General features: G+C 35.1%; 1 protein-coding gene and 2 pseudogenes across 5 annotated transcripts; 2 read left to right on the top strand and 1 right to left on the bottom strand.

Moving 5' to 3' along the window:
- The first annotated feature begins 4,296 nt into the window (after positions 1-4,296).
- LOC116106619 lies at positions 4,297-30,091 on the top strand (annotated as a pseudogene).
- Positions 30,092-34,185: 4,094 nt separating this feature from the next.
- Positions 34,186-35,552, top strand: LOC116106618 (annotated as a pseudogene).
- Positions 35,553-36,293: 741 nt separating this feature from the next.
- On the bottom strand, positions 36,294-42,185 carry LOC116106511 (protein WVD2-like 7). Of its 5 annotated transcripts, XR_004124326.1 has the most exons (10): positions 42,073-42,185; positions 41,688-41,848; positions 40,448-41,053; positions 39,739-40,209; positions 39,587-39,645; positions 38,943-39,036; positions 38,556-38,690; positions 38,306-38,355; positions 37,987-38,095; positions 36,294-36,428 (listed from the first exon to the last, which is right to left on the bottom strand). XR_004124326.1 is itself a non-coding variant. In XM_031392880.1 (9 exons), exons 2-9 carry the CDS (start codon positions 41,787-41,789, stop codon positions 38,047-38,049), a joined length of 1,566 nt encoding a protein of 521 aa, XP_031248740.1. In that variant the 5' UTR covers positions 41,790-41,848; positions 42,073-42,185; the 3' UTR covers positions 37,432-38,046. The 5 variants fall into 5 exon arrangements, 4 of the variants coding, with proteins under 4 accessions (XP_031248740.1, XP_031248741.1, XP_031248738.1 ...); XM_031392880.1 differs by lacking the exon at positions 36,294-36,428 and having other exon boundaries at positions 37,432-38,095; XM_031392881.1 differs by lacking the exon at positions 36,294-36,428 and having other exon boundaries at positions 37,432-38,084.
- Positions 42,186-60,948: the final 18,763 nt, after the last annotated feature.

Raw genomic sequence — 60,948 nt, 5'->3', positions numbered from 1 at the left:
CCAGGTAGGGACGAGGTGTGGTGCCGTTGTTGTGTTTAATAGGGTTAGTCAAGTGTGTGTTGATTTGAATTGAATTGGTTTCTTGAACTTTGTGTTTAAAGTTCGAAGGAGGTAATGGTGCGGTGTAGAGAGAGCATGAGAAAAGCAAGTTGGATTTGGATATGGTTAAAACGACAGAAGTAGAAGCTGAGAAGCACTTTTGATTTTAACTCAAAAAATTTAGAAGCTGAATTAGCATGTATGAATGTGACTGATTTTTTGGGTTTGAGTGAGTCCATCATAAGAGTTAGCGCTAGACTCACTTCTTCCGAAGCTCAACAACTCAAAACTCTCCCCCGTATCATTGCTCTCATTCCTTAACGAGCTCGCAAGCCTTAATGAGCTCGAGCTTGAGTTCAAGCCGGCTTGAGCTTGACTCAAACTCGATCGAGCTCGAGTTCGAGTCTCAATTCTGAGGCTCGCCAGGCTCGAGCTCGAACTTGAGCTCGACACTGTAGTAAAGAGCCAAGCTCAATAAGCCAAAAGCTCAGCTCGGCTCGTTTACAGTCCTACTCGTAAGTGATCAGATTGATATATCTAAAGTGAGGGATCATGCCAGTCCTTGGATATTGTCTGAAGATCCAAGGGTTGTTTATTCCTAGTAAGGTTACTAGGATAAGGAAGACATGGATATCGGATATTGAAAAATAGGAGTTGTACTAACTACAGTCATGTTTGTGACCATTGCTCTCTTTTTAATGCAAAATAAAATTTTACAAAAACAAATAATGTAAAAGGTTCATATGAAGAGTAAATGAAACCTTGTAATATGTTTGGGGAGAGAATACTAAGATTTATCCCCATTGAATTTAATAAATGTTTACATAATCAGTTAATTTAAAAGTTTTTTATTGTTCATAGAAAGAATACTCTTTATTTTGATATTGTCTCAGTTTTAATAGTCTGATCCGTTTGGCACACTTTTACTATCCTATATATCATATTCCACTATCGTATTATAAAAACCTAAAAATATATTTGTTTTAATATTCTCAAAATCTAATCATATTTTATTCAATTCAAAATATTTAAATTATTTTTAACTCATAGGTTTGTTAATTTAATTAAACATCCCCAACAATAAAAGTTTATAAATTGACAAAAACACCTTCACCCACCCACATATTGCTGGCAGTCGACCACTACTGTCGTAATCTACCGGAATGGGGCACGACCGGCTGAATCTGGCCGGTCATGCACTGATTTGGCCTTTTTTAACTAGATCCATCGTGGATTTGGCCAGATCTACGACCAAAGATCTAGTTGTTGATGGCCACATCTGACTGTTGACGATGGCCATATCTTGGCTATCGTTTGACCATCAACGACAGCTAGATCTGTTGTTTATTGATAAACACAATAACCTTCTTTTCTATAGTTTAAAATCCCTAATGCAACACAATATATTAAATCCCTAAAGCACCTACGATACCAATTATATGTGATTTTAGCCACCATTGCTAATGAATCATGCCACAAAATGATTTTAAGATGTGTTTTTATAATTTTTGTGTATTTTTGAAAATATTGAAAATGATCTAAAAATGTGAAAAAAGAAAACACATTGGATATATTGGTCAAAAACAATATTTGAAAATGTATACAAAGAAAAATATGAAATTTATCACATGGGCAACTGATGAAACCCCTTTAAAGTATCACTTATTTTGTTCGACTCGAAAAGCTTCTCTTAAATATATATTTTTTCCCTGTTTACAATGTTGTGTTAAAAGTCTTGATTTAAAATGAAAATTTTTGTTTTAAGAGAGACGAGAGAAAATATAAAATAGAGAGAATAAATGATTTTTTTATTTAAAATTTTAATTTCTTATATAAAAAGGTGGAGTCTACATTCTCTCTTGATCACCATTTTCCTCAGCCTCACCATTTCCTTCATTCCTCCTTTCCCCTAGTCACTTTTGTACTAGGGCCATCTCAGGAATATTTGTGACCCTAAGTAAGAGTTACTTTGAGGGTCTTCTAATAATATAAACATATATTAAAAAAAATATTTCAAATTTATTTTTCTTGTCTTTTGAGATGCAAAATCACTAGGAGAGGGGATAGCAACCGGCAGCGTAATGGGGTTAGGTTGGTGGGGGGTTTTCGAGAGCGATGAAGCGATGGGTGGTGAAGTTGGTGATTTCCAATGCCAGGATTTACCAGAAAAGGCTTGAGATGTCGTGGCCCAAAAGGTATCAGTGGCCAGCAATTGGTGGAGTAAACGGATGAGGTATGATAAGGGTTTTGGTGAGAGGGCTAAGGGGAGGAAGATGATGATGTCAGGGAAGGCCAACGACGCCGAGTACATGCCAAAAAGGCCAGGAATGGCTATCATGTGCGGTGTAGCTAGGTTGCGAGACTCATCAAAAATCAGCCAAATTGAGGGCTATCAAGGCTGGGAAAACACTTAGGAAATGATATAATGATGATTTTGATTGATTTTGGTGAGAAAATCAACCGGAATCAGCTCCAAACGGTTGGCGGCGAAAGTGGGGTGGTGACGATTTATGTGAATGTTGAGTTTTGTGATTGAATTGGGGGTGAGTAATTTGAGACATATAAATGACCATTTTAGCCTTTCATTATTAAAAGAAATTCTATGTGTTAATTTAAGGGTGTAAATTGGAATATATGAAACTAGAGGTACAAACTTGTTATTTCGTCATACTTTGGGTGGGAATAATGTAAAAATTTTACAATAAATTTGGGCCTTTTTGGCTTTTTTTTTTAGGCCGCTGGCTTGGATAAGAAATTATACACTATTTTTATTTTTGTAATATATTAAAAAACATTTATAAAAATTTTGGATCCTTTTTTACCCTATTTTTTGGTAGCCCTAAGCAGGTGCCTCACTTACCTACCCCTTAGGTCGGCCTTGTTTTGCGCAAAGCCACACCCTACGCTACTACAGCTTTCCTCCATCATCTCAAAAAAAATAAAAATTATAAATTCTCTTTCCACACCCACAACCCAACACTATTGCCCCTTCACAGTTCACACCACCATAGGGACAAAGCCAGAAAAAAAATTCTAAGGGGGCCAAAATGTTATCTTCAATAAATAACAAGGCCAGAAAGTGATTAAAAAATTACAGCTCCATTTGTTTCACTCTTCCGAATATTATTCTGGTTTTTCCCAATAAAGTTAAATAGTAAAATTGGCTTATTATCACAATATTATTCTATATTATTTAATTCTTTTAAACCCCCCTAAATTTGTTAATTTAACTAAACAACCCCAATTTTTTTTTTAGAAATTGCAAAAACACCCCGGTCACCCTCCTGCGGTGGTGGCCGGCTGTCCCTATTTAATGGGTGGCCTGGGGGTGTTTTTGTTAACTTTTAATATTTTATTATAGGGGTGTTTAGTAAATAAAAAACATATGAGGTATTTTTGTTAATTTCCAAATCTTACATCGTAATACCCACCCAATTTAACCTTTTTCAAAATATTATTCTAAAAACTATTAGAATAATGAACCAAACAGACCCTACGTTTACCAGGACTAAAGTGTTACTTTCAAAAACTAAGGGTGTCTCATTTTATAAGGTTAAATTGTTATTTTTCTATATAAATTTAAAGAATTTTGTGGACATAGTTCCGCCCCTGTACCACCACCACTATTTTCCCCAACAATCCACATCCACAACCATTAATAACAAACAAAAGCAATTTGGTTTAAGGAAAATTAAAAAAAAAAAAAAAAAGAACAGAAAAAATAAAACCTGAGGGGATTTTCGAGTTAGCCCAAAACTTGGGGTTTTCAATATTATCCCTTCAGTAAATTCTGTTTAGTGTTGCAGGTTTTGAACATAATCTCACAAAATTGAGAGACTATATCCCACAATAGACACATCATAAAAATGATCATGTGCATTTTCTGTGGAAACATATTGTATACTTAAATAAGATTAGCAAATAATGCTTTCCTCTAAATATTTTAAGATTAGCAAAGAATAAAGTGTGACCATGAACCACTGAGATTGAGTGCAGCATAATAACCCAAAAAATATAGTTTGATACTCCGCTAAGGAGATTCAAAGGGATAAGCACCAATAAATTCATAACATGAACTAACGTCGTCATTATATTCTGTGTTCAATCTATCCATCTATCAAATTAGTGTTTACTTTTGAGTCGAATGTCTTAGTGTTGTGAATATACTGAAACCTATTCAATCTTGTAGAATTTCTATCGCAAGAAAAGGCAGGTGAAAACTTTTCTTAGAGGAGAAAGATAGGAAATGAGTAGCAAATGGATGGTTTCCATGAAAGAGCTAAAGAAGGTGAGCAGTTTGGAATGGCTGGTGCATTGGAAACTCTCTGTGGACAAGCTTATGGAGCACAACAATATCGGAAGCTTGGAACTTATATTTATTGTTCCATCATTTCACTCATTCTAGTTTGCTTTCCGAATTCGGTCCTGTGGATCTTCACAAACAAGTTACTGATCCTTATAGGCCAAGAACCTGCAATCGCATGCGTCGCACAGAAGTACTCGACTTGCCTCATTCCGAATCTTTTTTGGTATGCTGTACTTCAAGCACTAATCTGGTATCTCCAGACTCAAAGCTTGATCCTTCCGATGCTCGTTAGCTCTAGTGTAACTTTTTGTTTCTACGTACCTCTTTGTTGGGCACTGGTGTTTAAGTTGAAACTGGGATGTGTTGGCGCTGCATTACCTATTGGTTTAGCATATTGGTTGAATGTGTTTCTACTTGGATTTTATATGAAGGACTCCTCATTATGTAAAAAAACTCGTGCTGCGTTTTCCAAGGATGTGTTCTTGAGCATCAAGGAGTTCTTCAAATTTGCTGTTCCTTCTGCGGTAATGACTTGGTAATTTCTGTCTCTCATTCTTTCTGTCAAGATTTTGGTTCTCTTCAGCCTTTTCTGGTTCTAGGTTCCTGATATTTTCCTTCATGCCAAACACTTTAACAGTCTGGAATGGCCGTCCTATGAGCTTATCATTTTGCTTTCTGGATTACTACCTAATCCAGAACTTGAGACTTTAGTGCTCTCCATATGGTATATATGCTTCTTTATATTATTTATCCAAGACGACAATATTTTACCTTAACATATGCCTTTAAAACATGTTACAAGAACCGATGATACAAATTTTGACTTGTAGTCCTTGTTAACAGCTTTCCCATTACTTATCTACACTACTTCATACCATATGGATTTCGGGCTACTGCAAGGTTTGAACTAAACTTGTCTCTTACGCACAATTTATGGACAAATGATATCAAACAAAGCTGCTTCGATACATTGACAACGGCTGAATCTACAATTTTGCAGCACAAGAGTTTCCAATCAACTTAGGAGCTGGTAATCCTTAGGCAGCAAAAATGGTTGTTTGTGCCATAATGGTTCTTGCAGTCATTGAGATGGTTCTTGTAAGGACAACTCTCTTCTTCAGTCGCCACATTTTGGGATATGCATTAAGCAAAACCAAAGCAATTGCAAATCAGGTGGCAAAAATGGGTCCTCTTTTATGTCTCTGTATCACCATGGACAGCTTACGAGCAGGGGTTAGTTATCTTTTTTCCAAGTTAAATTTCTTTTACTTGAATAAAAACCGAACCAAACCCCTCGGAGAGATTAGTTTGGTATAAGGATGATTTGATCTCCAGACCTCTTACTTCCATAACAAGAAAACTAACCAAACGAACTAAGTTATACCCTCAAGGTAAAATCATAACTTGACACCACCAGAAAATCCTTTTCTCCCGACGAGCACTCCTGATGCGAAGGAGTTGCGTTGGGACTCTTCACTAATCACAGCACAACATTGTGCCGGCATTTGCTGAAACATGTCCTGACAAGCACTCCTGATGCGGAGGATTTGCGTTGGGACTCTTCACTACCCACGGCACAACATTGTGCCGGCAGTTGCTGAAACATGTCCTTACACATCTGGAGTCGATACATTGTCATACACTGATGCAGTATGGCATCAGCCTATGGGAAACCATATTCTGATGCCGGATGTGATGGGTTATCGTTGAACCAATCCTCAGGATGTCTTGGGATGCAAACGATGTTGGTGTTGACATGTACTCCCGATGTGGGCTTCACGAATTCTAGAACCATTGGGAGTTGTAGTAGCATGGGAAGGAAGGGGGGAATATTATGAGGTGTATCGGATTTTGAGAATGAGAAAACAAGACTTTTGAACTACTACATTTACGTTAGTAAATTCAAAGGGACTAGGATAATTTCCTTCATCATCGAAACTGATGGGATGAAAATATTTATCCATTCTAATTAAAAAAAAATTGGATATAGAAGAAATAAAGAATTAAAGAAGGAGAATTGGTTTGGAATTTGGAAATAGAATTGAAAATTGCAAAAACTAATAAAAATTAAATGAGAACAAATTGACAACAAAGAGAATAATTGAGAGATTTCAATAGAGAAAATGAGAGACTTTGGGATGTGAGGAAATATGGAGTTAGGCCCTATTTATAGAAAAAAATGGAGAAAAGAAATGACCAAAAAAAAAACCCCTCCAATTGCTATAAAACGGTTATATTTCAAGGTAAAATGGTATTTGTAAAAAAAAAAATTAAATTATTTTTTTTGTCCAACCCGCTGGGATGACGGTTATATTTCAAGGATAATGGGTATTTGTAAAAAAAAAAAAATTAAATTATTTTTTTTGTCAACCCGCGGGTCATCCCAGGGGTTGGACAAGTTTTATATATAGTATATATATATATATATATAATATATAATAATATATATATATAACCCACCAGGTCACCTGGCTGATCTATGAAGGCCCAGCTCGTCTAGGAGGTATATGCGGGTCGGGTTAGGGTTGACCTACCTAACCCGGCCCATTTGTTCCACCTTTAACAATGAGGTTGAATTTAGCCTCAAGCGACTCCCTCAAGGCCGGATCTAGTTAAAACGTTGTCGAATTAACTAAAAAATAATGATATATAAAATCAAAAACGAGAACGATTTAATGCAACAAAAGTACAACTAGTTAAGTTAAACTTTACATAATTTAAAAATACATGTAAACATAATCAAACATTAGAGATAATTAGTAACGGACATTTAAAAAAAAAAAATTATTGGATCATGTTATGCCTAAAAATCAAGCTCACGTAAGCTTGCATCAGCGAGCACCAATCAAAGTTCAGGAAAGCTTTGCGTCTCCTAAATCTGCGATTAGTAAAAGAAATGGGCCAAAAATGATTGACATCAATAGCGACTTCCAATGGTAGTCAACCAGATATTAGGAGAATATCAAGCCAAGGAGAGAACATGATCAATTACTTGAAGAAAGCTAAGGCCGTACCGAGCCTTCAAGTACTATACGATTAAGCAGATCATGAGAGATTGCAACTCTATCGGATGCTTTGGCTAAGATTGCACCATCGTTGGACTCCGATGTGTCGGATAAGGTCTCGTCAGATATCGAAGTTCCTAGCATCAACTACCTGACTAGACAGTGGCTACAATTGAATCTATGTCTTGGATGACTCCAATCATTCAATATCTTAAAGAAAGGGTTCTTCCTAACAGCAAGATTGAGGCAAGACTCTTACAGATTAGAGTTGCTTGTTACACTCTAATTGGGATAGTTGTATAAACGAGGATTTAACACTCTTCTCTTCCAATGGTAATAGATGAAGATGTAGACTACTCATGAGAGAGATACATGAAGGATCTATGGTAATCACACGCCACATGATTCTCTGCCAATAAAATTATCCGACAAGGATATTATTGGCCTTTGCTTCATGAAGAACCTACAACTTTGTGAAGAACTGTGACAAATGCTAGAGATTTGCGAACAAATCCCACAAGCTCCTTCCCATTAGTTGACAGTGATAACCAGTTCTTGGCCATTCGCTATGTGGGAAATTGATCTCATCGGTCCCATGCCAAACATAAAGGTGGCACAAGTATGCTTGGTTGTAGTGGATTATTTCACTAAGTGGGTCGAGGTAGAGCTTTAGGCGCGATCACTATGAAAAGCTCAAAGACTTTGTCTTCAAGAATATAATGTGCTACTAGGAATTCCTCATACACTCATCTCAGATAATGGCAAAAACATTCGACGATGAGGAGTTCAAACAATTTTACGAAGAGTTAGGGATTCATAGAAATCACCTCAGTAGCAAGACCGCAAGCTAATGGTCAAGTTGAAGTTGTCACAAAAACCATTAAGCACACTTTGAAGACCAAACTTGGAGTAGCAAAGGGTAATTGGGCCGATGATCTCCCAGAGGTTCTATGGGCATATATAACAACTCCGAAAACTTCTACTTCAGAGACACCATTTGCTAGCATAAGGCTATGAGAAAATGTCCCAGTTGAATATGAACTAATTCACTCTGGAGAGAATTTTACAATAAGGCAGACAATGAAGCACTTATGCTGCTAGTCTGGACTGGTTGAAGAACACCGCAACAAAGCTTGGTTAAGGTAACTTCCTACAGATGAGTGGGCTAAAAGGTTCTTCAACTCTAAAGTCAGAGAAGAGAATTGGGTCAGCGACCTGGTCCTCAAAGAAGTATTCTCCATACAAAAGAGCCAAGCGCAAGGGTATTGGGCCTAACTAAGGTCCCTATCGAGTTGCTAAGGTGATACGACTTGAGAAGTACATCTTAAAAACTTTATGGTTCTGAAGTACCATGAGCTTAGAAGAACTTATTATCAGTAATTTCAAACTCTTGTATAGCTTATACATCTTTTACTTGTAAATTTTGTCAATAAGACTATTCTCATTCTTCTTCAATAATTACTTGTGGTTAATCTCAGTTTTTATAATCCTATTTATTACGATGTTTTACAAGTTATGCGATCACAAAGGTTGTATTCATTTCATGAAGTACTTAAATTAAAAAGTCTATTTATATATTGAAGAATAGTACATAGATGACCAGAGAGCTACATCAAAAGAAAAAAAGAAACAAAAGAGATTCTTCAAGGACAGGCAAAGGGAGGTTGATCACTCTCTTGAACTTCAGAGTCCTGACTTCAGTTGCTACGATCTCAGGATCAGTAGCTTGGTCTTCGAGATTCTCCTTTTCTTGCTAATCCTCATCAGGCAGTCTCTTAATCTTCTGTTCTTCAGTCGACTACATCAAGCAGAGCTACCTGATATTCTTCAGGGAGGCTGGAAAAATCTATGTTTGGGTTTTTCGCTTGCAAGCTATGAATAACTTGCAACAACCAATTACTAGCTTTCCTTTCCACCTCGTTGCTAAGTGTCACATCTGCTTGGGTAGTGAAGTGACCTACCCAAGAGTGACCTACCCATGAGTCACCTCGAGCTCTATGTCTTTGGCTTTCATTTTCTTTTCTGTGGTTCGCCCACAGAGTAGCTCGAGATTCCTTGTCTCCTTTCATGGTTTATGTCTCTTGGAACTCCTTCTTCTTTCTCAAAGTTCACCTCTCATGAGTTCCGATCTCTAGTGAGCTCACACTTGTTGTCTGTAGCTCTCAGTTTGATCGTCCTTACTTGAAGCTCTAGCTTTAGAACTCTTTACTACAGAGCAAAGTCCTTTTCTACCAGAAGTGTGCTCGCCTAAAGTTGGGATCACTTGCGGCTTTATTAGAATCCGCAAGGGCTTACCTTAATTTGATGATTCCTCTTTGATTTCATGGAGTTTACCTCCAAAGTTGATTTCTTTGTTACGCGCAATGTTCAAGGAGAGCACAAATTGCCAATGAAAAAGGATAAGAGTTAAGTTTTTGTAAGAAAACAAGGAACTGATCAGCGTTAAAGAGATCATAAGAGAAAGATTGCTTTACCTGACTTTGTAGTTGGAGCATGGTGACCAAAAGTAGAAAGGTTTGGAGGCTATATATCTTTCGAAGGTAACTCAGTTTGCACTCAAGCAGTGTAAAGATCACTGACCTCAAGTGATTGAGAAGCTGCCTAGAGGTCTAAGAAGATTGATCTCAACCTTCGTGTTGGGAACTTTCTCTGTTTGTTCTTGACCGGCTCTCCTTTTCCTTGAGTGGCTTCATCTTCCTCCTTTGGGATGCCTTTGACATATCTTCGAAGGGGCTTTGAAATAGGAAGTTAGGTAGGCTGCAGCTCGTTGGTGTACCTCGAAGTCGTCAGACTCAGACTTAGACTTTTGCTGTTATGGTCTTCCTTTCCTTCGTGCCTACGGTTTCTTTCATGGATGTGTTTAGCAGGTTGGCAGTTCCTTCATGTCGCTTCGTAGCAGTTGCCTTTTGGACTAGGGTCCCCGTTACAGGAATCAGTGGAGTTGCTCCAGCTTGAGAATCGGATTCAATGTTGGGAATGTGATTCCTGCAGACCGCTTCGCTTTTTCGACTACATGGCATACAAAAACGATCAGCGAAAAGAGTCTAAATGTTTAAAAGACTTATGTTTTTCAATTTAAGACAAACTTACAAACTGAACTATCTAAGTATGCTTCTAGGGGGAAGAATCTTACTTTCGAAGATTTTCAGTCGTCACGAGCAGCTTGCATTGCGACCTTTATCCAGAAGTTGGCCAAATGTTAAATGTGGGTTACGACAGTCAACAGCTGCAATTTGGTCGTTTTGTATTTTGCTAAGAAAAGAGTTCGTTAGTTTATATTTTGAAAAAAAGAACAAGTAAAAAGGGGGCAAGGGACCTGAAATTGAAGGGAAAAACCTACTCGGTTCTGAAATTTACAGACACCATTGTACTTAAAGAAAAAGTATTTGGTTTGTAAGCTCACATTACTAGGATAACTAAATATTCCTCCTCGATCATTGGTCGCTTGGAGAGATAGTACAAGTCCTTATTGTTACTCTTTTTCAAATATAGGCACAAGCGTGCTCCAACGTCGTTGGCTCTCCGAGGTTGGGTTGCAGAACAATATATACATAGCGATAGCTATCATATATCGTTCGACATCAGCTTGAAGTGTGCGATCTGGAAGTGGTCGAGGATTGACCTGATGTAGGGGTGGAAGGGAATTCTCACTCCACATTAAAGATTGCTTCCAAGATCGTAGCCATTCCCTCGGAGGATCCTGAGCAGTGTACGACCTCTTTCAGTTATGTCTACTTCGATCGCGTATGGTCCAATTCCTTTTTAATTTCTTCCATTGTGGCAGTTGACCTTATCACCTTCCTAAAACCTGCAGGGGACCTGATGTGTGTGAGGTTTCTTCGCGACTGTTCTCATTTCAAGGATCTCATCGGCTTTAGAGTTTGTAAAGGTACGACATTTAGGGGAGACTCAAACCCTGAAAAATCTACCTCATACGACATCTCAGATGAAGTGGAGGAATCTCTATAGTTTTTTCCATGGCCCCAGACTTCAAACCTTAAAAACTCTTAAAACATCTTTTAGGACTCTTTACCTAAGTTTTAAGCTTCAAATGTTCTTTTCGACACTACCCAGAAGTGCTCTTTTTCTAGACTACCAGATACCCATAAACACCATGATTTTAAAAGTAAAAAAAAAAAAAAAAAAAAAAAAAAAAAATTTGCAGGAATATGAAAAAGAGAAAAGGAAGAAATTTCTTGACCTCTCTGTTGCCTGAAATAGGTGCTCTGTTGTAGCGTTGGGTTCGCATGAACTGGTGAGGAAGAATAATTTTTTTTTGAGACAAGAAAATGATATTTTCTCTTTGAAAAGTTCGAGTTCTCTAAAAGTTAGGGCAAGGTTAGGGTTTTATAATGAGAAGACGACGCTACAACTTCTTTATAAGCGACGTTTGGCGGGAATTCATTCTGGCTGTAGATTGCAATCGCGTGTCATCGATCCATGGAAGAGTAACTCCTACGCCTCGCAGAAAACACCGACATTACTGCTTATCGAGAACCCAATGCCTGCATAATTATCTCATCCGCATTTAATACATCCTCATTTGCATTTAATACATAAAAGGGAATGTTGTTTCAGCATGGCCGCATTTAATGTTCATGGCTGACACTTATTGTGCATAAAGACACATCTGTTAGATAAGATACTTTATTGACAGAGCCAATTATTAAATGCAACAAATAACATATGAAAATGTCGTTCAAAAGAGACATTTATTCAAACATGTCAAACACGAACACCAAACAAGATGGTTCAGAATTCTCAGCCATGGAATATTCTAAGTGTTTTTAAGTTGGAATGATAGTTAGAGTTCAAAATAGCTCCTGAGGTGTCAAGGCAAGATCAAGCTCAAGTCGATAGATCTCAGTAAACGATCACGTTAGGTCGCCTATGTTACTCTCAAGTCATAGTTCACGACCTGCTTCTAATTCGCATGTCAAGATAGAATTCCAGAAATCAGATAAGCAGTCGACTTCAAGTTGCTGCAACAATGTGACTGCCTCTCAGCTCTCAGCTCGAGCAAGTATTTCTGAAGTCAAGTCAGATCGCAGCATAATCAGAAGTTCTCAAGATTCGATTCCTTGAATCTCAAGAACTGGGAGTTTTGTTATGCCTAAAAAATCAGGGCAGATGTAAGCTTAAATCAGGGCTAAGAGCACCAATCAGAGTTTAGAAGGCTTTGCGTCGCTCAGAATCTGCATCACCCCAAGACAAAAAGATATTAGCTGTCACCGACCTAGCCGACTCAAGTTGTCTGTGAAGAATTTGGTAAGCACACTTGTCCAAGCCTCATTTAATTTAAGGATATTTCCTAAGTTATCAACCAATGAGAGACTAGAAAAGATTGCACAATACCTACCCACTTGCAGATTTGTAATCATTATCTTGAACTCAGCAGCTATAAAAGGGAGCTCCCCCTCACAAAATGGGGATCAAACACTCTGAATTCAACAAAGTAAATAGCAAAGACACCCTACGGGAAAGAGACGACTTAATATTCTCTCTGAATACCAAAACTTGTAATTCTTTCGATGTTCGCGACTCTTGTAAACTTGGTAATCACTAAGAACACTCATATAAAACAAAAAGTGGATGTAGGAATCGCTAAAGTATCAGAACCACTATAAAAATTCTCATCGTCTTTTTTATATTAAGTCTTTGCATGCTACTGTGAGAACAGTGACCCTTAATCAAATCTCATAATTGATCACGTGTAATTTCTAAGATCTTCTTAGCACTTTACACGTGCGAGGTCATTAGTGTCAAAAACAGCATCAACAGATCAAAAGAATCATATGAGAACAATGTAATGGTGAATATAAGGATAATGTACATGGAGCGATGAAAGAATTAAGTTATAATTCTAAAAAAAAAAAAGAATGGAGTTCATCTTATGTGCATGTATTAAAAGGAAACGGAGAGAATAATAGAAAGGGTGTTGTTAGCATTTGGCTTTGTGCAAAGTAACCTCAGGAAGAAGCGAGATCCACCTTCGCTGAAAGTTCAAGCGTCTGATAAAATATAGAAAAGAGAAGCAAGAACAAGGGGATAAAGTATAAGAATAAGAGTTGAAAGAGCTAACTGATCATGGTGAAACCCTAAGTACTTTCAAGAAGTGGGGATTTTTTTAATTTCTCAAACACAACAATGTCTTTGTTGAGTCTCTCGTACTGTGAAGTGAGCAAAACATTAAGTGACCAGGATGTAGGCATCAAATAATACAACCAGATGCACCATTTCGGAATTTGCTGTAAATAGAACAACACAACCAACCAACATGTAGTTATACACTCGTGGAGAGTTATTCCTTGCTTGCAAATCTGCCAAAGATTTCTAATATCTTTGAAGAATTTGACGAAAACTTAAAGGAATTTAACACCGTAGGATGAAAAATTCCATATCGTCGTATAAAAACGTTTTTCCTGTAAGGTTTAAGCAATGATCAAGCTGGAGAGGAATTGAAGTTGAAGAATTGGTATAGAAATAGATAAACTATTCTTTCTAGCTTGATTTCTTAGTTTGAAAAAATGCAATAAACAATTACTTTATTTTATTTTTAAATATAATCAGTGAAACTTTTCAATCTCCCTGAGAATAGATAGAGATACAGAATAATTCAACTGAAACTTTCAACTGAAATAGGATTTTATACTGTCGTATAAAATATTTCATGTTTAAGAGATCGTTGTGTAAAGCGTTTTTTCTTGTAATACTATAAAATTAGCTAGGGTTACCATGTAGGGATAAATAAGTGATAAAATTCAGCGTTAATTCAAAAGAATATTATATATGTGTGTATGATTACACAATGATCAAGGAGAAGAGAATTAAAGTTGAAGATTTGGTATATATAAACTATTCTTTGTTGCTTGATTTCTTGGTTTGAAAAAAAAAAAAAAAATGCAATAAACAATAAATAAATTGGATGCTGAATCAAATTAATTGCTAAAATATTTGAACTTATGGTAAGATTGAGAATAACAAATTGAAATAAATTAAATATAACAATTAGGAATATTCATCACAAACAAATCATGTACATGAAAAAAAAAATTACTATGCAACTGTCTTACCTAATGTGACTCGTAAGTAGGATGTCAGTCGAGCCTTGGAGCTCGACTCGGTAATTATCGAGTCGACTGCTCAAACTCGGTTTATAACAGAGTCAAGTTCAAACATAGTGAAGCTGACTGCTGGGCTCGCGAGCCTGGTCCGGCTGTGTATACATGTGCACTACGCAGGGTGCTTTGGTGATTTTTAAACCATGAGGTATTAAACTGATATTTTCCAATGAAAAACTTAAAAAAATGAAGTTACCCCCCAAAGTGCAAAATCGTATAACACGAATACACCAAATCAATTTCAATTGCCCACTTGCCCTAATTCCCAAATCGCGAACCAACACGAGTCATTCGTGAATCAGTCATCTCCGATCTCGACAATGGAAAAAGAGTCACACAAACCCCCAAATCGCGAAATCGCACAGCCAACAGCCCACTGCCCACCACCGTGAAATCACTGCCGAAATCGCAGACACGCACTAGCCACCACCGTGAAAGTGACAACCACCAAGTGAAACTGCCAGGTAGGGACGAGGTGTGGTGCCGTGTTTGTGTTTAATAGGGTTAGTCAAGTGGTGTGGATTTGAATTGAATTGGTTTCTTGAACTTTGTGTTTAAAGTTCGAAGGAGGTAATGGTGTGTGCAGAGAGAGCATGAGGAAAGCAAGTTGGATTTGGATTGGTTAAAACGAACAGAAGTAGAGGCTGAGAAGCACTTTTGATTTTAACTCAAAAAATTTAGAAGTGAATTAGCATGTATGAATGTGACTGTTTTTTGGGTTTGAGTGAGTCCATCATAAGCGTTAGCGCTAGACTCACTTCTTCCGAAGCTCAACACTCAAAACTCTCCCCGTATCATTGCTCTCATTCTTAACGAGCTCGCGAGCTTATAAGCTCAGCTTGAGTTCAGCGGCTTGAGCTTGATCAAACTTGATCGAGCTGAGTTCGAGTCTCAATCTGAGGCTCGCAGGCGAGCTGACACTGTAGTAAAGAGCCAAGCTCAATAAGCCAAAAGCTCGCTCGGCTCGTTTACAGTCCTACTCGTAAGTGATCAGATTGATATATCTAAAGTGAGGGATCATGCCAGTCCTTGGATATTGTCTGAAGATCCAAGGGTTGTATTCCCGTAAGGTTATTAGATAAGGAAGCATGGATATCGGATATTGAAAAATAGGAGTTGTACTAACTACAGTCATGTTTGTGACCATTGCTCTCTTTTAATGCAAAATAAAATTTTAAAAACAAATAATGTAAAAGGTTCATATGAAGAGTAAATGAAACCTTGTAATATGTGGGGAGAGAATACTAAGATTATCCCATTGAATTTAATAAATGTTACATAATCATTAATTTAAAAGTTTTTTATTGTTCATAGAAAGAATACTCTTTATTTTGATATTGTCTAGTTTAATAGTCTGATCCGTTTGGCACATTTTACTATCCTATATATCATATTCCACTATCGTATTATAAAAACCTAAAAATATATTTGTTTTAATATTCTCAAATCTAATCATATTTTATTCAATTCAAAATATTTAAATTATTTTTAACTCATAGGTTTGTTAATTTAATTAAACATCCCCAACAATAAAAGTTAAAATGACAAAAACACATCACCCACCACATATTGCTGGCAGTCGACCACTACTGTCGTAATCTACCGGAATGGGGCACGACCGGCTGAATCTGGCCGGTCATGCACTGATTTGGCCTTTTTTAACTAGATCCATCGTGGATTTGGCCAGATTACGACCAAAGATCTTTGTAGGACATGACTGTGCGATGGCCATATCTTGGCTTTTGACCATCAACGACAGCTAGATCTGTTGTTTATTGATAACACAATAACCTTCTTTTCTATAGTTTAAAATTCCTAATGCAACACAATAAATAAATTCCTAAAGCACTCTCCTACATACCAATTATATGTGATTTTAGCCACCATGCTAATGAATCATGCACAAAATGATTTAAGATGTGTTTTATAATTTTTGTGTATTTTTGAAATATTGAAAATGATCTAAAAATGTGAAAAAGAAAACACATTGGATTATTGGTAAAAAACAATATTTGAAAATGTATACAAAGAAAAATATGAAATTTAACATGGGCAACTGATGAAACCCTTTAAAGTATCACTTATTTTGTTCGACTCGAAAAGCTTCTCTTAAATATATATTTTTCCCGTTTACAATGTTGTGTTAAAAGTCTTGATTTAAAATGAAAATTTTTGTTTAAGAGACGGGAGAAAAATATAAAATAGAGAGATAAATGATTTTTTATTAAAATTTTAATTTCTATATAAAAAGGTGGAGTCTACATTCTCTCTTGATCACCATTTTCCTCAGCCTCACCATTTCCTTCATTCTCCTTTCCCCTAGTCACTTTTGTACTAGGGCCATCTTAGGAACATTTTGACCCTAAGTAAGAGTTACTTTGAGGGTCTTCTAATAATATAAACATATATTAAAAAAAATATTCAAATTTATTTTTCTTGCCTTTTGAGATGCAAAATCACTAGGAGAAGGGGAGCAACCGCAGGTAATGGGGTTAGGTTGGTGGGGGGTTTTGGAGAGCAGATGAAGCGATGGGTGGTGAAGTTGGTGATTTCCAATGCCAGGATTTATCGAAAAGGCTTGAGATGTCGTGGCCCAAAAGGTATCGTGGCCAGCAATTGGTGGAGTAAACGGATGAGGTATGATAAGGGTTTTGGTGAAAGGGCTAAGGGGAGGAAGATGATGGTGTCAGGGAAGGCCAACGACGCCGAGTACATGCCAAAAAGGCCAGGAATGGCTTCGCGTCGGTGGAGGGTTGCGAGACTCATCAAAAATCAGCCAAATAGGGCTATCAAGGCTGGAAAACACTTAGGAAATGATAGATGATGATTTGATTGATTTTGGAGAGAAAATCAACCGGAATCAGCTCCAAACGGTTGGCGGCGAAAGTGGGGTGGTGACGATTTATGTGAATGTCGAGTTTTGTGATTGATTGGGGGTGAGTAATTTGAGACATATAAATGACCATTTTAGCCTTTCATATTAAAAGAAATCATGTGTTAATTTAAGGGTGTAAATTGGAATATGAAACTAGAGGTACAAACTTGTATTATTCATACTTTGAGTGGGAATATGTAAAAATTTTATAATAAATTTGGGCCTTTTGCTTTTTTTTTTTTGGGCACTGGCTTGGATAGAAAATTATACACTATTTTATTTTTGTAATATATTAAAAAACATTATAAAAATTTTGAATCCTTTTTACCCTATTTTTGGTGGGCCTAAGCAGGGGTTCACTTACCTACCCCTTAGGTCGGCCTTGTTTTGCGCAAAGCCCACCCTACGCTACTACAGCTTTCCTCCATCATCTCAAAAAAATAAAAATAAAAATTAAAATCTCTTTCCACACCCACAACCCAACAACTATTGCCCCTTCACAGTCACACCACCATAGGGACAAAGCCAGAAAAAAAATTCTGAAGGGGCCAAAATGTTATCAATAAATAACAGGCCAGAAGTGATTAAAAAAGTTACGACTCATTTGTTTCACTCTTCCGAATATTATTCTGGTTTTTCCCAATAAAGTTAAATAGTAAAATTGGCTATTATCACAATTATATTATATTATTTAATTTTTTTAAACCCCTAAATTTGTTAATTTAACTAAACACCCCAATTTTTTTTTTTAGAAATTGCAAACACACCCCGGCCACCCTCCTGCGGTGGTGGCCGGCTGTCCCTATTAATGGTGGTCTGGGGGTGTTTTTGTTAACTTTTAATATTTTATTATAGGGGTGTTTAGTAAATAAAAAACCTATGGGGATTTTTGTTAATTTTCAAATCCTACATCGTAATACACACCAATTTAACCGTTTCAAAATATATTCTAAAAACTATTAGAATAATGAACCAAACAGACCTTACGTTTACCAGGACTAAAGTGTTACTTTCAAAAACTAAGGGTGTCTTATATTTATAAGGTTAAATTGTTATTTTTCCTATATAAATTTAAAGAAGCCTCTTGGCTAGAAGGGTTGGCCCCGCCTAACTCGCCAACCCTAACCCGCCTAACTCGCCAACCCTAACCCGACGAGTTTTGGTGCAGGTCGGGCCGGGCTGGCCCATAATTTTTTTATTTTGTATAATTTTTTTAGCTAACTTTTCAAATATCAATAATTCAATTAAATTAATTTTTTTTTGTTAACATTTCAAATATTAATTCAATTTTAATACAATTAACTTGTAATATAAGAAAAATTAGATTTATTTATTTATCAAAAAATAAAATAAGAAATTACAACGATTATTGCCTCGTTAAATACCTTACCAAGAAAAACCTAATTGGGACAAAAACTTGGTAAGGAAAAAAGAGTGCAATAATTGACAGTTAATTTACAAATTACAAAGTTACAATTTACAAAACAACTAATTTGGGGGTTGACTAGGATCTCCCTCATCTGTATCATATATATTACAAAATTGAAATGATTCTATTAAAGTATCGTTGACAACCTCGTATTGATCTTGATGGCTTTATCGTTCCTAATCTCGAAGACATGTGAGGACTTCAATCATTTTTTGTGAAAGTTTAGTCCTCCTTTCATTTAAAATTCTTCCACTTGCACTAAATGTTTGTTTGGATGAGACGGTTGAGACAGGAACTAAGAAAACATCTAGGGCAAGTCTTGATAATACCAGAAAAATATATTTTTTAGTTTTCCAATATTCTAAGACATCAAAGTCGGCTCTTTGTTGTAGATCTGCTAGTAGCACGTCAGGGGTTCTCAAATATTGGTGAAACTCATTACTATATAGCTGCATGGAGGACAGTACATTCGTTGTTGATGCTTCTAAAGAGGAGGTTGTGCTTCGGGTTTGGGTCCTCTTCAGCCTATTAAGTGCACTCTAGGAGTCGATGTCTTCATTTGTTTCTTCTGATGCTACTTTCTCGAGTATTTCGCCTCTTCGCTGGTTCCCATACCTGTTTTTATATTGCAAATATGCCTCTGCAAGACACTTTCTTATCTCTCCTAGTTGATTGACATATGCTTCTCTCGTAAATTTTCACTTAACGTGTTTAAACCATTTTCTAAACGCGCTAATTTAATTCTAGGACCAAATATGACAGCTAAACAATAAAGGAAATGAATGAGTTTCCAATATTTTTGAAATTTTAATTCCATTGCCTCTATTGGTCCCACTAAAATTTTATTGTTTCTATTTTTTTTAAAATAAATCTGAAGTTTTTATAATTGTATGTATTACCAATGAACTAGTAAGATAATACACACCAGAAAGTTGTAAGTTGGATTGATATAAAATTTTAAGAAAAGAATGAAATTTTGAGCTATATGTCAATCACTGTCTACTAAATAATGAGGACCCCTATTATTTGCTACAAAATAACTAATTAAATTTGCATAAGGTAAACATGAATCAAACATTAAATAAGTACTATTCCATTTAACAAGCATGTCTATACAAAAGTTCTAGGAGACATATTTGATTTTGTATAAACATCTTGAAATTCAGCATTTCTTCTATTACTACTAGTAATCCAAGCTAAAGTATCCCTAATTCTATCAATATTATTTCTAATTTTTTTCATACCACTTTTCATAATTAAATTAATAATGTGACATGCATAGTGTTAGTGAAAAAACTTCAAATTGTCATAAAAAGATAAATTTATTTTAAAAAAATTTATAGCTCTACTAGTAGCACTTGCATCATCTAAAGTTAAACTTATTACTTTGTGAACAACATCATAATCTTCTAAAACTTCAACAATTTTATTATAAATTTGTTGACCACTATGATCCACATCCATTAATCTAAATCCCAATAAAAATTTATTTAATTTATATTTGTTATCAAAATAATGACTAGTCATACAAATATAATATTGTTTAGCTCAACCACTCCAAATATCAGCGGTTAGAGTCACACTAACATAACAACTGTGTATTTTATTTTTTAATTCTAATTTCATTTTTCCAAACAATTTTATTAAATCATTTCTAGTTGCAGTTTTAGAATAACTTTTAAATCCTTAAAAAAATGAATTTTTAATAAATCTTTCAAAATATTTATCTTCAGCCATATTAATAAGTTAATTAGTTGCAGCAATATATAAAATTAATTGTTCCCTATATACATCAGAATCATAACGCCAAGTAGTACCCATATTAGTTATTTGAGTTTGATTGGTTTCTCTATTTCCATGTTGAGTAATATGTTTATTAGCATACATTTTTAAAATACTAGTACTATTACCTGCATTAGCTTTATAAATATTTCCACAATATTTACATCTTGCTTTCTTCACGTGAACTCCATTTTCTGTCTCGTAAAACTTATCGAAATACACCCAAACGTCTGATGTGTGCCTGTCGTCGGTTTTGACTGCAGTTGATGAACGTGCTTCTACTTGAGATGGAGTTGGACGAGGACGATGATTACGAGGACGACTTCTAGAACCATTGGGAGTTGTAGTAGCATGGGAAGGAAGGGGGGAAATATTATGAGGTGTATCGGATTTTGAGAATGAGAAAACAAGACTATTTGAATCTACTACATTTACGTTAGTAAATTCAAAGGGACTAGGATAATTTCCTTCATCATCGAAACTGATGGGATGAAAATATTTATCCATTCTAATTAAAAAAAAAAATTGGATATAGAAGAAATAAAGAATTAAAGAAGGAGAATTGGTTTGGAATTTGGAAATATGAATTGAAAATTGCAAAAACTAATAAAAATTAAATGAGAACAAATTGACAACAAAGAGAATAATTGAGAGATTTCAATAGAGAAAATGAGAGACTTTGGGATGTGAGGAAATATGGAGTTTAGGCCCTATTTATAGAAAAAAATGGGAAAAGAAAATGACCAAAAAAAAAACCCCTCCAATTGCTATAAAACGGTTATATTTCAAGGATAAAATGGGTATTTGTAAAAAAAAAAATTAAATTATTTTTTTTGTCCAACCCGCTGGGATGACGGTTATATTTCAAGGATAAAATGGGTATTTGTAAAAAAAAAAAAAAATTAAATTATTTTTTTTGTCCAACCCGCGGGTCATCCCAGCGGGTTGGACAAGTTTTTATATATATATATATATATATATATAACCCACCAGGTCACCTGGCTGATCTATGAAGGCCCAGCTCGTCTAGAGAGGTATATGCGGGTCGGGTTAGGGTTGACCTACCTAACCCGGCCCATTTGTTCCACCTTTAACAATGAGGTTGAATTTAGCCTCAAGCGACTCCCTCAAGGCCGGATCTAGTTAAAACGTTGTCGAATTAACTAAAAAATAATGATATATAAAATCAAAAAGCGAGAACGATTTAATGCAACAAAAGTACAACTAGTTAAGTTAAACTTTACATAATTTAAAAATACATGTAAACATAATCAAACATTAGAGATAATTAGTAATCGGACATTTAAAAAAAAAAAAATTATTGGATCATGTTATGCCTAAAAAATCAAGGCTCACGTAAGCTTGCATCAGCGAGCACCAATCAAAGTTCAGGAAAGCTTTGCGTCTCCCATAATCTGCGATTAGTAAAAGAAATGGGGCCAAAAATGATTGACATCAATAGCGACTTCCAATTGGTAGTCAACCAGATATTAGGAGAATATCAAGCCAAGGAAGAGAACATGATCAATTACTTGAAGAAAGCTAAGGCCGTACTCGAGCCCTTCAAGTACTATACGATTAAGCAGATCATGAGAGATTGCAACTCTATCGTGGATGCTTTGGCTAAGATTGCACCATCGTTGGACTCCGATGTGTCGGATAAGGTCTCGGTCAAGTATATCGAAGTTCCTAGCATCAACTCACCTGACTAGACAGTGGCTACAATTGAATCTATGTCTTGGATGACTCCAATCATTCAATATCTTAAAGAAAGGGTTCTTCCTAACAGCAAGATTGAGGCAAGACTCTTACAGATTAGAGTTGCTTGTTACACTCTAATTGGAGATTAGTTGTATAAACGAGGATTTAACACTCTTCTCTTCCAATGTGTAATAGATGAAGATGTAGACTACGTCATGAGAGAGATACATGAAGGGATCTATGGTAATCACACTGCCACATGATCTCTCGCCAATAAAATTATCCGACAAGGATATTATTGGCCTTTGCTTCATGAAGATACCTACAACTTTGTGAAGAACTGTGACAAATGCTAGAGATTTGCGAACATCCCACAAGCTCCTTCCCATTAGTTGACAGTGATAACCAGTTCTTGGCCATTCGCTATGTGGGAAATTGATCTCATCGGTCCCATGCCAAACAGTAAAGGTGGCATCAAGTATGCTATGGTTGTAGTGGATTATTTCACTAAGTGGGTCGAGGTAGAGCCTTTAGTCGCGATCACTATGAAAAAGCTCAAAGACTTTGTCTTCAAGAATATAATGTGCTACTACGGAATTCCTCATACACTCATCTCAGATAATGGCAAACAATTCGACGATGAGGAGTTCAAACAATTTTACGAAGAGTTAGGGATTCATAAGAAATTCACCTCAGTAGCAAGACCGCAAGCTAATGGTCAAGTTGAAGTTGTCAACAAAACCATTAAGCACACTTTGAAGACCAAACTTGGAGTAGCAAAGGGTAATTGGGCCGATGATCTCCCAGAGGTTCTATGGGCATATATAACAACTCCGAAAACTTCTACTTCAGAGACACCATTTTCGCTAGCATAAGGCTATGAGAAAATGGTCCCAGTTGAATATGAACTAATTCACTCTGGAGAGAATTTTACAATAAGGCAGACAATGAAGCACTTATGCGTGCTAGTCTGGACTTGGTTGAAGAACACCGCAACAAAGCTTGGTTAAGGTAACTTCCTACTAGTAGTGGGCTAAAAGGTTCTTCAACTCTAAAGTCAGGAGAAGAGACTTTTGGGTCAGCGACCTGGTCCTCAAAGAAGTCATTCTCCATACAAAAGAGCCAAGCGCAAGGGTATTAGGGCCTAACTAGGAAGGTCCCTATCGAGTTGCTAAGGTGATACGACTTGAGACGTATCATCTTAAAAAACTTTATGGTTCTGAAGTACCATGAGCTTAGAAGACCTTATTATCAGTAAATTTCAAACTCTTGTATAGCTTATACGATCTATTTTACTTGTAAATTTTGTCAATAAGACTATTCTCATTCTTCTTCAATAATTACTTGTGTCGTAATCTCAAGTTTTTATAATCCTATTATTTACGATGTTTTACAAGTTATGCGATCACAAAGGTTGTATTCATTTCATGAAGTACTTAAATTATAAAAGTCTATTTATATATTGAAGAATATGTACATAGATGACCAGAGAGCTACATCAAAAGAAAAAAAGAAACAAAAGAGATTCTTCAAGGACAGGCAGAAGGGAGGTTGATCACTTCTCTTGAACTTCAGAGTCCCTGACTTCAGTTGCTACGATCTCAGGATCAGTAGCTTGGTCTTCGAGATTCTCCTTTTCTTGCTAATCCTCATCCTAGGCAGTCTCTTAATCTTCTTGTTCTTCAGTCGACTACATCAATGCAAGAGCTACCTGATATTCTTCAGGGAGGCTGGAAAAATCTATGTTTGGGTTTTTCGCTTGCAAGCTATGAATAACTTGCAACAACCAATTACTAGCTTTCCTTTCCACCTCGTTGCTAAGCTGTCACATCTGCTTGGGTAGTGAAGTGACCTACCCAAGAGTGACCTACCCATGAGTCACCTCGAGCTCTATGTCTTTGGCTTTCATTTTCTTTTCTGTGTTCGCCCACAGAGTAGCTCGAGATTCCTTTGTCTCCTTTTCATGGTTTATGCTCTCTTGGAACTCCTTCTCTCTTTCTCAAAGTTCACGCTCTCATGAGTTCAGATCTCTAGTGAGCCTCACAATTGTTGTCTGTAGCTCTCTAGTTTGATCGTCCTTCTATTGAAGCTCTAGCTTCTAGAACTCTTTTACTCACAGAGCAAAGTCCTTTTCTACCAGAAGTGTGCTCGCCTAAAGTTGGGCATCACTTGCGGCTTTATTAGAATCCGCAAGGGCTTACCTTAATTTGATGATCTCCTCTTTGATTTCATGGAGTTTACCTCCAAAGTTGATCTTCATTTTGTTACGCGCAATGTTCAAGGAGAGCACAAATTGCCAATGAAAATGGATAAGAGTTAAGTTTTTGTAAGAAAACTAAGGAACTTGATCAGCGTTAAAGAGATCATAGAGAGAAAGATTTGCTTTACCTGACTTTGTAGTTGGAGCATGGTGACCAGAAAGTAGAAAGGTTTGGAGGCTATATATCTTTCGAAGGTCAACTCCAGTTTGCACTCAAGCAGTGTAAAGATCACTGACCTCAAGTGATTGAGAAGCTGCCTTAGGAGGTCTAAGATAGATTGATCTCAACCTCTCGTGTTGGGAACTTTCTCTGTTTGTTCTTGACCGGCTGCTCCTTTTCCTTGAGTGGCTTCATCTTCCTCCCTTTGGGATGCCTTTGACATATCCTTCGAAGGGGCTTTTGAAATAGGAAGTTAGGTAGGCTGCAGCTCGTTTGGTGGTACCCCGAAGTCGTCAGACTCAGACTTAGACTCTTTTGCTGTTATGGTCTTCCTTTTCTTCTTGCCTACGGTCTTCTTCTTCATTGGATGTGTCGTAGCAGGTTTGGCATTTCCTTCATGTCGCTTCGTAGCTAGTTGCCTTTTGGTACTAGGGTCCCCGTTACATGGACATTAGGTGGAGTTGCTCTAGCTTGAGAATCTGGATTCAATGTTGGGAATGTGATTCCTGCAGACCGCTTCGCTTTCTTCGACTACATGGCATACAAAAACGATCAGCGAAAAGAGTCTAAATGTTTAAAAGACTTATGTTTTTCAATTTAAGACAAACTTACAAACTGAACTATCTAAGTATGCTTCTAGGGGGAAGAATCTGTACTTTCAAAGATTTTCAGTCGTCACGAGCAGCTTCGCATTGCGACCTTTATCCAGAAGTTGGCCAAATGCTTAAATGTGGTTACGATCAGTCAACAGCTGCAATTTGGTCGTTTTGTATTTTGCATAAGAAAAGAGTTCGTTAGTTTATATTTTGAAAAAAAGAACAAGTAAAAAGGGGGCAAGGGACCTAAAATTGAAGGGAAAAACCTACTCGGTTTCTGAAATTTACAGACACCATTGTACTTAAAGAAAAAGTATTTGGTTTTGTAAGCTCACATGTTACTAGGATAACTAAATATTCCTCCCTCGATCATTGGTCGCTTGGAGAGATAGTACAAGTCCTTATTGTTACTCTTTTTCAAAATATAGGCACAAGCGTGCTCCAACGTCGTTGGTTCTCCGAGGTTGTGGTTGCAGAACAATATATACATAGCGATAGCTATCATATATGCGTTCGACATCAGCTTGAATGGTGCGATCTGGAAGTGGTCGAGGATTGACCTGATGTAGGGGTGGAAGGGAATTCTCACTCCACATTTAAAGATTGCTTCCAAGATCGTAGCCATTCCCTCAGGAGGATCCTGAGCAGTGTACGACCTCTTTCAGTATATGTCTACTTCGATCGCGTATTGGTCCAATTCCTTTTTAATTTCTTCCATTGTGGCAGTTGACCTTATCACCTTCCTAAAACCTGCAGAGGTACCTGATGTGTGTGAGGTTTCTTCGCCGACTGTTCTCATTTCAAGGATCTCCATCGGCTTTAGAGTTTGTAAAGGTACGACATTTAGGGGAGACTCAAACCCTGAAAAATCTACCTCATACGACATCTCAGATGAAGTGGAGGAAATCTCTATAGTTTTTTCCATGGCCGCCAGACTTCTAACCTTAAAAACTCTTAAAAACATTCTTTTAGGACTCTTTACCCTAAGTTTTAAGCCTTCAAATTTTCTTTTCGAACACTACCCAGAAGTGCTCTTTTTCTAGACCTACCAGATACCCATAAACACCATGATTTTAAAAGTAAAAAAAAAAAAAAAAAAAAAAAAATTTGCAGGAATATGAAAAAGAGAAAAAGGAAGAAATTTCTTGACCTCTCTGTTGCCTGAAATAGGTGCTCTGTTGTAGCGTTGGGTTCGCATGAACTGGTGAAGGAAGAATAATTTTTTTTTGAGACCAAGAAAATGATATTTTCTCTTTGAAAAGTTCGAGTTCTCTGAAAAGTTAGGGCAAGGTTAGGGTTTTATAATGAAGAAGACGACGCTACAACTTCTTTATAAGTGACGTTTGGTCGGGAATTCATTCTTGGCTGTAGATTGCAATCGCGTGTCATCGATCCATGGGAAGAGTAACTCCTACGCCTCGCAGAAACCGACCGACATTACTGCTTATCGAGAACGCCAATTGCCTGCATAATTATCTCATCCGCATTTAATACATCCTCATTTGCATTTAATACACTAAAAGGGAATGTTGTTTCAGCATGGCTCGCATTTAATGTTCATGGCTGACACTTATTGTGCATAAAGACACATCTGTTAGATAAAGATTACTTTATTGACAGAGCCAATTATTAAATGCAACAAATAACATATGAAAATGTCGTTCAAAAGAGACATTTATTCAAACATGTCAAACACGAACACCAAACAAGATGGTTCAGAATTCTCAGCCATGGAATATTCTAAGTGTTTTTAAGTTGTGAATGATAGTTAGAGTTCAAAATAGCTCCTGAGGTGTCAAGGCAAGATCAAGCTCAAGTCGATAGATCTCAGTAAACGATCACGTTAGGTCGCCTATGTTACTCTCAAGTCATAGTTCACGACCTGCTTCTAATTCGCATGTCAAGATAGAATTCCAGAAATCAGATCAAGCAGTCGACTTCAAGTTGTCTGCAACAATGTGATGCCTCTCAGCTCTCAGCTCGAGCAAGTATTTCTGAAGTCAAGTCAGATCGCAGCATAATCACGAAGTTCTCAAGATTCGATTCCTTGAATCTCAAGAACTAGGGAGTTTCTGTTATGCCTAAAAAATCAGGGCAGATGTAAGCTTAAATCAGGGCTGAAGCGAGCACCAATCAGAGTTTAGGAAGGCTTTGCGTCGCTCAGAATCTGCCACATCACCCCAAGACAAAAAGAATATAGCTGTCACCGACCTAGCCGACTCAAGTTTTGTCTGTGAATGAATTTGGTAAGCACACTTGTCCAAGCCTCATTTAATTTAAGGATATTTCCTAAGTTATCAACCAATGAGAGACTAGAAAAGAGTTGCACAATACCTACCCACTTGCAGACTTGTAATCATTATCTTGAACTCAGCAGCTATAAATAGGGAGCTCCCCCTCACAAAATGGGGATCAAACACTCTGAATTCAACAAAGTAAATAGCAAAGACACCCTACGGGAAAGAGACTGACTTAATATTCTCTCTGAATACCAAATACTTGTAATTCTATTCGATGTTCGCGACCTCTTGTAAACTTGGTTAATCACTAAGAACACTCATATAAAACAAAACAGTGGATGTAGGAATCGCTTAAAGTATCAGAACCACTATAAAAATTCTCATCGTCTTTTTTATATTAAGTCTTTGCATGCTACTGTGAGAACAGTGACCCTTAATCAAATCTCATAATTGATCACGTGTAATTTCTAAGATCTTCTTAGCACTTTACACGTGCGAGGTCATTAGTGTCAAAATACAGCATCAACAGATCAAAAGAATCATTATGAGAACAGATGTAATGGTTGAATATAAGGATAATGTACATGGAGCGATGAAAGAATTAAGTTATAATTCTTAAAAAAAAAAAGAATGGAGAGTTCATCTTATGTGCATGTATTAAAAGGAGAACGAGAGAATAATAGAAAGGGTGTTGTTAGCATTTGGCTTTGTGCAAAGTTAACATCAAGGAAGAAGCGAGATCCACCTTCGCTGAAAGTTCAAGCGTCTGATAAAATATATGAAAAGAGAAGCAAGAACAAGGGGATAAAGTATAAGAATAAGAGTTGAAAGAGCTAACTGATCATGGTGAAACCCTAAGTACTCTTCCAAGAAGGTGGGGATTTTTTTAATTTCTCCAAACACAACAATGTCTTTGTTTGAGTCTCTCGTACTGTGAAGTGAGCAAAACATTAAGTGACCAGGATGTAGGCATCAAATAATACAACCAGATGCACCATTTCGGAATTTGCTGTAAATAGAACAACACAACCAAACCAACATGTTAGTTATACACTCGTGGAGAGTTATCCTTTGCTTGCTAAATCTGCCAAAGATTTCTATATATCTTTGAAGAATTTGACGAAAACTTTAAAGGGAATTTAACACCGTAGGATGAAAAATTCCATATATCGTCGTATAAAAACGTTTTTCCTGTAAGGTTTAAGCAATGATCAAGCTGGAGAGGAATTAAAGTTGAAGAATTGGTATAGAATATAGATAAACTATTCTTTCTAGCTTGATTTCTTAGTTTGAAAAAATGCAATAAACAATTACTTTATTTTATTTTTAAATATAATACAGTGAAACTTTTCAATCTCCCTGAGAATAGATAGAGATACAGAATAATTCAACTGAAACTTTCAACTGAAATAGGATTTTAATACTGTCGTATAAAATATTTCATGTTTAAGAGATCGTTGTGTAAAGCGTTTTTTCTTGTAATACTATAAAATTAGCTAGGGTTACCATGTAGGGATAAATAAGTGATAAAATTCAGCGTTAATTCAAAAGAATATTTATATATGTGTGTATAGATTACACAATGATCAAGGAGAAGAGAATTAAAGTTGAAGATTTGGTATATATAAACTATTCTTTGTTGCTTGATTTCTTGGTTTGAAAAAAAAAAAAAAATGCAATAAACAATAAATAAATTGGATGCTGAATCAAATTAATTGCTAAAATATTTGAACTTTATGGATAAGATATGAGAATAACAAATTGAAATAAATTAAATATAACATATTAGGAATATTCATCACAAACAAATCATGTACATGAAAAAAAAAATTACTATGCAACTGTCTTACCTAATGTGACTCGTAAGTAGGATTGTCAGTCGAGCCTTGGAGCTCGACTCGGTAATTATCGAGTCGACTGCTCAAACTCGGTTTATTAACAGAGTCAAGTTCAAACATAGTGAAGCTTGACTCGTGGGCTCGCGAGCCTGGTCCGGCTCGTGTATACATTGTGCACTTACGCAGGGTGCTTTGGTGATTTTTAAACCATGAGGTATTAAACTGATATTTTCCAATGAAAAACTTAAAAAAATGACAGTTACCCCCCAAAGTGCAAAATCGTATAACACGAATACACCAAATCAATTTCAATTGCCCACTTGCCCTAATTCCCAAATCGCGAACCAGACACGAGTCCTTGTCGTGAAATCAGTCATCTCCGATCTCGACAATTGGAAAAAGAGTCACACAAACCCCCAAATCGCGAAATCGCACCAGCCAACAGCCCACTGCCCACCACCGTGAAATCGACTGCCCGAAATCGCAGACACGCACTAGCCACCACCGTGAAAGTGACAACCACCATAGTGAAACTGCCAGGTAGGGACGAGGTGTGGTGCCGTTGTTGTGTTTAATAGGGTTAGTCAAGTGTGTGTTGATTTGAATTGAATTGGTTTCTTGAACTTTGTGTTTAAAGTTCGAAGGAGGTAATGGTGTGGTGCAGAGAGAGCATGAGAAAAGCAAGTTGGATTTGGATATGGTTAAAACGACAGAAGTAGAGGCTGAGAAGCACTTTTGATTTTAACTCAAAAAATTTAGAAGTTGAATTAGCATGTATGAATGTGACTGATTTTTTGGGTTTGAGTGAGTCCATCATAAGCGTTAGCGCTAGACTCACTTCTTCCGAAGCTCAACACTCAAAACTCTCCCCCGTATCATTGCTCTCATTCCTTAACGAGCTCGCGAGCCTTAATAAGCTCAAGCTTGAGTTCAAGCCGGCTTGAGCTTGACTCAAACTTGATCGAGCTCGAGTTCGAGTCTCAATTCTGAGGCTCGCCAGGCTCGAGTGACACTGTAGTAAAGAGCCAAGCTCAATAAGCCAAAAGCTCGCTCGGCTCGTTTACAGCCCTACTCGTAAGTGATCAGATTGATATATCTAAAGTGAGGGATCATGCCAGTCCTTGGATATTGTCTGAAGATCCAAGGGTTGTTTATTCCCCGTAAGGTTATTAGGATAAGGAAGACATGGATATCGGATATTGAAAAATAGGAGTTGTACTAACTACAGTCATGTTTGTGACCATTGCTCTCTTTTTAATGCAAAATAAAATTTTACAAAAACAAATAATGTAAAAGGTTCATATGAAGAGTAAATGAAACCTTGTAATATGTTTGGGGAGAGAATACTAAGATTTATCCCCATTGAATTTAATAAATGTTTACATAATCAGTTAATTTAAAAGTTTTTTATTGTTCATAGAAAGAATACTCTTTATTTTGATATTGTCTCAGTTTTAATAGTCTGATCCGTTTGGCACACTTTTACTATCCTATATATCATATTCCACTATCGTATTATAAAAACCTAAAAATATATTTGTTTTAATATTCTCAAAATCTAATCATATTTTATTCAATTCAAAATATTTAAATTATTTTTAACTCATAGGTTTGTTAATTTAATTAAACATCCCCAACAATAAAAGTTTATAAATTGACAAAAACACCCTCACCCACCCACATATTGCTGGCAGTCGACCACTACTGTCGTAATCTACCGGAATGGGGCACGACCGGCTGAATCTGGCCGGTCATGCACTGATTTGGCCTTTTTTAACTAGATCCATCGTGGATTTGGCCAGATCTACGACCAAAGATCTAGTTGTTGATGGCCACATCTGACTGTTGACGATGGCCATATCTTGGCTATCGTTTGACCATCAACGACAGCTAGATCTGTTGTTTATTGATAAACACAATAACCTTCTTTTCTATAGTTTAAAATCCCTAATGCAACACAATATATTAAATCCCTAAAGCACCTACGATACCAATTATATGTGATTTTAGCCACCATTGCTAATGAATCATGCCACAAAATGATTTTAAGATGTGTTTTTATAATTTTTGTGTATTTTTGAAAATATTGAAAATGATCTAAAAATGTGAAAAAAGAAAACACATTGGATATATTGGTAAAAAACAATATTTGAAAATGTATACAAAGAAAAATATGAAATTTATCACATGGGCAACTGATGAAACCCCTTTAAAGTATCACTTATTTTGTTCGACTCGAAAAGCTTCTCTTAAATATATATTTTTTCCCTGTTTACAATGTTGTGTTAAAAGTCTTGATTTAAAATGAAAATTTTTGTTTTAAGAGAGACGGGAGAAAATATAAAATAGAGAGAATAAATGATTTTTTTATTTAAAATTTTAATTTCTTATATAAAAAGGTGGAGTCTACATTCTCTCTTGATCACCATTTTCCTCAGCCTCACCATTTCCTTCATTCCTCCTTTCCCCTAGTCACTTTTGTACTAGGGCCATCTTAGGAACATTTATGACCCTAAGTAAGAGTTACTTTGAGGGTCTTCTAATAATATAAACATATATTAAAAAAAATATTTCAAATTTATTTTTCTTGCCTTTTGAGATGCAAAATCACTAGGAGAAGGGGACAGCAACCAGCAAGGTAATGGGGTTAGGTTGGTGGGGGGTTTTGGAGAGCAGATGAAGCGATGGGTGGTGAAGTTGGTGATTTCCAATGCCAGGATTTATCGGAAAAGGCTTGAGATGTCGTGGCCCAAAAGGTATCGGTGGCCAGCAATTGGTGGAGTAAACGGATGAGGTATGATAAGGGTTTTGGTGAAAGGGCTAAGGGGAGGAAGATGATGGTGTCAGGGAAGGCCAACGACGCCGAGTACATGCCAAAAAGGCCAGGAATGGCTGTCGCGTGCGGTGGAGCTGGGTTGCGAGACTCATCAAAAATCAGCCAAATTAAGGGCTATCAAGGCTGGAAAAACACTTAGGAAATGATATAGTGATGATTTCGATTGATTTTGGAGAGAAAATCAACCGGAATCAGCTCCAAACGGTTGGCGGCGAAAGTGGGGTGGTGACGATTTATGTGAATGTCGAGTTTTGTGATTGAATTGGGGGTGAGTAATTTGAGACATATAAATGACCATTTTAGCCTTTCATTATTAAAAGAAATTCAATGTGTTAATTTAAGGGTGTAAATTGGAATATTGAAACTAGAGGTACAAACTTGTTATTTCATCATACTTTGAGTGGGAATACTGTAAAAATTTTATAATAAATTTGGGCCTTTTTGACTTTTTTTTTTTTTTGGGCCACTGGCTTGGATAAGAAATTATACACTATTTTTATTTTTGTAATATATTTAAAAAACATTTATAAAAATTTTGAATCCTTTTTTACCCTATTTTTTGGTGGGCCTAAGCAGGTGTCTCACTTACCTACCCCTTAGGTCGGCCTTGTTTTGCGCAAAGCCACACCCTACGCTACTACAGCTTTCCTCCATCATCTCAAAAAAAATAAAAATAAAAATTATAAATTCTCTTTCCACACCCACAACCCAACACTATTGCCCCTTCACAGTTCACACCACCATAGGGACAAAGCCAGAAAAAAAATTCTGAAGGGGCCAAAATGTTATCTTCAATAAATAACAAGGCCAGAAAGTGATTAAAAAGTTACGACTTCATTTGTTTCACTCTTCCGAATATTATTCTGGTTTTTCCCAATAAAGTTAAATAGTAAAATTGGCTTATTATCACAATATTATTATATATTATTTAATTTCTTTTAAACCCCCCTAAATTTGTTAATTTAACTAAACACCCACAATTTTTTTTTTTTTAGAAATTGCAAACACACCCCGGCCACCCTCCTGCGGTGGTGGCCGGCTGTCCCTATTTAATGGGTGGTCTGGGGGTGTTTTTGTTAACTTTTAATATTTTATTATAGGGGTGTTTAGTAAATAAAAAACATATGGGGTATTTTTGTTAATTTTCAAATCCTACATCGTAATACACACCCAATTTAACCGTTTTCAAAATATTATTCTAAAAACTATTAGAATAATGAACCAAACAGACCTTACGTTTACCAGGACTAAAGTGTTACTTTCAAAAACTAAGGGTGTCTTATATTTATAAGGTTAAATTGTTATTTTTCTATATAAATTTAAAGAATTTTGTGGACATAGTTCCGCCCCTGCACCACCACCACTATTTTCCCCAACAATCCACATCCACAACCATTAATAACAAACAAAAGCAATTTGGTTTAAGGAAAATTAAAAAAAAAAAAAAAAAGAACAGAAAAAATAAAACCTGAGGGGATTTTCGAGTTAGCCCAAAACTTGGGGTTTTCAATATTATCCCTTCAGTAAATTCTGTTTAGTGTTGCAGGTTTTGAACATAATCTCACAAAATTGAGAGACTATATCCCACAATAGACACATCATAAAAATGATCATGTGCATTTTCTGTGGAAACATATTGTATACTTAAATAAGATTAGCAAATAATGCTTTCCTCTAAATATTTTAAGATTAGCAAAGAATAAAGTGTGACCATGAACCACTGAGATTGAGTGCAGCATAATAACCCAAAAAATATAGTTTGATACTCCGCTAAGGAGATTCAAAGGGATAAGCACCAATAAATTCATAACATGAACTAACGTCGTCATTATATTCTGTGTTCAATCTATCCATCTATCAAATTAGTGTTTACTTTTGAGTCGAATGTCTTAGTGTTGTGAATATACTGAAACCTATTCAATCTTGTAGAATTTCTATCGCAAGAAAAGGCAGGTGAAAACTTTTCTTAGAGGAGAAAGATAGGAAATGAGTAGCAAATGGATGGTTTCCATGAAAGAGCTAAAGAAGGTGAGCAGTTTGGAATGGCTGGTGCATTGGAAACTCTCTGTGGACAAGCTTATGGAGCACAACAATATCGGAAGCTTGGAACTTATATTTATTGTTCCATCATTTCACTCATTCTAGTTTGCTTTCCGAATTCGGTCCTGTGGATCTTCACAAACAAGTTACTGATCCTTATAGGCCAAGAACCTGCAATCGCATGCGTCGCACAGAAGTACTCGACTTGCCTCATTCCGAATCTTTTTTGGTATGCTGTACTTCAAGCACTAATCTGGTATCTCCAGACTCAAAGCTTGATCCTTCCGATGCTCGTTAGCTCTAGTGTAACTTTTTGTTTCTACGTACCTCTTTGTTGGGCACTGGTGTTTAAGTTGAAACTGGGATGTGTTGGCGCTGCATTACCTATTGGTTTAGCATATTGGTTTAATGTGTTTCTACTTGGATTTTATTTGAAGGACTCCTCATTATGTTAAAAAACTCGTGCTGCGTTTTCCAAGGATGTGTTCTTGAGCATCAAGGAGTTCTTCAAATTTGCTGTTCCTTCTGCGGTAATGACTTGGTAATTTCTGTCTCTCATTCTTTCTGTCAAGATTTTGGTTCTCTTCAGCCTTTTCTGGTTCCAGGTTCCTGATATTTTCCTTCATGCCAAACACTTTAACAGTCTGGAATGGCAGTCCTATGAGCTTATCATTTTGCTTTCTGGATTGCTACCTAATCCAGAACTTGAGACTTTAGTGCTCTCCATATGGTATATATGCTTCTTTATATTATTTACCCAAGAAGACAATATTTTACCTTAACATATGTCTTTAAAACATGTTACAAGAACAGATGATACAAATTTTGACTTGTAGTCCTTGTTAACAGCTTTCCCATTACTTACCTACACTACTTCATACCATATGGATTTCGGGCTACTGCAAGGTTTGAACTAACTTGTCTCTTACGCACAATTTATGGACAAATGATATCAAACAAAGCTGCTTCGATACATTGACAACGGCTGAATCTACAATTTTGCAGCACAAGAGTTTCCAATCAACTTAGGAGCTGGTAATCCTTAGGCAGCAAAAATGGTTGGTTGTGCCATAATGGTTCTTGCAGTCATTGAGATGGTTCTTGTAAGGACAACTCTCTTCTTCAGTCGCCACATTTTGGGATATGCATTAAGCAAAACCAAAGCAATTGCAAATCAGGTGGCAAAAATGGGTCCTCTTTTATGTCTCTGTATCACCATGGACAGCTTACGAGCAGGGGTTAGTTATCTTTTTTCCAAGTTAAATTTCTTTTACTTGAATAAAAACCGAACCAAACCCCTCGGAGAGATTAGTTTGGTATGAGGATGATTTGATCTCCAGACCTCTTACTTCCATAACAAGAAAACTAACCAAACGAACTAAGTTATACCCTCAAGGTAAAATCATAACTTGACACCACCAGAAAATCCTTTTCTCCCGACGAGCACTCCTGATGCGAAGGAGTTGCGTTGGGACTCTTCACTAATCACAGCACAACATTGTGCCGGCATTTGCTGAAACATGTCCTGACAAGCACTCCTGATGCGGAGGATTTGCGTTGGGACTCTTCACTACCCACGGCACAACATTGTGCCGGCAGTTGCTGAAACATGTCCTCACACATCTGGAGTCGATACATTGTCATACACTGATGCAGTATGGCATCAGCCTATGGGAAACCATATTCTGATGCCGGATGTGATGGGTTATCGTTGAACCAATCCTCAGGATGTCTTGGGATGCAAACGATGTTGGTGTTGACATGTACTCCCGATGTGGGCTTCTTGTCGGGGAAGAGAATGGACAAAGTTTCCCGATGTGACATCAGTGGCTTTCTGAAGACTCCGACGCATTATTGTGTCGGAGATGGAACGTATATGTAATAGAATTAGAAGAGTTTATCAGAAATTAAAAAAAAAAAAAAAAATTACAATCATTTTCATTTCAGAAGAGAATTACGGTCAATTTCTCTTAATCCCCGTAGCTTAAGCAACAGGCAGAATTTAGGAGCTTATGTAAGTCTTGGAGCATATTAGCTGGTAGGAATTCCAGTTGCTGCAGTATTGGCCTTTGTTCTAAACTTGAAAGGGAAGGGTCTTTTGATTGGATTAGCTACAGGATCTTCTGTACAAGCGGCTTTGCTAGCTCTCAGAACAATCTTCACAGATTGGCAAAAACAGGTTTCTAATCTCAAGACTTGTCTGCACTATAAATTTCATGCCTCTGAAACTGGCCGACTGACCAGATTGTCTAATACTAGAAGAAAATGAAGAAATAAAACTTTGAATAGCTGAGATTCAACCTAATTACAGACACACACGTGATTCGTAAAGACCAACTTTGAATGTTGAGTAAAATTTGATGTTTGGATATTGCAGGCATCAAAATCAAGGGAGAGAAATTTGTGAAGCAGATTCTCAGCCAAGTTGAATGAGCAAAACATATGCAGTTGACAGGTTAACAAAGAGGAGATTCTGGAAATCTTTTACACTTTAAAAGAGTGTTATCAGGGCCCTTTGATATATTACAACCTGAAATCATGCCCCTTGAGAACCATAGAAGGCTTATTCAACTTTATCTTACAAGAACCTCTTGTTCTCCGAACCTAACCCTCCAGATCAATATCTAAATCAGAATGAGAAGTTCTGAATATCTGTAGAATTGTATTAGACATAGTAACTTTGTATGCAAATTGACATGACACAAACTGAATGAAAGAGTGTACATAAAAGGTTAACTTGATAATACAACTTTATCATACTTACTTGCAAGAATCATTTGTTATCTGAAACTACTCATCTTGATCAATATCTAATCCGGATGAGAATTTCTGACTATCTATAGAATAATACTACACATGCAAATTTTGTAAACAAATTGACATGACATGACTTAAAAAGTCAACTTGATATTAATAAATAAGAACAATTAAAAAGTAATGCCAAATCAATTTGTATACATAGTTTTTATGTGCAGCATTACGCATGTCTATATATATCACTATTTATTCAAAGAATTTCAACTCTTTGTAAGGACTAGATGGAATATCTAATCTAATTTCTTAAACTATAAAAGCTCTGTTGCAACCAAAAACCTAGCATGCTACTAGAATGAATAGATCAAACCAAACTCAAATACAGAAAACACAGAAATACAGATGCAAATACGTGACACGTGGGGAATTCAACTCAGTATCTTCGCTCTAATATTCAACACCGGTGTTAATCTCTCTAACAGGATTAACATTTCAACTTTTTGTGACATGACTAGATGAGACTGTTTTCTCACGACACATAAGCGTCTCATCTCTTCAAACTAACACCTTTACAAAAAATACCCTGAGAATGAATATCTCTAACCATAAATCCCCTGTTACAAGCCAGAAATTGTTCCAGGCTTCTAATGATATTCTCTGAAATGCATCAAAACTGAGCTTTTCAGGTTTCTTCCATATAAAATACTGATAATATACAAGAATTTACAGAACAAGCACCACCCGGAACTACTGTTACTAGTAGATACTCTAACTACTATCTGATTCAATCTGAACTAGCTTTTCAGGTTACATCAAGAATCTGTTTGATTGATGATTGAATCTAGCAACCTTTCTTTAACTATAAGATACTCCAAAGCTTGGTGAAACTGTAGCCTTGAAAACACGGAATTATATAAGCATAAACTTCCTGGTTGTAAGTAATTCAACTTAGCTTTAATCTATTTACAAAGCAGCTCAGACAAGAAGTTCTATCTGAAAATCACCTTTTCTTTTCTCATCTTCCTTCTTGCATCCATAATCATCAACTATTATCTGCATAGGCTCTATGTTTTCATCTCATCGCCACCCGAGTGTCTTCTCTCTGCATAGTGACTTTGAATTAGTTTTTGATTCACAAGCTTAGACATTGTTAGTGTGCAGTGGTAAAATTTCATGACCGAGTGTGCAACTAGACACAAGGGCGTGTTCACTCAAAACAATCCTCTCAAGCGCCATTTGACATCCTCTTTCAAGGAATTACCTCAAGAACATTTATAGATAACCACAGCTTCAGAAAGGGAGAGATGCAGAGAGGCATCATACCTTGGTTTCCATTGACCATGTGTCAGGTCGGCAGAATGTCCTGGAGCAATCTGAAATGTCAAGTGCATTGCTCTCATATCATTTAAGTGTACACCAAATAATGAAACAAAAATGAAAAAATACTTTGACTGTTTTCGCGTAAAGATACTGTTATTCTCAGTAACCGTAAGTGAAATGGAACAGACTCATATAAACTGTCTTGAGCTTAAAGGGAGTTTAACGAAAAGAAAATCGAAATGAGAAGTACAACCTTGTGGACTAGCTTTGCATTCAAAGCCTTGGGAGTATTTGGCACCGACAATGAGATAAGCTTTTCCTCTCGTAGTCCTGAAGATGATGCAGCCTTTTGATCTATTCGAACCACCGGACCCTTTTCCAGTTTTCCCTGAAAGACGTCATATGTTTCACTGACATATCGTCCTCTAGAAAATTTTCCAAGCTAGAATGTAATTAGAATACTACAAAGTAGGTTCAAGGCAATGTTCATTCTTTATAGAGAATCCTTTAATATGTTTTAAAAAACTACTTTTTTCCATAATTAGATCCCAAATGACATAACATAAATAATCTTGTCTAAGTAGCAGCTGCCACTGTAAAGAATGCATGCATGACCTGATTTAATTAGGCAACTTTTTACCTCTTTCTCTTTTCCTTGTTTGACACAACTCCTCCACCCAATTTCATCCCCATTTTTTTTATTTGATTCACTCCGAATAGAATGGTTGGCAGACCTGTCATTTGCAGACAAGCCGATCGGTCAGATTCTATTCCCTAAACCTTACATCATACAGCCAAATAAAACAAGCAGAAACCAACTATATCAGTCATATATTTGGAACTTCAAATATAGAAAATAAAAAATAAGCGTAAAAAATTCTTCTGCATAGAGTCCACAAAAAACATGTGTTTCATGAGTTTCTGGTTCTCCGTTTTCCACTCTTCAGCAATAACTACTCAACTCAAATAAAGACTTCATAGAAACTTCATCAGAGCTATTGACACTACTACATTTTAGAAGTGTAAGTGAGATCAGTCATCTGCAGACATGTTGATCCACATTAACATTCCATTTGTAACTAGAAAAGTAATAAATATCATAAGTTCCTAAGATGACAGTTTCCACATACTGAACTCTTAAAACTTCCTGGATCTTTCACCCTTTAATCTTGTAGAGAAGTCACTAAACTCTAAAATCATCCAGGCAACTCAATCACACTTATTTTATACAAGTTGATACATCTACAAGAAAGGCGATGGAGAGAGAGACAAAGACAGTTAGACCTCTTGGATAGAGCTGTGTTTTTCAAGCCACCTTTAACCATGATATCATTCGAAATCCTCTGCAAAATACAAATGTTATTCCACTGCCAGGACACATTATTAACAGAAGCACTAAAATACAAACAAAAATGAACATAAAACAGTTAACATACCTTAGCTGATTGAGCACAAACTGGCACTCTGGTTGGTAACTTCTCGGCCACGGCTTGGGAAGTTATGTTTGGCTTCAACTGTTGAGCTTGTATACTCAGAGAAGACCTTTGCTTCGAAGATTGTGCATGTTCTGGCAATCTAGTTGATATCATCCTTGCCATGCCTTGAGAAATTGGAGAAGACTGCATCACAGCAGAAGATTGAGCATGAATTGGCAATCCTTTTGGCTTATCCCTTATCAACAAAGAGTTGAAAACAGCAGCAGCCGGGCAAACTTCAGTAAAATTTCTATTTATCTTTCTTGCAGATTTAGGGTCACTTTTCTTACTTGTAAGAAGGGTACTGTCAGATATGCTAACAGCTTTTCTATGAAGGGTTAGATTCAACTTCTCAGATTGCTTAACATCATTTTTTGCAGTTCTGCTTCTTTCCGATATTGTTGTTTTGCTTCTACCAAGAGCAACTGGACCCTGATTAAAGCAGAGGTTTAGAACAATGCTCATATCCATACAAGCAACTTAAATAGTGGAAAGTGCAATAATCCAATCTTAAAACACAAAGCAAATTCAAATTCAAACCATAGATGTGGTCCGAAAGTTTAAGCATAAGTCTCAACCTTGCAACTTCGTACAACTTGTATATGTAACATTTACTCATTTTTCAAACTAAAAACAGCAAAAATTTCCAAGTACATCCAAATTTTCATACCTTCTTTGGCTGGTTTTCTTTTCGGTTGACTGTGCCGGAGCCATGGTTACTCTTCTGGGCAGTTTTCAAGCTACTACTCGATGGCTTGTGCAATTGAGAAGCATTTTTATTAGAAATTTTCGCTTCAATAACGGGCAGCGATACACTCCTTTTATGCTTAAAGCTAGCTTCCCTAGAGTTTCTTTTTCTTCCTTCGGTAGCTTGATCTGACCGTTCCACAAGACCTCCTGAAGATGAGTTCAGATTACTAGTCATATTACAGTCAGAAATCGGTATTGAATTAGCCCTCTCTTCCTTTTTTGACACTACAGAATTTACATCGCCTTCTATTCGATTTTTGCTACTCTCTGCATCTTGACAAGCATCAGGTTGGATAATTTCTTCCTGTTCTGCTTGCAGCGCTTTCATAGCTCTAATCCTTCTGTAGTATTCTTCAAAATATGCCTTCTTCTGAGCAACTAAGCCGGGGTGCTTGAACTTCTCCAGCTCCTCTTCATACCTGTTGTGACTGAAAACTGACCATTTTTCCCAAGCCAGGGACTCGGCAGAAAATCTTCCGAAAGATATTGAATCCTGCTTAAGAATTCCACAGAGTGATACAGCCTGCTTTTAAGACAAGAAACAGAAAAACAACAGCAAAATAATCAGCTAAAAACTCTGTAACACATTTGTTAGTGTTCCATTTTTTAATCAGCATCAAACTTGCAATGCAATCAATAAAATACATCAGCTCAATTGCATCCTTGTGCCATACAATGCACTTAATCATTTTTCTTCTAACACTTTCTTGAAACAATAAATCCTAGGTTGCTAGCTTGCTAAGACATAACTAAAACAAAAATTATGAATCCAAATTGTTAACAAATCATAAGATTAGCAAGTAGTTGTTCAACACACAAGGATCTACAACAAGTCTTGTAATTTTAAGAAACAATTTTTTCATAACGTCGAACATTGCACTTGTAACATTTAACCTGAAATCATATACAATGAAATACAACTAGTAGTAAGAAAAATTATTTGATTAGAGATCCCCCTAACCATGTTACTAGTCAAGCATTTTAATTGCCTAACATGAACAGTAATGAATACCTTCAATGAAATAGAATAACAAAGACAAATATACTGGTGCGCCTAATAATTTTTCGTGTATATATACTGCATACATCAATGATTGTTTATCATAAAATGAATTAAAAAAAATAAAACCGTAAACTGTTGAAAAGTAACAATCAAATACCTCAGACTCATCCTGGTGCTGGTGGGCTAATGGCAATTCAGGACATGAAAAACTAGCATTGAAGTAAGCTTCATGATGATGATGATGAGTCTCAGTAGCCATCTCTCTTCTCTCTAACTCTCTCTATTTCAATCTACATTCTACTCTTAACATTCTAGCCCCTGAAATAACAAATATATCAACAACTTCAAACTCCAATAAAACAGGTTTGTAATAATTGCAAAGAAAATCCTAAAAGAAAATGATAAAAATATTAAATGAAAGTGCATGCATGCTATTAATGAACCTCTTGCTGCCACCTGGGTTAAGTTTCCATCGTTTTCTTGGCATCCAAACGGGTGCAAAAAGAAAAACTACAAGAAGAAAAGGATGAAAGAAAACGTACCATTATTTGAGGAAGATTAATCCCACTTGCGTCTGAAAGATAACCACATTTCAATTACAGAAGATTTCAAAAACCTTCTTAATCTTTTTTTTTTTTTTTTTTTTTAATTAGCAATTATTTATAGCAGTTTTATTTATGAAGAGATATCGGTTGGTTAGTTGATTCTTCCGCTATTAATATTTTGAAAAATAAATAAATATATATTTTTTTTTAATTCTCTAAATTTATTCTTGAAATTTCAAAATATTAAGTAATTTAAATAATAGATAATTATGAATTTTTAAATTTAAAAATTTAAAAATTTGAACAAGTAATTACAAAAGGAGTATAATAATAGCTTTTGTTTTGATTCAATAATTAAAATTTTAATTTAACAACTATAAAATATATCAAATATTAAAATTCCTTAAACTCTTAAATTAAATTAAAATGGCTAAAAAATATTTTTTTTAATTAAGAAAAATTTAATCAAAAAAATAAATTAAAAATCTAATAAAAGTATTGTCTCTAAATTGATGTTTTTCCCAACAGAAAGCAACTAACACACCAATCTACTTCCTCCTGTTGCCACGTGTTCCACGTCCTCACACTCTCTCATTTAAATACCCATTTTTTACTCCTATACATCTGGGCTTATCTTCCTCAATTAGGTGCCCACTTGTTTATTACACGTGGTGATTATTAAGCCATCGACGCGTATGCTTCTTTGCTTGTTGGTTCTAGAATTATAGGTTTGGATAAACTAGAATGTTGCTTATTTTATTTATTATTTTTAATATCAGATATTATAAAGACGGATGTGAGTCCACAGTGATGTAGTGGTTTACAAGATGGGTGCCACGTGGTCAAAGCATGGAAGGGCTAAAAGTCGTGGCGAAGAGATTACGAATTTTTTGATTGTGTAGAGATGTCCCAAAGAAGTTGTTGTGATGCCACGTTTCTTTCCACGTGACAATGCACCGTACAAACAGAATGGCTTTGTGGAAAAAGGAAATTGACTTATTTGACCACATATGGAAAAGCATAGTACTAATATCATTTTAAAATTTAAATTTTTCTTAATTTGATATTGTTATTTTTTTTAAAGATGTGAAATTATGAGTATTATGTTATTTCACAACTTGTGCACAAAGGTTTTGCATTCAAGAAGACAACATGATGACACTCATTGATATAATAAAATTAACTTTTGTATCATTTATATTTTGACAAAATTCAAGCACAACGAGAGGATACCTTGAGCTCTTGAGCTCATTGCCATATCCCACATGGTGCTTGAGTTTTGGAAACAAAACAAAAAAAAAAAAAAAAAACAAAAAAAAAAAAAAAAAAAAAAAAAGAAGCTATTTTCATATTTAATTGATGGTAGTTAAGTAAAGATTCGATATAAAATTAATTTATGGACAAAAGATAATCATATACTCATATTATCATAAAAAAAGAAAATATTGTTCAATATATCAAGAAAGTGATACAATTCCTTCAACAAGGGAGAGAAAATATTTTCAGAATTTCATTTGGGAATTTTTTTAAAAATAATTTTTAATTATCAATTTCTATGCATAAACACTCACAACCAATAATAATTTTAGTTGTGATATTCAAAATAACTCATGTAGTAATTAACTTCATTCAAAAGTTCATTGAAGTATATACAAAATTAGAATTGAGAACATTATTTTTTTCACCAATTAATATTCTTTTTAAAACAAATTATGCTTTATTAAATAAATAAAGGACTTTTTTTTCATCAATAGTTTTGGGCTTAATTATTTTGAATAGTCTAAAACTTGTGTTGAAAATAGAAATCAAAAGACATTGTTTCTGTATTATATTGTTCATGGGGTCTCCCTCTTTGGTAGACAGCTCTTGTTTCATTATAGAAGAAAATATTAGGAATAGTTGTAGTTAATTATTTATTAATTTTTAGACATGGAAGTCCTATATGTTATTGATGGAAAGGAGTAAATTACAAGGAGTAATTCTAGTGCTAAAATTATGCTTTGATTGATTATGCTGGAATTATGCCTTGACTCCAGTAATCAATTACATGAATTATGTGATTGTACATTCATTTCATTGATTCTTTCCTTTGTTATACTTACACCTTTTTTTGTATAAATAGAACACAATACATGTAAGTAAATACAAGTTGAATACGAAAGATTATTCACTTCATTCTTCTCTTTTAGGCATACTCTGACATCATTCTAATCTTTGCCACTCTTGCCATTTTATCACATTAGCTTCTCCAACTTTTGCTCTTCTAATTCTCTTTTGTCCCTACAAAGGAAAACAAATACTCATACTCAATTAGATTTTTTTTTTGTTCTGTCTCTACAAGAGCAAACAAATATGCATTTTTTTTATCATACTGTCTCGGTAGATCAACCACACTACTATCCACCATCCAACTCATCCAGATGGAAACTAATCAAAACCCAAACCCAAACACCATTGACAATAACTTAGCCCTACAAACCCATACTGAGCCACCACCCAACTCACACAATGGCCCAAACCTAACTGTTAGCAATTCAAGCCCAACTCCACCCAATTGCAATACATTCCTAAACACAACCATCGGCCCAAACCCAGATATCAGCAACACAGAACCCAATCCAAACAATGGCCCACACACACACTAGCCCATACCCACAAATTGGCCCAAACCCATTCTCATACTCGTATGGAATGTTTGGTCATAACTCTTATCCAATATAGCAAACGGGTAACAATCCTTCGTTCACCTTCTAGATGATTCCAACTGCCATCAAACATCGCCCTGAACCAGGCAACGTTTTGTTTTCTGTAGTGTTAGATGGGCTAGAAATCACCCTTATTAAGCAACCACTAATTGGCTCAAACAATTACTCAACATGGGCTACGGATTTCTGGCGAACTCTTGTCACCAAGGACAAAGAAGGATTCAAAGACGACATTATCCCACCACCACCCCTCGAATCACCTCTTCACCGTTAGTGAAAGAAATGTAATATGCTGGTCAGATTGTGCTTGGGAAACTGCTTATCCACAGAGGCGGTGGTCGGACTTCCACCGACTAAAATTGCCTCAGAAATGTGGAATAGCATCTGAGATATGTACGGCAAACTAGATCTCGCAAAAGTGTACACTCTTCGGCAACAATTAGACTAGATTACCCAAGGCAACTCAACTATCACCGTGTATTTCAACAATCTCTCTACCATATGGCATGAGCTTGACGTCGCCGAAGAGAAACTCGAGGGACCACTAGCCATTCTTCGACAATTCCACCACATTCAAGACCAAGAACGGCTAAGTTGATTTCTTATTGGCCTTAATGAGGTGTTTCTTGCCTTCAGAACACAAGTTATCACCGCCTCCTCATTGTCGAATCTCTAACACCTTTTTCAGTTGGTTGTACAAGATGAGAGTCAACGCCATGTGTTGATTCCTCACTCTGGGGATGTTGTGGCCTTTGCCAGTGCATGAACAAGGCCATCATTGTCTTCTTTAGATTCAAAGAAAAATTTTAGAATTTTTAGGTCAGAGCAACTAGGGTTTTCTAACCCTGAAAATGACTCTCTTTTATATCATGGAATGAACGACTCAAATGGAACGCACAATCCAACGGCCACAAACTACTCTCTCTTCTACAACAATCCAACAGCTCTTGCACTACCACGTCACCGTTGGGTCAAGTTGGTCAAACAAGCCAAATGGGCCTAATTTTGCAAATGGGTCCAATTGGGCCAATTAATCAACTGGGGCAAACTGGTCAAATGGGCCTGGATCCAACAAAACTAGGAAAAGCAAAGTATACAGTGACTATTGTAAGAGAAAAAATCACTCTCAAGAAAATTGTTGGAAATTACACAAGTGCCCTAATACTAACAACAAGGAGAAAAATGGTAATTCTTTAGTAGATCAGATTACCACTATTCCTACTGCAAACCAAATGTTTGTGCCAATGATTAGCCCAAACTAGTACAATCAACTCCTTCAGAAGATCAAATTCCACAAACGCCCTCGACATCATATGTAGGTACATCTTTATGCATGAATTTAATTAAAGATAATCTTTGGATTGTTGATTCAAGGGCTAGTGATCATATTATTTGTGACCCTAAATTTTACAGACACAAATCCACCACATTATCTATTTACATTCCTATGACAATTGGAAATATTGAACCTGCCACCCATATAGGAACAGTTTGCCTTGCTGACAAATTAGTACTCAACAATGTTCTATGTGTTCTCGCTTTTCACTTCAACCTTATTTCAGTATACAAAGTATGCATTGATAATAGTTGTCTCTTGAAATTTCCTCCTAATACATGTGAATTTCAGGAACCTTCGATTGGGAAACTGATGGGCTTAGGTAGAGTTAATAATTGTTTGAACTATTGGACCCCTGATGAAGTTTCAAATTCTTTGTCTTCTTGTATTACAAATAAAACTATTCATTGTAATACAAACAAAAATAAAAATTCTATCATTCTTCATCAACGGTTAGGTCGTAGTGCATCTATTTCTCAGCCAAAATGTCCAATATATCCTTTAGCAAAACAATCATTCATCAATTTCCCACACAACACATATACTAAATAGATTTATGAATTAATTCATCTTGATATATGGGGACCTTATCACACTCCTAACCACGATGGATCCCGATTTTCCTTGACAATAATGGATGATTTTTCTCAGGATACATGGGTTTTCCTAATGCAAACAAAAGCTCTGACACTTACTCACATTAGGAATTTCCTATCAATGGTCACTAATCAATTTCATACATCAGTTAAAAGAGTTTGAACTGACAATGCCCGTGAATTTTTTAACCATCAATGTTCATCCCTTTTCCTAACCCTTGGCATACTTCATGAGAGTTCCTACATATATATACCTCAACAAAATGGGGTAGTTAAGAGAAAACACAGACACTTGCTAGAAGTAACTAGAGCCCTTAAACACCAAGCCAATATCCCCATAAAATTTTGGGGCGAATGTGTGATCACAACCACCTACTTGATCAAGTGGTTAATGGTAAAACTCCCTATGAGCTGCTTTTTAGCAAAACACCTGACCATAGTCGTCTTCGGGTGTTTGGTGTTAGTGTATGCCCTAGGAACCAATTATGTTGTTGGTTTTATGACGTTGTGTCTTGTAAATGTATTATGAATAGAAGAAGGTGTTCTTACTTCACATGTTGATTTACTACTTCATTTATATTACATTTAATATTGCATGTGAAATGTTCGGATGACACGGATCTTCAAAAGATCAAATCATCGAAGAATTCCCTATGCAAGTAATGTTAATTGGGCAATAACATTGCATAGTAGGCATGTTGAATGTCTTCATTGAATATCATGTGATAGTATTAGTGTGGGTGATTATAAGAGGTATAACACTAAGGCATTAGCATGGATAAACAATTAGTGAACTGTTTATCGAATACGACCGATTATGATAAATCATATGGACGTGGTTAATGATGCATCGTAGGTTCGTGCTAGTGTACCACTAATCCTTAAACTTGAGATATCACAGTTGGAATCAACATAGGATGCATATAGGTCATATGGGGTATAAACACGAGACTAGTCATGTCTTGTGTAATAAGCTAGTTTGGTTATATGTTATTCATGTGCGAGGACAAGTGATGTCAAGATGGATTTGTTAACTCAAAATAGTCCAATCTTGAGTTCCCAGACAAATTTCAATAAACATTTGAAAAGGGGAATCTCTAGCCAGAATACAATGAATGTCAGATGAAAAATAGTTTCATGTTGATGAGTTCCATTTTATCGATTGAAAATTCGATTAAAGATTAAGTTAAGGGTTTTGACACACCATGAACCATTCTTAATCGAGATTAGATGACGGAGGGATTTTACTACATGGCATGTATGATTAGAAAAGGTTCATTGGAGTTTATACTTCACTATGGTTTAGGGGTTATGGAGTATTGCTAGATGTTTACCATAATCAGTGGGAGTTTCGATTATAAGAAATTATAACGAAACATATCAGAATTCGATATTGGGCCTACGGCTAGATCATAGTGAACCAAAATAGTCACACATAAAACCAAGCTCAAGGATAGAGAGTAATACATATCATTAATCGGATTAATGATGTTCGGATGTAAACGGTTGCATCCGAATTAATGTATTGGTGAAAAATGATTATCTATGGATAGCTAGCACTAACCAAGGGTAATAAGGATTTATTAAATATTATTATTGAATTAGATTCAATAATAGGGCAAAAGTGCATTGGTTTTATTCTAAATGGTTAGAATATTTAATGGAATTAAAATTTAGTCTAATTATGAATTAACCATAAAATCAAGGACTTGACATAAATGTTTATTCTCAAGTTAATTTTAAATTGTTTAGGCCTTCCCAAAACAATTTAAAATTGTACTTTGTGCCCATGGTATATAAATAAAGTCTTATACCATTTTTCATTATGAAAAACTATCATTCGCTCAAAAACTCTCTCACTCATAATCGACTATCTCTTCCTTGGCTTGTGTGGATCACATTTTGAGTTTCTTCAATCTTATTTGAAGAATAAAGGCTCCAAGAAAGGAGATCCAAACATTAAATAGCAAAGGAGTAGGTAATATACTATTATTTTTCTTTAAAAAATGTTATTGATGTTATATTTGTATTCTACCTTGCATCCATCATATTGTTCATCATTTTTACACCATTTCCACATGCGAAATGCATGAATCCCAACATTTGGTTGCCTTTGTTACTCTACAATTGTTAGAGTCATGAAAGTGACTCTATTTTGGTGATAAAAATACCCCATTTGTGATTAAACTGAAGTATATTGAGATAATTAAAGAATTTATGAATTTATTCATGAAAATCGCTTCCTAATATTTTTCTTATGAATTTAACGTGTTTGGAATGATTTTGGAAAATATATGAGTTGATATTAGGTTGTGGTTTATGGATTAAGGGTGATTTTGTCTCATTTATGCTGTTTAGGGGGTAAAATGTCATGTTTTACGGGCTGATTTTGTCACTTTTTAATTGTGTAGGGACTAAACTGAAATTTGCAATATGTGCTATAAAAAAAACGCAGATCGCACCAGAGCTGTTCATCTTCACTTTTCCGGCGACCCTTCATCTTCCATTTTTGGTGACCTCCGCGACGTTTCATCTTCCTCGACCACAGATCATCATCACCGTCAAAGCCACGGCAAACCACCCCGAGAACCACCACGCCGCGACGCTTCGTCTTCCACCGCGACTCTTCGTCTTCCCGACCAGTTTTGGCCGTTTTCCGGTGACGTTCCAGCTCCCCAAGGGTAGATCTCACTTCCCCACAGTCATCTACACTTCCTTAGCTTCAGCCGCCGCGAAAACCGCCAGAATCCGTGATTTAGCCGCCGCGATCTTCATCTTCCAGTCAGATCCTGCTCATTTCCGGTGACTTCTCACCCCCCGACCAGATCTGAACTCCCCATCACCAGAGCTTTCCATCGGTACCTTCGGATCCCATTTCCGCCACCGTTTTCTGGAGACCCGCCGAAAATTAACGTTTCCGGCAAACCGCGCTGTTCGTTATTCCGGGCTGTCCGTTGGTCGTTTTCGCCCCTTTTTCGCACCATATCGCTGTCGGTTACCTCCTCTCCACCATGGTCAGCTCCGTTCCACCGTTTCGGCCTCCGTCATCGCCACCTATGACGCTAAGCTCCGTGTCTGTTACGGCATAGGCGAGATCGGGATTGACTCCACGACTCTCCTCATCAGCTCCGACTAGTTGGATGACCCGATTATAGGACATTTGGTAGTATTGTGCTTCGATTATATTTTGTTTCGTTTCATGATTGATTTCGATACTTTAATATGATTGGGCAAAACTTGTGATGAATATTGTTGTCCATTGTGATTAATGTTTTCATAGAACTTGCTGTGATAAATGTTGGTTTGGAATAATTATGATGAATATTGCTTACATTACTTCGCATCGATTGTAATTGAGTTGTGTTTGGATTAATTTAATTTCTACTTATTGTGCGTTTTTGTGAAGTTGGTTTTGATTGGATATTACGTGTTGACAATGTATTTGTTAATCGCGTACCAACTAGTGGTATTGCCTTGTAGCGTTTATCGACGTTCAATGATAGTCTTTAACCAACGAACTTGAGTGATCGGGTGAGACAGGATATTTATACCTAAGTGTCAGGAAACCATTTCATTGATTCTTGCCTTGTAGGTTTAGGGGATCGTAGAGGGTGGAGGAAATTGTGTAGGCGTTCTCGTGTCGAACCAAAACCGTAAACGCAACATTTTTATTATAAAGTTTTTATTAGTTTTAATTGCACTATTTCGTTTTTGCATTTAGCTATTTAGTTTTCATTAATCCATTGCCAATTTCATTTCCGCTACTTAAAATACATTGGTTGTTGTCTTGCTCCCTGTGGATTCGATCCTGCTTACCGCTACTATGTATTTAGTTTAATTTTTAGACTGTGACGATCGGTCTAACAACAATCATTAGGTCTCATGACAAGTTCGAACCCGATACAATAGATTCCTTATCTCTTGGGATGTGGTCTTTCATGAGGATAGTCTTCCCTTTCTCAAGACTGGTGATAATTTGGTTCTTCTAAGCAGAACCCCTAAGTTTGGAGGATGATTTGCCCACAATCCATCCTTCATCATCTAGCCAACTCTTGAGATTAGTCTTCCATCAGAAGATCTGCCACAACCTCATAGCCCTCTTTAGAATCCTATTTCCACTATTCCACAAGAACAGTCCCTACCTGTTAATGACTCTCAATTAGCAGCTCCTTCAGAATCTCCTGTAGCATCGCCTCAACGACGCTCCACCCGCAACACTAGACCACCAATTTGGACATCATACTACTTGTCCCACCATATTGGCTTCATCAGGTACCTCTTATCCCACTTCACATTATGTAAGTTTATGATTGTTTCTCTTCTACCCACAGAGTATGTGTCAATCAAATTTCTGCCAACCGTGACCCTACCAGTTATTATGATTTTATTCAACATACTTACTACAAAGATATAGCAGATGAACTCACTGCTCTACCCATAATCTACATGGACTTGGTACCTCCACTACCACATGGTAAACCCATTGGATGCAATGAGTATACAAAATCAAACATCATCTTGATGGATCGATTGAACACTACACTCACTTGGTTGCACGGATTCACTCAAAAAGAAGGCTTTGATACCAAGAGACCTTTTCACCTGTGCCAAACATGTTACTGTACAGCTTTCCTATAAGTGGCTTCTGTTCGAGATTAGTCTCTTCATCAAACGGATGTTCACAACCTTTTCTCCATGGTGATCTCCATGAAGAAATATATATGGATCTTCCTCCTAGTCTTCGTAGACAGGGGGAAAATAAGTTATGTTCATCTACGGATCCCCTCTACCATCTAAAACAAGTATCTAAACATGGAATGAGAAATTTACAGAAGCACTAGGTTTTATCCAATCCAAACTGACTATGCTTTGTTTACTTAGCGCAAGCTAACTCATTCATTGCCCTCGTTGTTTACATAGATTACATCTTAATCATAGGAAACAATGAAAAGGCCATCAAGACCTTAAAAGAGCATTTCAATAAGCATTCCGAATAAAGATCTAGGATAGGCAAAATATTTTTAGCAATTGAAATTCCAAATCTACGATAGGCATCTCACTGAGTCAATAGAAGTATGTTCTAAAACTTGTATCATTATAGGTTATCAGCATGAAAACCAAGTGTCGTTCCAGTTGAACAAATACCAAGCTCACCACTCAGGAATGACAATGGGGCTTCAGAAATGATCCACCACTAGAAGATCCTTCACAATCAAATATTAGTGCCAGTCATGTATGGGCTAGAACAATCTCACATTGATACAGCAATAAAGGTTCTAAAATACTGAAAGGTTGTCTAGGTCTTGGATCTTTTACCTGGGAGGGAGGCCTTGATATCACTACATTCTACGATTTGATTGGGCAACGTGTCAATGACAAGGAAATCTCTCACCAGATTTTGTATCAAACTTGGTGGAGCTTTAATCTCTTAGAAACATGGTTGTCAAATCACAATTGTGTCGTGGATCAAAAATCAATTTTTTGAATCGTGTATCGCGTATCATACCTTAGGATATGCCTTTTTCAAAAAATATAATAAAATAATAATTTTTTTTCTAAAAATTAATATCATCCCTAAGATTAATTAACGAATTTTGTGAAATTATTGGCTTTAATTATGGTATTCCATAATCGAAATTTAGAATCTATATCTTTCTTTACACATTTATATCATTTCTAAGATCAATGTTAATATTTATATTCTACTTGTGTTATTATTATCATGCAAAATAGGTACACACATCTTCCTATCACTTTTCTCATGCAATATGGATAAATTGGGCGGGTTTTAGTAAACCAAGTTGGGTGACTCGGATCCAATGCATCTATTTCAGCTGACCTAAATTTTTTTTTGGCCTTCGACCCAAATTAATAAATGCTTATCATTTTTATCGATATTTTTAACGATACAGACCAATACATACATATCGTAGAATACATATCAAGGTATCAAAAGGTTTATGATACACTCTGATACGTATCATTGGTGACCCTATCGAATCATTCGTACGATAACGCGTATATGGATACTATAACCATGCTTGGAAAACAAAACAGTCGATAGTATCACTTTCATCAATAGAGGGCTGATATGAGCCTGACCAAAACTGCATGTGATGATCACCTGATTATAGGGCTACTAGAGATTTGGAGGTACAAGTAGAAGGACCAATTCATTTGTACTGTGATAAAAAGCTGCAAATGATATTGCAGCAAATCTAGTGTTTCATGAGAGTAAAATACATAGAGATCAATTGTCACTTCATTAGAGAAAAAATTCAAGAGGAATCAAGACTCTACATATTTGCACCACAAAACAACCAAGGGATATCTTTACAAAGCCATTATCCAGTACTACACTCATATCTGCTTCACAAGCTGAAGTTATGATATATCAACCACATGCTTAAGGGAGAGTTATGGAAAGCAGTAAATTACAAGGATATTCTAGTGCTGAAATATTGCTTTGATTGATTATGCTGAAATTGTGCTTGACTCTAGTAATCAATACATGAATTGTGATTGTACATTCATTTCATGATTATCCTTTTTTTATTCTACCCTTTTTGTATAAATAGGAACTAAGTGTAATATACAAGTTTATACAAGATTATTCTCTTCTTTCTTCTCTCTAGGCATACTCTGGCATCATTTATCTCTGCCACTCTTGCCATTTTATCACATTCTGAAGTTATTTAATGTTAACATCAATTGATAATTATTGTACTAACATTTCATCTAATATAGTTTATATATTCATAAACTGATAAAATAGAGTTAATTCCATTTGATCAAAGAGTTTAAGCTACTAAGATAATCATTCAATTACTCTTTTACGTGCAATGTCTAGTTTAGGAACATAGATTCAAGAAGCCACTTATCCCCATTTGACCCGAAAGTTTAAGTTATTAATTGAAGATCTAACTCAGCCAAAAAGCTAAGTTATTAAATAAGATTTAACTCTCAAAGCCTACTCAGAACAAGAAAGATTCAAAGAATGAATGCCTAGTTCGAGACGAGAGAATGGAGAGATTCAAGCAATGAAGAGCAATTTTGACTTAAAGGATTCAACTCGATACCTCTAACTTGATGTATGTTAAGAAATTATTTAGCCTAAAAGTTTAAACTATGGTTAAGATCAACAATATTATTTTTCAAATGTATCAAAAGAATCATATTACACAAATGGTAAGATAGCATTATTAATATTGATCACGCGTGCAATTACACATTAATTACAAATACAAGGAAAAAAATAGACACCAACATATATAATTTTGCTTGTTACCATTGACTAGGTTTATAAAATATTACTTCAGTCTAATAAGATAATTCATGGTGTCTAAACAAGATTATGATAAAATTAATATCAAACGTCTTTATAATTAGGTGTGTGTGTATATATTGGATGTGCTTTTAATTTTTAGTGTTTATGATTTTTTTTTTTTTTTATTTTTTTATGTTTTTATGTGTTATGATTTAAAAACAAAATGATAATGAATAAATACTATATTTTTACAAGATAAATAGAGAATAAAAACAGAAAAATGAAAATACACCTACAACTTTACCAAATTTTTCAACCTTTTTACCTACTTTTTAATGTAAATAGGATTTAGAGGAAAAAAAAAAATTTATCATACTAATGAAAGGGCCTCAAACTTTTAACTTTTTTTTTTTTCTTTTTCTTTTAGTAAATAAAAGGAGGATAGAGAAAATATATAAATATATGATTATTGCAATGATAATATGAGAACCCCCAAATTTTAAACTTTTTGCCCTTTTCTACAATGTGAATAGGTTTCTCAATTTTTTTAACTTTTTTTTTTTTCTCTTAGTAATATAAAAAGGACCTTATTTTCAATTTTTAGCTAGTAAAAGGACTCTTAAACCCCAAGGGGTTGACCTGTGATCAAGAGGTTTATCCCATCTTGACTTCTTAGGTTCAAACCCCTTGGGTCCCCACTACATTTGTGCTTGCTTGATATTAGTTTTATAGGGTGTTGAATTGGCTTGGGATTAGTTGAGGGTGCACGTAAATTAGTCCAAACATCCCAAATATTAAAAAAAAAAAAAAAAGGACTCTTAAATTTTACAAACTTCATTTTTTTTTTATTTTTTTTTTTTACTTCTTAGTAATGTAAATAGGATTTACAGAAAAAAAAAGAATATTATAATTATTACTATGTAGAGGCAAGTTCCTAAAAACAGAACCTAGAAAAATTATAACTTTATACAATAGAAATTTATTTTATTTTACTGACTCAATTGGGATAAAAAATTTTATGCTACATGGAGTTTATTTTAAAGAATATCATTATAAGAGATTCTACTGTATTATAAGACCAATAAGTAGTATGCTATAGCTATGTTGTTAGCCTCTTACATGTTACACTAAAAAATAAATAAAAAACTCTATTTCCTGCCAACAATTTCCTAGGGCCCTAAAATGCTTTTTCAAGGGCAAACAAATTCCTAGGAAAAATGTAGATTTGCAATTGATAATTCCTAGGGGCAAATTGCTCTCGGAAATGCGTGAAGTACCGTGAGAATTCACTGTATTAAATATCTTTCAGGGGTACATATCTGTCATGTTAAACTTTAAATTAAAGGTTATCTGTGATATCAATTAAAATATCAGGGACTTCTTGGCACATATAGGGACTGAAATGCAATGATATGAGTATATGAGGGCTTAATAGAATTAGCAATATTTAAAACTGAAAAAAACAAATTATTAAAACGAGACCGTCATTGGACATCTAATTTCATCAGAGCATTTGTTTGAAAAGAAATAATTAAATTGGAAGAGTACTTATATGTACCCAAATCAATAGTAAATTCTTTAGTACTGAGGTATTGTAATTTAGGAAAACATGATGGGCAAAATAGAATTAGCTATTACCCTAAATTAAGTGGTCATAGTTTATGGAAGAGTACTTTATATGTACAAATCAATCAATTGAGATTTTTCATTCTCTTTGTCTCTTATAATTGTTATATTCAAATTATGCAATTACAATCTTATCCTATTTCATAGAAGATGGGCCACATTTAGCAAATAGGTTAGGCTTTTTCGTAACACTTTAATGGCCTCCGCCTAAATTTTTTGACGTTTGGGCTCTCTAATTTAATATTCAATACCCCTACATGATATTTTCCATGCTTCTCAAATTACACATGGACTATTTACTTATAAATAGATGAATTACTGACCCTCTCCTATTTGGTCAAATATAATCAGATTTATTTTTAAATTTTTTAATTTTTAGAGAAAAGTTATTATACAATCTCTTCTAAATTATAACGAGAGTTGTCGTTACAAAGTTAATAGATATTATGTACTATGAGAGTTAGACCCTATATTGAAATGCTTATTAAAAAAAAAAAAAGATTAGTGAGCATGAGAAAATAAATTATTTTTCTCATCAATCTATATAGATTGAAATTTTTTAGTATGGAATTCAGGGCAAAACAAAAAATTATTTTTGGGGATACTGAAAAAAGAATAAATATACACTTGAAAAACTTTTTAATGTTATGATATGAGAAAAATATTGAATAGAGAAAACGGATATATTAAAATAGGAGGATAGAGTGGTGTGGCATAGGGAAAAGAAAGTATATGTTGATTTGTAAAGAAGAAATTGAAAAAATAGAGCATTAAGTTATTTATTGGGTTAATTGTTATTTTAATATATTAAACAATAAATGTAATAATTATATATTTATTTTCAAAAAAAAACTCGCCATAGGGCTCGAGGGAGCCACCCCTTGGCTCACCCCCTGGTGTGATATAAATCCAAACCTAAATCATAAAAAAAAAAAAAAATTTCATCTTTAGTATCCATAAGAATACAAGATGTCACGCTACAAAATTTTTCATGATATTATAAGGCATTTCATATTTGCCTATCTAATAATAATATTTTAAGATATTTTATTTATGTTCGTCCCTTAAAAATTAAACATATCCCTACCTAACATATATTTGTCTTTGCCTAGCTTAACAAATTTATGATTTTAATTTAAAAAAAAAAAAAAAAAAATTGAAGAGAAATCAAATGAAGTTTCCGTAAAGTTTTGATGACAAAGGCAGAAGAAAAGCAACCCAAATAGTCAAACAGTTTCTCAAAACGAGTCAAAGAGAGGAAAAAAAACCGAGAGTTAAGCACCGGCATTTGGGACATGATTGCCCCACAAAATCCTAAAGATTTATGTAGCTTACATTTGCAATGGAAATTACTTGGCATTCAATTAAATCATTTAGAGTCAAAAGGAATATAATGTCGTTTATAATTATATAATTATATTGGTTTAGTCAATGTGTAGGATTTAACTTCATTCGTATGTGTAATTACTTATGTATGTGGATGTGGGTGGCAGCTGTTTTCCTCACAAGGATATTTTGTTATTGGTAATATAAATTAATTATTATTTTAATGTAATCAAACTCTTAATTATAGTATTTGAAAATAATTAGATTTAGTTCCTTTGTTCTTTCTTTTCCCATGAAGTGGGATTTGAGGTTTTAGCCTTTGGCCTTTGGCCTTTAGCTACTATTAATTAATTATCTTAATTTAATTAGAGTCGTGCTAAGTTCTCTCACTAATTTAATAATAAAACTACAACTCTTGTTTTCAAGCTTTTTTATTCATCTATTTTTCAATTAAATTGAATTGAATTTTTTTTAATTCTCTTAATACTTTTGATATTTGAAAATAAGATAATAATATTTAAAAAAACTTTTTTTAGATTAAAAATTAATCGTTTTCTAATTTTACAAGTTTTAGGAGTGTTTCAAAAATTGTTTCGAAAATAATTTAACTCATTTTTACCAACACATTTTGATATTCCTTGTTTTTTTTTTTTTTTTAAAAACTGTATTTAAATTTTATATCAAACAGGAAATTGTAACTAATAATATATTGTCTGAATTATCTTGGCATCTCCATTACTTCATTAATTTATATTTATATTTACATTTTTTATTTAAATCTTAGTAATCTTTTGCATCAAATTAGATAACACTATCTTTTAATTATTTTCTAAATGAAATAGTGTCGGTGTACAAAAAGAGTTTATTCTTAGTTCATTGAACCATATAATGCTAGCTGAAGTAATACAAATAAAGACTGTGGCGACTAAACTTTTAGCTTTGCTCGAAATCGAATTGATTAGCAGGTTTTTTAATGTGTCGGTTCAAATATATTATCATTGAATTTAGTTTATAATTAAGCAATTATCTATTCAATATTTTAATTATGTGAATGATCGACCCACAATTTTATTAGATTGGTTAAATTTTAGAAGAATCTACTCAAATTATATATGTTTTGTGCAGTAATGCAATATGTTTGAGTTTTCTTAGCTCAGGCTCTCATTTATGAAATAGCAATCTGGGTTCTTTGGAATTCTTTTGTATAATAATTCTTAATTCATTTTAAAGTCTACATTTATAAATAAACTTCAGATAAATGAAATCCTGATTAATAAAATAATATTAAATTGTAAAAGACATTAGCTATACATATTCCACGTTTCAGTATTATCTTTACCTATAACATTAATATATATTAAATTCCTCATCAAAATCTGATCCTTAATAATTGTTTGAGAATTTTAATAAGAATTGAGACAAAATTTCCAACCTTAAACTTTCCAATCCAAATATGAACATAAAAAAAAAAAAAAAAGAGTTTTGCCTGACTAAGCCTTTTCCACAATTGGATTTTGGTAGTCATCCTTGGACCAACAAAATAAAACTAGCTTTTAGAATGGAAAAAAACAAAAACAGAACAATAAAAAAGAATAGCGACATTGACGGATTGAAATGAGTCAAATTCGAGGTCTGAATAAACGCGTATGAACAGTAAAATTCTGTTCAAAAGTGTATGGAGAAATTAAGATTGATGTAAACATTTGGAATTGATTATGAATAAGATGGTTGAGATTAATTAGGGTTCTTATAATAATAATAACTATGAAAGTTGAAGCTTTGCGAGATCCAGCTGGTTGTCATTGACATTCTCTATTACCTAGAGAGAGCTAAATAAAAAATGTGTTGAAATAGAGAATTAATTTTGTTTTGTGGGTTTTGAGTTGGAGCCAAATATGCCTACATTTAATCGAGTGAAAAAGAGTTGTGGTGAGTGGTCTTCTTCGCCACTAATTTCAACATTTCAATCTTAATTCGCCCACTATATGTTTCTGGGTTCTAAAGATCTTTGTGTTTGGTAATGTCTTTCAACATAGTATTTTGTAAAATGTGTAAATTTTCTTTGGATAACGAAGATATAGACAATAAAGAAAAATCTCTCCTCCTCTGGAGACGAACCCAGAAATTAACTTTAAAATAACAAGTTTAAAATAGTATAATTATAATAAATAATAAAAAAAACATAAATAAGTGGGATCAAATTTAGAAATATTAATACAAGTATAAAGTGGTAAAAAAAAAAACTAAACCAAATTAATGTAAAAAAAAAAAAACCTATATACTATCTAATATTAGTAACATTTAATAAATATTCGTAACATGTAAGGGAGAAAAGAATACCTTGGTGCCCATTGAATTGCTTTCCAGTGAATTAATAAACACAATCATGATGTTGGGCGACTATAAACCTTACCTAAAATGAGATATATGGAATACTTAGATTATTGATGTCCCAACACCAAATTCGCGTACTTTAATGGAAACAGAATCTTTATGGTACTTGAAAGTAATATTATCTGAACTAGATCATGGAGTTAAATCAAATGATTCAGTTGAAAGATAGTATCTCTTCAACATTATAATAAAAATTTAACTTTAAATTTAATAAATTTCTAAAAATTTTAGACCTTTTAGTTATAATCAGTGTTTTGAAACCTGACCTGGGGTATCACTTGGTCAAGGGGCCGGGTCTCGGGTTGACCGGTTAAACCGATGGTCTACCAATGATCCAGCAAGTTTAAAATCTAGTAAACATAACCTTGATTTTTACGCGTCAGTTCTTGCAGGTTTGAAATCCAACAAATACACCCTACGACAGTTAGGGTTTCACTTTTCTCGATCAAATTCTGACGACCAAAATTCAAATCGACACCACCACCAGAACCTCCGGCTTTCATTCTATAAAACCCTTCTAACCCCAGCACTTGGTGGCCTCCCATTTGCCGGGCGTGACTCGTATATTGAGTTGATTACTTCGGCCAAATTTTGGTTGATTCCGGTGTCCAAAACCCAATCCGACACCACCCTTTGAACCACCGGCCTCCACTCTACAAACCCCTCTAAACCTAACACTTGGTAGTCCCTCGTTCACCGAGAGTCAGATTAAGGATTTTGGGAATAATTAAAACGGTAATTTGATCCAGAGAAGACCCTGGGTCCCGGTTCACTCGATTAAATCGATTGGGCTGGGCAGGGTTCCAAAATAATGGTTATAATAGTAACAAACATTATATTAACAATATTATTGTATTTCATCCATGGCCTCAAACTCAAATCATTAGAGATAAAATTACATCAACATTAATAGAACTTAAATGAAACTTAAAAAAAAAAAATTAAAATCTATTATTAAAATCTAATAATTCAATCGTAATAGAACCCATTAATGAAATTATATATTCTTAGAAATGCATAAAGCACGAGTTATACACACACTCACACTCACACACATACCAAAAAATAGAATTAATATAACTATAATTAATTAATTAGTGTTAGTGTAATAGTGTTAGTGAAGTGAATGATGATACACGTGCAATAGGTAATACAAAAGTCTTAACCTAAACTAAAAATGCAATTTGGTTGGTCGGTTTTAGTGAAATAAAATTAAAAAGTAGCCGTTAGATTGAGTAGATTCCAAGTTGACTATTTATTAGAGTCAAATCAATCAAATTCACTTCTTCATCCACGCTAATTAATCTCCACCGTATAATTTTCCTCTTTCTTTTTTTTTTTCCCCATAATTCTATTATTAAAATTAATTATTTTAATAAAAAAATATATTTACTCTTACTCTTGTTAGATCAATATCTTAGAGCCTCCATTAAGTAACTTTCCTTTAATGTTAAAAGTCATTTTACATTATTGGGGAAACTTTTATATCTCACTTTTCACCTACTTTTTATTAAAATTTTCTCAATCCAACAACGAATCAATATTATAATTATGTAGGTTTAGTTTAGGGTTTAATTAAAAAATAATTTATAATTTTTTGAAACATTTAAAAAATCATGTATG

Source organism: Pistacia vera, unplaced genomic scaffold (genome assembly GCF_008641045.1).
Source record: "Pistacia vera cultivar Batoury unplaced genomic scaffold, PisVer_v2 Contig52, whole genome shotgun sequence".
Classification (NCBI taxonomy): Eukaryota; Viridiplantae; Streptophyta; class Magnoliopsida; order Sapindales; family Anacardiaceae; genus Pistacia; species Pistacia vera.
The sequence above is the reverse complement of the archived record's forward strand: the minus strand, read 5'-3'. Positions and strand labels throughout refer to the sequence as shown.

Coding starts and splice junctions, on each gene's coding strand:
- LOC116106511 (XM_031392878.1), bottom strand. CDS start 41,789: ATGGCTACTGAGACTCATCATCATCATCATGAAGCTTACTTCAATGCT. Junction 41,054..41,687: donor AGCACCAGGATGAGTCTGAG/GTATTTGATTGT, acceptor TTGTCTTAAAAG/CAGGCTGTATCACTCTGTGG. Junction 38,691..38,942: donor AACAAGGAAAAGAGAAAGAG/GTAAAAAGTTGC, acceptor GACGTCTTTCAG/GGAAAACTGGAAAAGGGTCC.